At 38.9% G+C, this 59137-nt stretch overlaps 3 protein-coding genes across 6 annotated transcripts in view; 2 read left to right on the top strand and 1 right to left on the bottom strand.

Moving 5' to 3' along the window:
* The first annotated feature begins 6239 nt into the window (after positions 1–6239).
* On the top strand, positions 6240–27763 carry Crbn (cereblon). 2 transcript variants are annotated; one of them, XM_028772994.1, is made up of 11 exons: positions 6240–6329; positions 9852–9967; positions 10657–10859; positions 11534–11683; positions 14868–15027; positions 21387–21449; positions 22400–22484; positions 22874–22989; positions 23383–23447; positions 24049–24180; positions 24806–27763. In XM_028772994.1, the coding sequence occupies exons 1-11, from the start codon at positions 6263–6265 to the stop codon at positions 24984–24986; spliced, it is 1338 nt and encodes a 445-aa protein (XP_028628827.1). In that variant the 5' UTR covers positions 6240–6262; the 3' UTR covers positions 24987–27763. The 2 variants fall into 2 exon arrangements, with proteins under 2 accessions (XP_028628827.1, XP_028628828.1); XM_028772995.1 differs by having other exon boundaries at positions 6257–6329; positions 9855–9967.
* Positions 23436–35420, bottom strand: Trnt1 (tRNA nucleotidyl transferase 1). Of its 2 annotated transcripts, XM_028772996.1 has the most exons (9): positions 35298–35420; positions 34521–34694; positions 32581–32774; positions 31403–31541; positions 29801–29927; positions 27893–28092; positions 26954–27207; positions 26525–26809; positions 23436–24240 (listed from the first exon to the last, which is right to left on the bottom strand). In XM_028772996.1, exons 2-8 carry the CDS (start codon positions 34666–34668, stop codon positions 26561–26563), a joined length of 1311 nt encoding a protein of 436 aa, XP_028628829.1. In that variant the 5' UTR covers positions 34669–34694; positions 35298–35420; the 3' UTR covers positions 23436–24240; positions 26525–26560. The 2 variants fall into 2 exon arrangements, with proteins under 2 accessions (XP_028628829.1, XP_028628830.1); XM_028772997.1 differs by lacking the exons at positions 34521–34694; positions 35298–35420 and adding an exon at positions 32412–32470 and having other exon boundaries at positions 23438–24240; positions 31403–32332; positions 32581–32615.
* A 17118-nt stretch (positions 35421–52538) lies between these two features.
* The window catches only part of Il5ra (interleukin 5 receptor subunit alpha), a 40428-nt gene continuing 33829 nt past the window's right edge, over positions 52539–59137 (top strand). Inside the window, exons 1-4 of one of the 2 annotated variants that reach the window (XM_028773084.1) lie at positions 52539–52645; positions 53455–53646; positions 57149–57233; positions 58715–58860. In XM_028773084.1, coding sequence (XP_028628917.1) covers positions 53605–53646; positions 57149–57233; positions 58715–58860 — 273 coding nt within the window. In that variant the 5' untranslated portion in view covers positions 52539–52645; positions 53455–53604. The remainder of the gene's footprint in view (positions 52646–53454; positions 53647–57148; positions 57234–58714; positions 58861–59137) is intronic. The other variant, XM_028773085.1, reaches the window with a different exon arrangement.

Below are 59137 nucleotides of genomic sequence, written 5' to 3'. Positions count from 1 at the left end.
CGCACACGCACACGCACACGCACACGCACACGCACACGCACACGCACGTTTGTTTTGACTCTAGCTCCCCAAGTAGCAGTACTGTTTGCGAGGTTTTGGAAACTTTGGAAAGTAGAGCCAAACTGGAAGAAGTAGATCACCAAGTGGCAAGCCTTGAGGTCCTACTTTTTCTGGTCCTATCTCTCCTCCCCAGTCCATATAGATATGATCAAGCAGCTCCACTTGCCCTTGATGCTGCAGCTGAGAGATGGTCTCCCCATGTCTTCTCTATCATGATGGATTATATTCTCAAACCACTAACAAAATAAACCCCTTCCTGACCCCAAGGAACTCCTTGTATCACAGCAATGAGAATACTGACTAATAGTTGAGACTAAAAAACAAAACAACACAAACAACATGCAACATGCAACAGTGATTTCAGTGAGACTAATACTTGTGTAGTATCCTGGACAAGGATAAGGAATGGTACATAGGGTGACAAGAAGGAAGAATATGGTCAAAAGATCCATAGTAAGGGGAGGACTCTGTCGAGGTTGATCTAAGCAGTTGAGTTGTCCATCAAGTAGGATAGGACAAAAGTTAAAAGATATGATGAACAAAGATGTAAGGAGGCTTAGGGAGACAAAGCTGCAGAGACGTGGACACTGACCGAGATGTTGAAAATTCTTTGGGCTGACCATCTTTCATACATCGAAACTGACTTGTGATTATAACGTATTAGGATTGGTTGAAAACTGACTTCTCAAGAATGTCATAAATTCAAAGAAACCACATACAAAGCCCACATGTCAATCTTGAATCAGAATTCAGTGTTTAACAAACACTTGCTCACCGTTGAGTGACAGACCAGAAGTAACTCTTCTGATTTAGAATCAAGTGCCTGCCAGGCAGCCAGGAATCCCAATCAAGTACAGGCATGCTGGACTGCTTTTGCTATGGTGACTCATGAAGGTGTGATGCAGCTAAAGAACTACTGCCACCTAGTGATGTTACAATGTCATAGCACAATACATTGCTCTTGACAACAGGTCATGTCTCCTGTATAAACCAGTGCACTGTCAATCAATTGTTACATCTTTAATAGACAATTATTGTACTATATATTACTGGTTTATATTTACTGTAATATACATTGGTGTATTCTTTAAGGGGTATTCCTTCTGCTTGCTTTTTTCAAAGTTAAATTTAAACAACTCCAGTTAGGTCCATCACAAAGTATTCTCTAGCAAAGACTTTGTGATCACTGGAAGTTACACTCCACATATTACGACCCTGAGGACCCTCCAATGGGACACGATACAGAAGTGGAGCACAGTGGTGGTATGCCTGACCCTGTATAGGCATCAGCTAGTGTGTGTGGGTGTGTGTGTGTGCGTGTTTCTTAGTTTTAGCCAAAAAAAGCTTAGAAAATTTAAATATGTATTTTAAAATATAAAAGTAAATTATAAAATTTCAATGAAAAAACCCAGCGTATGATGATATAATGTGTTTCTCTTTTAAGTTACAAGTCAAAGCATTTAAAAAAAAATAGCTCATAAGGTAAACAGGTTTCAATACGCTAAGCTTTAATGACTGAGACAAATATTTTGTATAAAGTTAGGATATTCTGTCCGTATTGTGTTTAAAAAGTTTACAGAGTATAAGCAAGCTCTCTTGCCTTCATATACATTCATCACTCACTCACCAACTCTCCCAGAATAATTTCTAAGTGCTGGAAGCTTCACTTGGGGAATTGGCCTTGCATGGTGTGCCAGTTTTTATCCTTGGTACCATATCCTCATTAAGATTAGATCCAAAATTACTTAACATGTACTATAAGTGCCTATCAAATTCAGGACCGCTACATGCTGTGGAAGGTTTAGCTTAGAAATGATGGATTAGACCATGCAGCCAAGATATATATTAGACTATGTACATCACTCAGGTTTATGTAACACTGAAATCACTTGATGTATTTTTTTAGTATAGTCCTGTGGCTAAGTGAAACATAAACACCCATTCATATGGGAGTGTGTGTGTGTGTGTGTGTGTGTGTGTGTGTGTGTCTGTGTCTGTGTCTCCATATACATACAAACCACTTATTTAGTTCCACCCTGAGGCAAATGTTCCTGATATGACCAAAGTCCACTTCTGTGATAAATATTATCCTTTCACTGCAACTTAGATAGAGTCCTAGGTTTTGCTTTGCCCAACTAAATATGAGTAGAGGGTGTTAGACTTTGCTCTGAAGTGAAGGCATTTAAATGACAGTGATTCATTCTCCAAATCATTGCCTTTTGCTGTGGCAGCTAGTGATTAGAGAAGAAAATTCCAGCGGGGAGGTACTACAACTGGGAAGTAGCCTAATGGACCCATCAACAGAGAAGAGGCCTGGAGAGCCCCCCATATCCATCTCATTTGAGCAAAAAGAAAACTTCAGTTGCATTGAGCTGCTGGTATTGGATCAGTGTAGCAAAATATCAAACCACTTGAATACAGTCTACTGTTACAGCAACACCAAGAAAACAGAACCAGAAGGATGGAGAAATTATGATCTAAAAAGTGAGGAAGAAAGTGGAACCCAGAGGCCCTGCCTGTTTTGTGCTCAGCTTTCTGCAGTGATCCTCAGATGTGCTAGAAGGGTCATGTGCCATTGGAAATACCCAGGTGAGTCATGAAAACAATATTGCATGAAAGTCTAAGAACCATAAATTGCCCAACATTTTACCATCTTGCAAGATCTTCTCTGTTTTACCTGTCAAGTCAGAGATGGATGTGGTGGTAGAAAGTCACAGTAAATTGCAGCCCTAAGTATCGTCCCAAACAATCATTTCTCACAAATAACCCAACCTCTGTGGAACCCATATACACTCTGGAGGACCAGAAAATATTACAGCAGCTGTGAAAGCTGCATATAACAATTTCTTCAAACCCTGTATTATTCTACATATAACTGAAATATGAGAGTCATTAATAAAATTGTTGACACTGAGGAGGCTATGAAAGATGCCCTGTCTCTGATTATATTCCAGCTTATAGAGCAGGTTTCTCCCTTTCCTCTCTTCTAGACCTGTGCAGAGTAGACAAGATCTATCTTTTATCCACCTGTAACTGGGATTTACAGCATGAGATGCTGAAGTACACATCTCATAGCAATAACTGCCAGACCCAGCATTTGACAGAGTATACTAAAGAAAAGACGTCTTTAGCAGTGACCCAGATCTTGAGGCAGGAAGATGCAGACTTTTGATCCAGATCTTGAAGTGGGAAGACATTTAATCCAGGCCACGGGTTCTACTGGAAGCCTATATAAGGACATGGAAGAAGGAAGGTTTGCTCTTTCCCTGCTTGCCCTTGTCTTGCTAGCACATCCACTCCTTCACTGGTAATAGAGCCTACTTCCAATTTCAGCATATACAGACCAGCTGAGACACCCAGCCTTGTGGGAGTGAGCAACTACTAGATTCTTAGACTTTCCAGTCACAGCTAGCCATTGATGGATTAGCTGGACTGCAGCCTGTATGTCATTCCAATAAATTCCCTTTATATATGTAAAAAAAAAAAAACAAAAACAAAGAAAGATGTGTTCTTACCTGGCTTACTACACACACACCACACACACATGCACATGTGTGTGCATACCAGTATATGATAATGGTTCTTATTTACTTCTAGCATGTAGGGATTTAATAGAAGAAGCACACTTGCTTAGGTACTTTTTTCCAATGACATTTCATGTAATCCTTACTGAAAGGTGAAGCTATAGATACATGTGTCCACGTTAGAGGGAAGCCATGAAGAATAAAAAGAACTAGGTAGTGAATTTGAAGGGAGGATAAAAGAAAACCATGAAAGACATACAAAGGGGAGCTCTGATGATACTGGAGCATGTCTAAAAATGAGAGAGGAGAAAGGGGAGAGGAAAGCGAGAGAGTGAGAGAGAGAGAAAGAGAGCGCGAAGCAAGTGAGAGAGCAAGACACAGAGAGAGAGTAAGACACACACACACACAGAGAGAGAGAGAGAGAGAAAGAGAGAGAGAGAGAGAGAGAGAGAGAGAGAGAGACAGAGAGAGACAGAGAGAGAGAGCTCTTCTAGGATTCCAATGGTTTTCTTCTTTCCCAGACAGTTCTTGCCTGACTGACTCAGGGTTCAGATAATTGAAGGGTATTTTTGAGAGAAGCCCAGCAAAGTAAGAGCTTCCTTACTTAGGAACTAACTACTTCGGGTTAGAGAGGTGACTCATTTGGTAAAGTGTTTGTTGTATGAGCGTGAGGACTTGAGTTCAATCTCAAGAATCTATGTTAAAATATACTTTTTAATCGAGTCGTGGTGGTAAGCTTCACTTGTAATACCCTCTAACACAACAGAGGCAGACACAGTGGATCCCTGGGGCTCACTGGGGAGCCATCCTGGCCTAATCGTTTACTCCCAAGCCAGAGAAAGGCATTGTCACAATAAACAAGGTGTATTATTCCTAAGTAATAACACTCTAGGTTGATACTTTGCTCTCCACACTCACTGGCACACTTGCTCTGCTGTGAACCAGAAAGTGTGAATGCACGCATCCGCAGACAGACACATAAAATAGAAACCAGATGCTTGCTGTACATAGAAAATTCTGCAGCTAAACAATTTATTGAAATTCTGAGAGCTGTATTTAAATTGATCTAGTGGCAACAAAAATATGTGTATGTATATACTGCTATGCAAATTCATTCATCACTTTTGTTCTTTCTTTAATAGTCACCATCTATGCTCTGTGCTCTCTGGTGGTCTAGACCTGAGTTTACTTCTCAATACCTAAAAAAATACTCATTACAATGGCTCATGCAGCTTTTTAAACTTGATCATAAAAGGCATCAATATTATATATGTTATTAAAGGGGATACATCTTGGACATTTTCATTCTGGTTTTGACATTGGGTAAACTGAGTCCTGAGGATATAAAAGTGGCTTGGCCAAGGCTGGAGTGACTCAGGGACAGAAGGCTGAGTGATACAGAATTGACTGTGTTAGGCTGGAACCCCTGCTCATCCCCTGCACAAGCTGGGAAATCCAGTCTGCCCTCCTTCCCATACCCCCACGCGCAGGGTGAAAACTCCACTGCCCGCTTCGAGAAAACTCCGAGCTAACAACATGTCAGTGTTTCCTGGAACCCATCCAGGAGTGGCTGCCCAGGGGATCAGATTTTGACTAGGTATGGGCACAATCCCATCTCCTCACAAGCAACCACTCCTCACCGAAACGCCATAAAATCACGTTGCTGAATATTTGACGTCACTGACCTCCACCTGTGAGATCAGTGTGGTCACCTTAGAGCTGCATCCTAATAAACCTGCCTTTACCTACTTTTAATCTAGTCTAATCTGGCCTATATGTTGGTTACCGAGGGAAAGCCTATCATATCGAGTTACCATTCCAAAATATTTTCAGGTTGTGAATTTTTTTTAATGCAGCAATTTTTCTGCATTAAAATATCTTAAAACCTCAGCTTCATCTGCCCACTCTTTCCCCTTACTCGTATTCTCTGCCTACCACCACTACTTCCTTCTTGAGAAACCTTTCGTCATTCTACTTTTTTCCAATTTTCTTTCTTCAGTGAAAACATGTTGGAAATACATTTATATACTCTTGAAATTAAAAAAAAATTCCAGCCACGATTCCAGTGCTAGAACAATTCTCTTTCTTCTAGCATATTGTAATTGTTTTACCATGCATTGATCCATTTTTTTCTTAGTGAAGCCATTATGACTGAGCTACTTTATATACTGACAGTTTTATTTTCTAGGTGATTATCGACCTTTTTCTGTTCTTGCGAGTCTTTGCTTCATATTGATACATGTTAATTTGGGACTATATACGAGAGCTACTGAAATTGTTTTAAAAAACAGCAATATTCCAACGGCCCCTGGAACAAACAGTCCATACTTCCAGACAAAAGAGGATAATTCTGTGTGTTTGCTTCAAGTGGACACTAACACAGACTTGGGTTCCTCATCTGTCAACACGACTTCGTGGCTGTGAAGAGAAGGAACCTGTATAACTTGTGTAGAGGCAGTGGGATCATGGATGGCTATGAATAGCAATGGGTCCCTTGTTCCTCCTTAGACATAGTCGTCCTGCTTCAGTTCAGATCACTCGGCTGTGCCGCTCTGGGCTCGCCTCGTTGGAGCCGCCAGAGGGCGCTGTGGCCCCGGAGCGTGGCGGCAGCGTAGCGCAGATCCTCCCACTGCATCCCGGCACCGCCCTTTCCCAGGCTCCTTTGCGGGTAAACAGACATGGCCGGCGAGGGAGACAACCAGGACGCTGCGCACAACATGGGAAACCACCTGCCGCTTCTGCCTGGTAACCTCCGGGACGGGCGCCTGGCCATGGGTGGAGACCGAGGCCCGGGGCCGTTCCCTCAGGGAGGACGAGGAGAGCTACTCCGGCACAGCGGCCAGTGGGAAACCTCTCGTGTGCCTCGCCCGCCGCAGCCCTGCCCTTTCCTCCCGGCCTGTCTCTTGGGCTGTCAGGGATGTTGGGCCGACAGACTTTGGTTTCCCAGAGCAGGGACCCCATTCCTTTCCATCTTTCTCCCAAGCAGGCCTCCCTGAACTTGTTCTGGGGCTTGGCGAAGTTGGGAACCTGGTCGTATTAGCAGCCGTTACTTTTCCTGCTCGCCTGCTTTTTAATACGACTGACGGCTATCATGTAGTAGGCTGGGCCCCGCAGCGAATGCTTTGCATGCATTTCTGCTTTTAACATTATACCTGTCGTCTGTCCAGAGCCTTGCTTGTAGAGGAGAAACTTACCGACGGATTGTTAAATGTGTACCTGTCAGTGAAGTGGAAGGTCACACAGTTGCAGAGATAGGGCTCCTCGGTGTACTTGTCTGCCACCACAGCTGATATCTCTTAACAGTCTTTCTGTGGAGGCAATATTTGGTGGTTTTTCTCAGGTTTACAAAGAATATGCCTACTTTTAGGATACTCAGGAGAACGGTTTTACCAATTTCTCCTGCTTTCTTTATGCTTTTGTGGTACCTACTGTTCTTAGGATGCAGTAGACAACACAGACTATTGCCAGAGCCTTTCAGTTATAGTTATAAGCCATGCAGTGTGTTAGCCTTTGTTTGTATGAAAACTGTCACTATACTGCTTTTAGGACGATTACAGTTAGGGTCAGGTTCTTGAGAATAATTACAATCCCAGGTGCACTTCATTTATAGCCATATAACCAACTGCTGCTAGGGTGTTCTGGGTGGGTTTCTGTTTCTTTCCCGGATTGGATACCAAAGTACTCTGAGTTGTCTCCAACTCCTGTGATTCTTCATGGGTAACGATTATTCGGGGATTATTTGTGAAGCTGTACTCGCTTACATTCGTAAGGGTAGTCATCTGTCAACAGAAGAGGTTTCAGAGACAGCAGCTCACTGTGAATGAACCAAACATTCAGGGAGAGTGGTGGAGTAGGAGGAGGATGCTCTGTTGGCATTCACCAGGTACTCCTTTGTCAGTCATCAGGAGCTCTGAAAAGTCTGTCTTTTCTCAACTTAAAATACTAGAAGGAAGAGGCTCACAGATGTTGTAGATCTAGAATAATGGTTTTCCAAATTATAAGAGTTTTATTTCTGGAGAAACATTGGCTTGTCCTCTGAACTCATATAGTGTAACTTGCTTTGAAAAGTGATTATCCTTAAGAGCTAAGAAAATTGCTTAACATTTTAGATGTGAAGAATCTATATTGGACAAATTAAATGCTCAAAGATAAACATAAGCAAGTGGGAGAAGTGAATTTTAGCCTTGTTTATGAGCGTGGCCACCATACAGAACACATCCTTTTAAAGAATAAACCTAGGAAATTTCAGGTGTATTAGACCTGGAGCTAATAGCAGATATTTAAAGAAGAGAATGGATCTCTCCAAATGCCGAGTAAAACCTAGATTCTCAGAGTTGTGGATGAAAAACAAGTAAATTCAGAATGTTTTTCTTATTTCAGGTTTTCTTTATCTCTTGATAAACTTACATGTTGTCAAGAAAAACATATTCAAAGATGTTAAACATAAACTATCTGCATATAACTTGAATTACGTTCTTCTCTTTGACAGAGCCCTAGATCTAGGAATTTATAATAAAAATAAAGTAAAAAAAAAATCTTTGTATTTTTCATTAAGAAGCTACTTAGTTTGATATAAATAATAATTTCCATAATGGAAAAACTGACCAATTTGTAGTGAAACCTTACGCATTTTAAAACTTTTTGGAGGTATTAAGAAATATATAAGCAAAAATGTTTAGGCCATTGTTTCCCAACCTTGAAACTTGTCACCCTTTCAGGCTGGAGAACCCCTTGTTTTAAGGTATGTCTTAAACAGTACAGTGTGTTTAAGAGCATGCATAGACGAGTCCTAATCTGAATAACCAGGGTTTTTACAGTTGTGACAGTCAAAGATATCTTCAGACAGCTCTAAACATTACAAGGAACAATGTCATCGAGTGGGAAATGAACTCATAGTTGTCAGGAAAAGAACAGCTCTCACTCGATAGAACACAACACAACCTCTAGAAAGTAGTGGTATGTTTTGTTTCTGCAGACTTTCATCTCTACTTGATAGCATCAAGTTTTCAAGTGGATCACCTTAGCTTTCATTTTAAAAACAAGTGCAAGTAGAGTTCTTAAGACATCCCTTTTGGAATGTATTTTCTTTGTGCCAACTTTATTTTTAAATTTAGAATGACAAAGCAGTGTTTTGTGAAAATAATTGCAAACATTTCATTTTTAAATATGATGGTATAAGACAGAAGAGTAGTCACTGGAAAAGTAGTGCCCTGAGCCAGGTTTTAATGGTATTTTTTCTCCCAGTTTCATTAACAGATCTTTCTTGCCTGCTTATTTCTCCCTTGCTTTCTTTTCCATAGATAAACTCTTTGTACCTAAAGTTTGAAAGAACCTCAGAGATTATTTTGTTCAAGCCTTCATTTTTTTTTCAGATGGGAGAAGCTAACCTTTACTCAGTTGGAATTCATTATGTAAGGTGTCAGAATTACTAGTGATGGAGAAGATAAAAAAATCATCCATATAGGAGAGTGGCATAGTTTAGCTGTATCTCTTGTTAGGGTGGACCTAGTAATCTGCTTTCTAATAGTGTAGTGTAAATGGGGGGGAGTGCAGTGAAGGAGGCTGGTGGCTGTTTCTGACCAGAAATCAAGGGGGGACATCAGCCATCAGCTGCTAGGTCATGCTGATTGTATGTACCTGTGATGTGAGGTGAAGAAATGGTACTGCCCTCAGCAGAACTCTGAGAATTACATCTAGCCATTCCCTCTTGAGGGATGCTCTGTTAAGTCCTGAGAAGGAAGACAGAACAGCCAGCATGTGTCTATCACAGGCAGCAAAAGAGCCATAACACCTAAATATAATGTGATGTCTTAGAGGGTAACAAGAAATGGAGAACAGCAGAAAATCTAAGGCAATACAAATAAGATAAGGAATTTAGTTAACAGTAATGTGCTAATATTGATGACTTAGTTGGCACAAGAATACCAGATGAATGTACCATGCTAACTATGGAGGAAGATAGTCTTACCATGCTAGAGTTCTATTATTCCAACATTCTTGTAAATCTTAAAGTCTCCTAAAATAGTTGATTATTTAAAAAAAAAACACACAGGAAAAAAAAGGAAAGGAAAAGGTAGGGTTCCATGGCAGAGAGAGCACAGGCCCAGGCTCTGCCACTCTCTCTCTGTACAGCTTTCTTTTTGAAATTGTCTTTCCTCAATTTGGGGTGTGTGAATGAGAACAGACCTGACTTTCTTTCTATTTTTTTCTTCTTCTTTTTTTATTTTGGTAGTGAATCTCATTTTTCCCTCTATTATTCTCCTTCAGCAGACAGTGAAGATGAAGACGATGAAATTGAAATGGAAGTTGAAGACCAGGATAGTAAAGAAGCGAGAAAACCAAATATCATAAACTTTGACACCAGTCTGCCAACCTCACATACAGTATGTAATTTAGTCATTGAGCAAATACAGTCAGTGGACCTTTAACTATGGCTGGAATTTCGTAACTGCAGGGTGCAGGTGACTGACTAGAGGATTCCTGCATATTAGCTGATCCTAGAGCTCCTGGATGAGAACAGATTTACTTTCCAGTGCATAAGCATGTTAATTTTAAAAATGGAAGCAATGTCATACTGTATCCTCATGTTATTTTTGACTATTTTCTAATATGTAAACATACAACTTTAATTTTTAAACTTATCGTGGAGAGGACTCTTTGAAGCATTGCCTTCCTCCGAATGGTTCTGCAAGTAACTGAGCCATTAAATATTCTTTTTTAATCTTTTTCTTACAGTCCAGATTTTATCCCCATCCCCGTTCTTAATGTCACAGAACAGTTGGGATGTGGGGCAGTATTCTAGGTACTAAAATTCTGTTCTATGCTTTGTCACTTTTGGACGTAGAGGAGTTTTGCTTAAAATATTATGAACTACAAAATACTGATAGATTCTTTATAAAAATTGGGGGATTCTAATAGGAAATACTAGATCAAAAATTGGAGATTGATGGAAGCATGCATATAACAAAGTTTAGTTAAATAAATGTGAGCTCTGTCTAGTATCTTTACTCTGCTTTCTTCTTTAGTGGGTTGAGGTATAATAAGTGTGTGTCTTGACTCTGTTCTTGAGTAGTACCTGGGAGCTGATATGGAAGAGTTTCACGGCAGGACTTTGCATGACGACGATAGCTGTCAGGTGATTCCAGTCCTTCCTGAGGTGATGATGATCCTGATTCCTGGGCAGACATTACCACTGCAGCTCTCTCACCCACAAGAAGTCAGTATGGTGCGGAACTTAATCCAGAAAGACAGAACCTTTGCAGTTCTTGCATACAGGTAAGAGATTAGACAGATGCGATTACCACCCTGCCAAGATCAGTGTGGCAGCCAAACCCAGCTGGCAATTTGCAGATGCTGGCCAGGAGTGTGAAGCAGGTTTGCTTCACACTTTCAGTGTTTCACTATTTTCACAGTTTAGCTGTGTCTGGCTCTTGAAAAACTTTCACTCATTTCATGGAAAACCTGCCGGGAATCTGAGTTCAGAACTGTCTTTATTTAAAGATAGCTAAGCTTTTAAATTTTCAGATAAAGGTTACTTTTCCCTTTCAAAACTCACTAGTTGTACCTGTACAAAACGCTGGTAAACTGAAGCTGTTTTTCAAATAGCCTGTGGCAAATGAGGGAAAGGTGGTGGAGGCAGGAAATGGCAACAGGAAGCCTCCCATCACGCACTGCCCCTCCCCCACAGATGCATAGTGCTGTCTACCAAAGTGAAAGATCTTTGTGAAATAACAATTTAAAACTCTTTAGCCCTGGGTTATTTCAGTGTCCTAAAAGTCTACCTTTATTCTAAAGTGCACTGTTTGCCTTCTGGAGCCTTGTGTGTTAGCTTGATAGAGAGGCTTGGCTGCTGTAAATTGTCAGATTGTTTTGCCCTTCTGTATTGCTTTTGCCAGTTTTGTATAATTGTAAGCCAAAGCTGAAAGCGCTGTACATTTTTGTCTTGGAAGTAATGTGCAGGAAAGGGAAGCACAGTTTGGAACGACAGCAGAGATCTATGCCTATCGAGAGGAGCAGGAGTTTGGAATTGAAGTAGTGAAAGTGAAAGCGATCGGACGGCAGAGGTTCAAGGTCCTGGAACTTCGAACACAGTCAGATGGGTAAGAAGCCTTGAACATCTTACAGGGAGAAGATCTTTGCTAACCTACTATTTTTAATTTACTAGTTATTTTATAACTTTATTAGTTGTTCTCTTTGCCTTCTAAGGTGAAACCCATTTGTAGTTCCAAGTTGATGCTTAGCAGTCACCTGTCAGGTGTAAAACTGTTGAGGCTTTCTTTTCATCTCTCAGTCCGGAGTGTGACTTAATGAGGAGTGAGGCTGTGGCAAAGTTTAAAAATATTTCTAGGTGATTGTAATAGCACTCCTGGTTTGGGAATAGTAATATAAACCTCAAAGGTAGGAACACTGGGGGATAGGCTTTGGGATGGAAGACCTCTCTGCAGCATACAAGAGTAGAAGGCAAAGCTGTAATCAGCATGGGCAGCAGGACAGGTGTGCCATTGGCAGCATTCCTGCGTTGCTTGAAGGGCACACTGAGACACTCACCAACTGCTACACCTTAGCTGTACCAGCCATGGAGAGTTGTGGCTATTTGTAGTGTGAGTTGTATATCATCCCAAAGTGTCTTTTATATGAGTAATGAAGACATGCTGTTGTCTCTGCACTGTGTGAAGCTTAGAAGGTCCCTGGGGATAGTAACATAGTTAACACAGCTTTTCATATGGTCAGGAAATGCAGTTTGTTTATCCTTTTCCATTAAATTCTGCTAACTTAGCCCATCTTCTTAAAAAGGAAATTAATTAGAAGCAAGCATTTGTCTTACCTGGTTCATGTCTTGTCTCTGGCACACAGGAAACACCTGTCTTAGGAGCCAGCCTCTGGGTTCTCCCTGTTACTGCAGAATTATTGACTAGTCTGTGGTCAGAATTGACAGTTCTGTCAGACATCTTTATTTCATGTGGTATCTGAGCACAGGAAGGTTTGAAGATTTTAGGAAACGGCAACAATGTGAGCCGCACGCGGACAAGAGTCCTTGCCTGTTATGTTCACATTGTAACCAGCTGTAAATATTAAGTAACAAGTGTGTACAAGCCAGGCATTTGGGACAAGACATAGGGTAGGGTGCTGAGTCTTGAGTGGCTTGGTTTTCTCTTGGTCCTTCTCTAGAACATTTTATTATACAAGTTCCAAACCTTTCTAAAGCTCTGTGCCTGAGTCTCTGAGTAGACAAGCTGCTGGAGAAGGGACTGAAACTTCGATGGTCTACATTTGAGGTAGCATTAGGTGAATGAGAAGAGCGGTCATCTGATGGCCAATACTGCCATAACTGGGTAGTTGTTACTAACAAAGAAATTGTAATTTGCTTCTTGTATGCATCTTGATACAAATTGGTTATCTTTGAATATTACTTTCTAGAAGCTACAAAAGAAACTGACTTGGGAGATAGTATATTTCTGTATGTGACTTCAATAACTAGTTGTATAAAACTCTAAAACATAAGGTGGAAGTAGTCACAGTCAGAAAGTAGAGCAAGAAACATGGTTAGAATCTAGAGAAGATTGACGTTACACTGACAGGTGGACAAGCCTTGGAAAGGGGAATTATTTCTAGTATTCCATATTTCACTATTAAGGCCTCTCAGAAAGATATGACTCAGCTTAAAAGCACTCTGGAATAAGATTTCTTTGCCCCTACTTTGTCCCTGGTCCACTAACACTGAAAATGGTCAAATGATGAAAACCATGAAGGTAGTCTAGGACAGTCTCTTCTTTTGACAAGTGAATAAGCTTAAGTACCAGAGAGGTTACTTGCCCAAAATTATACAAATAAATAAGGAATAGCTCATTTGTTCTACATTCTGACTTTTAAATTTTGACCATTATACCAGAATTTCTTCTTAGCACATTGGGAACTTAACCCTATGAAATCTGCAGTTTAAGAGTCAATTTTTGTTTTTAACCTAAATTACAATTACACTTCATATATGAAAAGCTCAGTGTTACCTTCTAGCCTTTACTGTTAAAAGTCTGTTTTTCAAATACACACACACACACACACACACACACACACACACACACACAGAGAGAGAGAGAGAGAGAGAGAGAGAGAGAGAGAGAGACAGAGAGAGACAGAGAGACAGAGACAGAGACTCTTCAGAAACTGTTTCTTAAACGTATGCAAAAAAAGAGAAATTCACATCCTAATGAAATCATTAAGATCTCTTATCTGTCAATCTGAGATAAGTAATTTGTAGTTAAAAAAGTTTGAACTATATATATATCACAAACACTTCAGGTGAAAAATTAAAATATTGTAACATTTTGGTTTTGAAGAGACAATGTTTTTTTTGAACCACATTTGCTGGCTCACTGGGATGTAGGTAGATGCTCCGGGACTTTATTTATACATTAACCGTCTATAATTGTAGTTCCTTATTTACAAGCATTATAAAAATAGTCCCTAGTCAGTGTGAATGCAAATTCCTAAAGTTTTAAGATTTTCCTCAATTTCACAAGCTTTTATAATCTTTGTTATAAAACAGTGTTACTATAATCATAAAGTAACTATCATAATCACCTTAGGGAAAACCAATAGACATAGAGACACAGCGGCATGCATGCCCACATCCACAGACATGGTGACTAGAGACCCTGAAGGCTCACTTCATCTCCAGTTTGGAAAGGTGGTGCTGTAAACAAAGAAAGGCCTGGTGTGATATAGAAGACGTTGGTTCCACAATGTCTTTGGTACAATAAATTTTTGTTTAGGAACTGTGTATGTCTGAGTGTGTGTGTGGTGTGTTTATGATGCTGTAGTCTTACTGTCCAGAGTACGTTTGTGTGGGATTTTTTTTTGTCTATTCTTTCTCTACCTGATTTGCTCTCTGGATATTAATGATACAAAAAGAGTGTGTGAGGCCCACAGCCTAGAGATTAGGGGATAGAAGGTTATATTGTCTAAGAAATTAGATGTGTCAAGATAATCTGTAGGCTTTATGATGAGTTTCATTTGTACCTGCATATTTATCTGAAATGTATAATCTCTTGATTCTAATTCTAAGACTGAAATCCATATCTAAGTTATCTCATACTTTATATTAGATTTATTAAAATTGTGTTGAGAATTTCTTGTGTAAATTTATATATTACCATTTGGTCAATTTGCTTAATAGGGGGAACATGGGAAAATCATAATATTTAAAATTATCCTATGTCGAGAAACTTATAGTTTAACTTAGTGTGTCTTAAAAATGAACAACATGCTTGATTCTCTTTATTTTAGAATTCAGCAAGCTAAAGTGCAAATTTTGCCAGAGTGTGTGTTGCCGTCAACCATGTCTGCAGTTCAGTTAGAATCACTCAATAAGTGCCAGATATTTCCTTCAAAACCTATCTCTTGGGAAGACCAGTATTCATGTAAATGGTGGCAGAAATACCAGAAGGTGAGATGCTAATTTCTTATGCGTCTTCTAGAACTGAAGACAGATTGCTTTTAAAAAGTCACAACTTTCATGACATTCTGTAAACACTGTAGGCCCCTTGATCATAGATGGATTTAAAAATCATTTGCCAGCGTTATTCATAAAAAGTAGCCTACAGTAGTGGTGAAATATCTCAGAATTGTAAGACATTCTTGATTTTATGCCTATCATGCATGTATTAATGGCCTGTGGCTCTTAGTTTCCATAGGAACTCTGATTTTGTATTTTGCCTTGAGTTAAGTGCTGTATTGAAGAAGGGTCAGAGTTGTTTGGGCTAGCATTCAATAGCAGGAGAAAGGAATGCTGTCCTGGGACTTTTCAGAAGAAAGATTTTTGTCAGTTGTTTTTCTCCATGCCTCCTGCCAGAAATTGACCTGAGAGTTTAAGGTATTCCTTCTCTGTTGCTGGAATGTAGTTCAGTGGTTGAGGTCTTGCTAAGCATGTTCAAGGCCCTACATTTGATCCCAGATGAGAAAACCCAACTATGTTTGCTTGGGCATTACTTCTTGTGTATTTCTTTGGCTAAATGGTTTCACCTCTTAGGACCAAAGTGAAAGGTGTTCTACCTCATTGGTGAGGTTCGAACCTCACTGTAGGTGTACATGGAAGTACAGCTTTAAGTACAAAAGATGTTTCCTAAGTTTATGATTTTCCCAAACTGAGAAATGTACTCATTTGTAAGTTTAGAATAAATTGGGTATTTTTTTAGTACTTTGTAAAAGTACAGAAGTATTATTTCCATTATAAACATGAAAATCCTGTGACTCATTGCCTTACTCTTTGTTAAATTAGAGTAGGAAAGCTTTACATTTTGATATAAGTAGTATGGTATCCTAAATTGATATGAATTAATGTATCATTTTTGTGACAAGTATCTCATTTTCTTTTTACTGTTCTATCACACTTAGTGTTTAGTATCTAGAGAAGTTGTGTTTGATGGTCTCATAAATGTTAGGATATACAATTAATTTTTCTTCTTGTTCTCTATTCTGTTAGCCATTCATGAATAGTATGGTATGCTTTAAGTGTTTGTAAGAAGCATAATTAGACTTCTTAAACATGTGGAAAAGGATGACAGTAATATATTTTGAAGCTTTGACATTGTTATTGCTTTAAGTTGCAGACAGCTTTTGGTCTATCTGCACAGTGCTTCCTTTTCCAAACTGGGTATAGAGATTTTCAATGTATTTACCCTTATTTATCAATACAACAGTGGGGGATTATGTTCACAATGATTTTGAAAATAATTCTTAGACCACGTATGTCAAAAGGTAACTCTATCAAGGAGGTTTTATTTTTCTTTTTAAATTAAGCTATTTAATGCTTAATTATGTGTCTGCCACTTGTTTCCTAGTGAAGTGGTTATGTGAAAATTTTCCTGTCAAGATGCTTCCTACATGTCATGTCCGTAGTTAGTTGTCCATTCAGTGGCTGATATTTTGTCAGCAGGACTTATATACTGAGATTTATAATTCAAACTGGGATGGTAATGGGAATCCTGAATTATATCTATTTTCTAAACTCCTCTTTGAAAAGTTGTAAGTGTATGATGGGACTGTGGTAAATAACTGATTTTTTGGCCTGTAGAGCAAATTCTGTCCAGCCCACAGGACCTTGCAATTCTAAACTTGAGCGTCAGCTAAACACAGAACACAACTTATGACCTTTAACTTTTGTGTTACTTACTGGTTAAAATCTTCATAAATCATGGCTAAAGTTCCTCAGCATGTTTACAGTGAATACTGATTTTTTTTTCCTTTGCAACTGGATTGCTCATTGGCTCAAAAAGCAAAGATTGGTCTGTGCTTGTCTGGGGACAGGTACCTGACATTACTGAATGGTCTTCTTTGTCATCCAGAACTTGCCCTCAGTAACCCTTTGCAGATTGTCAGAAAGTCGCCAAGGCCTCAACAGAAGGAAGTAGGGAATGGAGGAGGGGAGCACAGGAGGTTTTAAGAGAATAAGAAAAGAAAAAGAATCCTTCAGCTTTTGAATTTTTCAGATTGTTTCAAAGGTTTCCTTGTTGAGGTCAAAAAGAAAAAATCAAACAACTGTTCTAGAAAATGTATATTGTGCCCACTGACTTGTAAACTCTATTGTGCCTCTTAGATCCATTCTGTGTTTAAAAAATATAGACTCTAAAACAGGAGTGCTCCAGGGATGGTTGGTCAGCACTTCTGTTAAGATTGCACACTGTGCTTCTAAGTGGACATTCGTTTACTTTGAAAATGGGGCATGCATTGCTTGTGCTTAGACAGACCTGGGGTGAGTTCAGTCTTCTTCAAAGAATTTATTCAAACTCACTTGTACATCCCACCACAAAGTAAAGTGTAAAGTATGCATCCTTTTTTCATGGCTGAGCAGTAATTAAGGTGGCAGAATTGAGGAACTTCTAGAATGATTTGAAGGTAGTTGTCATACCTCCAAGATAAAGGATCTTGGAGAATACAGTCTTCCTAGGATATAGTTAACCAACTGTCAACATATATAAACTACTCCCAGATCACCTCAAATAGTGGTGAAGCTTCCTTAAGTGTTCTCCGCAGTGTCCCGTTGTGACAAGTAGCAGTAGAGACCTGATAGACATACACACACTTCAACATAGTGGATGCTGAGAAGGGAAACATATTAGCCAAGTTAACTGAGAAACACTTTGAACCCATTCTATATAGAGAATGGATTTTCTGATATTTGGGCTTTGGAACAAGTACAAGTGTTTACTTTGTTCTGCTTTTCTTGTTTACTATTACATTATGATACCTTTGTCTTTTTTTTTTTTTTTTCCAGAGCTGACCACCGAACCCAGGGCCTTGCGCTTGCTAGGCAAGCGCTCTACCACTGAGCTAAATCCCCAACCCCTATGACACCTTTCTAAACTTACTATAATGGTTGGAAGAGATTGTCTCAGATGACAAACTTCCCTCTTTGTCCAAGGGTACACATATATAACACCTGCCATGTTAATTCCAGAGTTCAAATATGAAGTAAGTGTAGTGTTGAATGCTTATCCACAAGGTTGTTCCTATGCATCCTGTAGAGCAGGGTTGTTACAGGGCACTAACTTACGAAGGCAGGGCTCCCAAATATGCTCCCGAAGGCTAACTTTTTGTCCTCTGGAGTTTAAAAAGATAGGAAATCTCATTTTTCTTATACATTATGTAAAAGGATAGCCACCATCCTTCTCTTTGCTGACAGTGTCTTTCAGGAAACTTTTCTGTATCCTTTAACCAGATACATTATTCCTTTTTTAAAGCTGCAGCAGGCTGTTGTGTGGTTACATTGTGACACCTCCAACCTCCTTGACTTGTACAGATTCTTTTTGCACAGGTACATATGCTCAACCTTGATAGTGAGGTGAAGTGACAAGGACTTGGAATTGATTTTAACAGCTCCTTATAAGAGAGGTTCATGCTGTAAATATTTCTTGTTCCCATGGTTTCACAGTACACAACCATGTTTGCTGATCTGATAAGTGTGCCTTATGAATTTAACTTAACTTGCATAATTGCTTTTAGCATTTTATTTAAGGGCTTTGTGTGTTTGTCTATGAAGTTTCTGTTTATATTTTTTCCTACTGGCTCACTGGCTTCTAAGAACTCATTAGTTTTGTCATTGTAATACATTTGTTTCCTCTCAGTTGTCATCAGCTAGTTTTGGTTTTGGTGTGCTATTTTACAGGGAGTTTTTGACTTTATGTAAGTATAGCTTAGTGTGCTGCTTTAGTATTCTAAATTGTAATAACTACCTAAGAAAGGGTATGTACATATTTTTCTCTTGTAAACAATAGTCCATGTTTATCCTCATATGAATATCACTGTCTCCAGGTGGTTCATACGTGCCCTATAGCAGTTGCTAAGAGTTTGTTGTTCTTCAGTAATTTGAGTGACCACCTCAGACCAGATAGGTTTTAACTTTGACTTCTCCTGTTATTGTCTATATGTACTGTACTGCTGTAGCTTTCTCAAGTTTGTAAACACTGAATACAAGTAGGGGCTCGGGCCTTCTCACTGCTACTTTTTAGTGAAACTTCCTAAGATAAGTTAGGTCTTGTGTATTCTATTGACACAGAAAGACTTGAGATTTTTCCCTTTGCACACATATTATGCATATATATTTGTGTATCTAACACCAGCTCATAAAACACTAGAATAGTAAAGATCATACCAGCTCTCAGTACCAAGAGAAATGTGATAAGTGAAAGAAAAACAAAAATTGTCAACTTCTAATTCATTTTAATAGGAGATCAAACCAAAAATATCTCTTGGCCCATGTCAGTAGAATGATTACTTTTAACCTTTTTTTCCTATTATCTTATCAGTTTCATTGTGAATTTGATAGGCTTTTCACAATTTTTAAAAATTCTTGCAGTTTCATTTTAAGGGCCTTTATGTGTGTGATCATCAGTAAACTCTGTTCCCTGAATGACTGCAACATGTGTGAAGACAGTCCTTAGCCTCTTTAAGTACCTCAACTTTCTGGCTAGTATTTCAGGTTTATTAAAGGATAATACTTTTACAAAGTAAACCTTAGGAACACCTGTGAACTGCTGAAAGTTCACAGCACTGATACAGAAGAGAAGCCACTCCCTGTGCTGGCAAGTCAGGAGGATTCATGGATGGCTGTTGAGTTCAGGCTGGTTGCTCTGTAAGAACTAACAGTTCTCCCTTCCGTTTGTGTGATTACTGTTAAAAGCATATTAACTACATTTCTTTGTACAGGATAAAGATTTTTAGAAGTCCTTTGCTTCAAAGGGAATTGAGACACCAGCTTGTTTGTATGTCGGGGCCATGCAAAACGGTGGCATTGTCAGTGCATTCCTGTTACTATGTGAAGATGTTTCCTTATGATTATGTAAATAAGTGCATTGGGCTTCTCTTTATCTTGTGTCAAATTATACTTTTGCACTATGCTTTATGCCTTGGTGCTACAGAAGTGATCATCTTAATATGAAAATATGTTTTACTACCTAGTTGAACATGTGTCAGCCACTGCAACAGAATTTTTTTTCTTGGTTTCCTGTTATTTGTAATTTAAAGTATTTCTAATTTTAAGAAGTAGATTTCTTTCCCAAAAGTATAAGCCTCATGGGCTGTGATTTATTTTTTTCTATTAGTTGTATTATAGCTGTATAGTATCCCAAATACACAAAAATGATGAACACATTGAATAAACACTAGTTAAATCCTAGCTACTTCCATTATGAAATCTGTGACCTCCTGTTCCTGGCTTTACTTACCTTTAAAATGGACATACTTCTAGTAGCCATCTGGTATTATAATAGAAGATGAAATTCTTGCCACAGTATTAATAGTTTTCATGGTGATTACGCCTTAGTTATGTGTTATTATTATTGGTAGCACATTTAAAAAAAATCTATAATTGAACTACGACAGTAATGTTTGGCCTTACTTACTGGGGAGGACCTAAGTCTTTTGCTCTGGCTCATTAGATTCCTGAGCTGAGCTTGAGTAGGAAACCATCCAGACCATCTTTAGATAAAGGGAAATACAAGTGTATGCCAAGCTCTGTTTTTTTTTCTTTCAAGTATCTACTTTGAGCTGTAGCCCAATGGGTGCTTCAGAAAATTTATCTCTACCATGTTGTAATTCCTAAAATGTGTGCAAATAACAATCGCATCCCCTTGAAATACACCTCTAAACCCTGTACTTGAAGAATTTGTCTTGTGCAAGATTAGTGAAGAAAATAACTCATATATTTAATATATAGTACATATATTCTGTAGCAATATTTAGACAGTAATAGGCTAGGTCGTCTTTTTATTCCTTCTCCCCCACCAAAAAAATTAATATTCTGCATAACCTACCTATGATAAAGGTCCCATATTAGCATAACATTTATTCTTTTATACTTGTTAAAGCTTAGTTTCTAGTACACTATTGTGTTTTAGTTCTCTACAGTATTCATTACAAATGCTGTGTGAGCTTGTAGTCTAGAAGCAATAGGGTGTACCATGTAGCTAAGTGTAGTTTCACCACTCACATAGTATTCAGTATACTTTGTGAGCAGCATTTCTCAATGTGAATCTTTGTAATTAAGGTATTGAAAGTATTTACATCTCTATAAGGATGAGGATTCTAGATCTAGTATTTCAAAAGCATAAAAGTGTAATTGTCAAGTATTTCAAAAGCATAAAAGTGTAATTGTCAAATATTTCAGAGTGTGAATACATTTCAGATAATCTGTTGGAGATTATCTTTTTAAAATTAGTGTTTTTATAGGACTAATCATTTTCAGATATTACTATTTGTATTATTAGAATCTTCCCCTTGAATTTTAATAAGTGGCACTTTTTGTTTCAGAGAAAGTTTCACTGTGCAAATCTGACATCGTGGCCTCGCTGGCTGTATTCATTATATGACGCTGTAAGTAACTTTACTGAAACTTGTATGTTACTTCAGTACTTGTAATTTATTAAAGCACAACAGGTAGGTGTTACTGGGAAGTTGTCTTTATTAGAATTTTTATAGTCCTATAATTGTAACTTAGCAAAATATGATGATAAACTTGGGTTACTGAAATTATAAAGGGTCACGTGAAATTAAGAATAAGAATTCTTATATCTCAATACTTATTCTCCAAGCAAGTATATTCTTGCATATCTCTGCTTCATTAGCATGTGCATCTGCAAAGGCTTGTGCTTGTCAGGTACAAGAGTACACTGCCCCTGCTTAGATACCCACTAGGAAACAATACTAGGGTAACATAGAGAATCTTGATTTGGAACAAACAGACTGCCTTCAATGCTCCATGTCAGTTACTCTGGTTTGGCACAGATGGATATAACAACACATAGTAAGCATTAAACAAATGTTGTATTTCTTAGTGAATTCCTGCCAAGAAATTTAAAAACTAGAAAAATTAAACAATATGAACACGTACGATGTACATACCACTGAAGGGAAATGGAGTTGGTGTCTGCCTTTCAGCAGCTTTTGAGTCATCACAAAGGCTCAGATGCAGTCTGTGAAAGTGTGCTAATGCCTGGGAAAAGGCAGACAGCACTTTCTATATAAAAACTAGTTGTCAGGTGAAGTGTGTAGATAGTAAATGTTACTACAGGAGCACAGTGCCATTTGCACTAAGTCAGAAAAGGACTTGAGAAAGTCAGAAGAGGGTCCAGTTCAAGCTGGAGCCTAGAACATCCAAAGGCACTTAGAATCATACTCCTTGGGATAAACAGCCTAAAGACGAGAAGCCTGGGAATTAAATTCAATTCACCTTTAAAACACAGACATTATACCTGGTCTCAGGTTTAGTACCAGTGTATGTTTTTTAAGGGTCGAACCTTACTGTGGCTTTTGTTCCAAACCAGGAAACATTAATGGATAGAATTAAGAAACAGCTACGTGAATGGGATGAAAATCTCAAAGATGACTCTCTTCCTGCAAATCCAATAGGTATGGCAAGTACTTGCTATCTTGCATGCTGCTGATAAAGGAAAAAAAGCCTTAAATTTTACTCAGTTTAAACCAAACTTTGAATTCTGAAAAAGGATTTACATTTCTTTTACTTTGAACATTTTTTTTAAAGAAATTAATATTTCAAGCCACAGTGGAATCCACAATGGAAAATTGTTAATTTTCTAACTTAAGCTGAATTGCAGAAGTGGAGATCCTTCCTGTTCTTTATAGAGCCTTTACAAGAGAAACTGGCTCCAAGACTTAGCTTTCTGTGTCATCTTTGTGCGTTTATAAGCCAGTTCATGCATATGTATGACTTAAAGGAAAATAACTTAAGTGTATATTAATGATTCCTAAGTTTAAAGCCTGCAAACCTGTCTTTTAAGACTTTTCTTACAGAGTAGCTGCTTGTCTTCCTATTGATGATGTATTGAGAATTCAGCTCCTTAAAATTGGCAGTGCTATTCAACGGCTTCGCTGTGAGTTAGACATCATAAACAAAGTGAGTAAAGTGTCCATGTCTGTCGTTTAGGTTTCAGTCTGGATACATAGACAGTTGAGATCTCAAGCTACCTTGATTGTGTACTAATACAGTCAGATACTAGAAGTAATTGTTTACCTGCTACAGTTTGCATTAAAAACATCTCTAATCTGAAATGCCCTGTAACTTAGACCGTTTCAAATTTAGCAGATTAGGAATATATAAAGAATAGTGTCCAACTCTGAATAAGATATATTCAGTGGGAAAATTTGAATCATTTCAAATTATTTTTGCATTCCACAATGTAAATTTGGTTGCTTGGAAGTGTGATCTACAACCCAAGACATTAGTGCCCTAGAGAAGTTTATTCATCACCTGGGTAACATGCTTACTTTTTTCATTTAACCTTTTTAGTGTACTTCCCTTTGCTGTAAACAATGTCAAGAAACAGAAATAACAACAAAGAATGAAATATTTAGGTAAGATCTTTATTATATTTTTAATCTATCAATATTTCCAACTTTCCTTTCAGAATTCTGTGGTTCCAATTTCTGTATTTCCTCCAGTGCCTAAAATATATTCAGTAAAGAACATAAACACAGGGAAGGCTGTCTTCCAGCCTGGAAACATCTCTACTATCTATCCAATGTTTTTCCCCTTAATATTTGTTTAGAGACATCCTTCAAGCATTACATTTCAGCTAGTTCTGCTACACAGGACCAAAATTGAGTAGGTCTCTCTCTGAATATGTGCTAATGCTGTCAAACATGAACTCATTAGAATTATAACTCAAGAAGGTAAGGAAACTGATAATCTGGGTAAAGCCTGTCCCAAAGATAAAAACCTGACCTCACTAGGCTTGGCTTTGTAAACACTGGTATATTTCCCTTTGAATCATCAAAGAATATTTTCAAGCCAATAGAATGTCTCCCGAACTCCTGTATACTGGTCTTAACATTTTACACAAAGTACTGTATAATACCTAAAATTGAGGCATAACTTATATCCCAAATAAGTAAAAAACTGGAATTACTTTTTCTTTTCATAGTCTTATTCTCCACATTGTTTCTTTGTTTGCAGTTTATCTTTATGTGGTCCTATGGCAGCATATGTGAATCCTCATGGATATGTACATGAGACACTGACTGTGTATAAAGCTTCCAACCTGAATCTGATAGGCCGGCCTTCTACAGTGCACAGCTGGTTTCCCGGGTAATACGGCTGTTTAATTTTTTTTGTTGTTGACTCTTCCTTTAGTCTTAAACGAAGCTTCTAGAAAGGATACCAAACAAACAGAACAGAAATAGTTTAGTCATTTCATCCATAGGTTAAAGCAGGGACATATGAGATGTAGAAACCAGTAAATCTTGGGTTTTTTTCTAGCTTGCTTTAATCTGGATCTCCCTTTTTCTTTGGAAGTGGCAGAATTAGGGATTAGTGATTTATAATCCTTGCACTTGAAGAAAAATCCTCTTACTTGGCATCATTCTTGAGGATTTTAAAGCTAACATTAATATGCTAATGTTAAGCACTATATGCAGAATCCACCACCTGAGAAAAATGGTAAAATGGTAACCTGAGAGCAGAAGTTTTCGAGGGGTTCATGCTCTCCTTCCTCTACAACAGAAATGTAGAAGAAAGCAGTGAGGTTAAAGCTGGAGCAAACAGCAACATAAAGACAAGTGCAGTAATAATTACCAAACCATACTATCAATACAGTATCAAATTCTAACAAAGTGGTTTTGTAAATTTGAGGTTTAAGAGAAATTTAATGACAAACCTAGACCAAAGGTTAAAAATAGTTTTTCTTAGCTTATACCTTTCCTTCATTCTATAGGTATGCATGGACCATTGCACAGTGCAAGATTTGTGCAAGCCATATTGGATGGAAATTTACAGCCACCAAAAAAGACATGTCACCTCAAAAATTTTGGGGTTTAACTCGCTCTGCTCTGTTACCCACAATTCCAGAGACTGAAGATGAACTAAGTCCAGACAAAGTACTACTTTGTTTATAAGTGCACCTGTAGGAGTGACTTCCTAACAGATATTTTCTCAAATCAGATCTGCCCAGACATCACTGCCTCTGATAATGTGTATAGTGGGTTACTGCATTTGGCTACCAAGTTCAAGACCAATTTGTTTAGGAAATGAGAAAGCAGTATAAAACACAACGTTGGATTCAGAAATACTTGCTTTTAATAGCTTGGTGCCATTGATTATCCTGTTGAATCTATGTCATGATAGGATAAGAAAACACAGTTGAAATAATGGGAATGGCTATGGAACAGGATAGGGGCACCACTGCTCTAAATGATGAATGTTCCAGAAGCTGAGTTGGTAAGCACAAGACAGAGGCAAGGCAGTGTAATTTTAAAAGGACTTTGCTCCTTTCAATTTTCTTTAGCTTGTCTGAGATTCTGATTTGTAAATTTTGAAAATATTAAAGAGTAAAATAAGCAGTTTGAGCAGAAAAAAATAATAGCATTTGGTGTATTTGCACAATTTGATGAGCCTGTGATGTGTAGATCCCTTTAACTAATGTATATGTCCATTTTGCATTTCATTTGCAAATGTAAGTGAACAGTATATATTTCTAGGATTATACCGTTAAGGAAATAAAGTAAAAGCAACTGAAGGGCATCTTTAAATAAACCTGGCCAACATTAATATCTATATCCAAATCTATTCTCTTTAGTTGAATTATGTCAAAGTAATCAAGTAAAATACTTTAAAAAGTGTAAGTACAGTAATAAAATGTAACTCACGAATAGGCTATTCCTCAATGTCATTTTTTAAAAACGCTCTATTTCATTCAAGCTGCAGTAATGAAGTGGGGGAATTATGCCTTTAACTGCTGCAGTATAATCTGATGATCCATATACTGTTTACCATTACTTTCAGATAATGCTGTTTAAAGGAATCTTACACACACAACATAGCTGCTTTGATGTCACTCCTGTGCAGATGGCAACAGCAGGAACTCCATAGTTTAAAATCCAGGTTATTTACTGACCTAGGTGAAGTAGATTTTGATGCTTCCTTTTATACAACAGAACCCTATTTGACTTTCAAGAAAATTCAAAATCTATGGTTTGCTTGTACAGACATCTATGAGTGGCTATGCAATAAGTAGAGTTAATTATAAAATATCAAAAATCTAAGCCATATCCATCTAATTAGTAAAATAAACAATGTGTTCACTGCCTGATATAAAGGCAGGAGTCTCAACACAAGCCCTCCTGTTATTCCTACAACTTTCTGAAGTAAGAATCAATCTTGTTATAAATAGATGCCATTGTGGACTAATTCAGAAAACAGCTAAGACAACATAAACTAAGTTATTTTAACACACAGTTACCACATTTTAAGATCAACAGCCAGTCTAAATAAATAACAGCTATGACTTTTCTCCCCTGGAGCTGCTCCAAGAGTTGGAAGATTCAGAGTTAAGCTGTATTAAGAGGAGGTAAACTTGAGCTTAGTGTTTCAGTATACACTCATGCTGTTTCTTAGGGTTTCAGTAAGACACAGAAGGAAAGAAAACCAGTCTCACCAAGACTTTGCACTGTTTCATATAGAGCTCATTTTTTTAGGTCTTCTTTATGTAACTTAGTAGTTCATCTTTTTCCATTTGGTAACCACTTTTCTTCCACTGTTCACGCAACTGCTGTAGCAGGGCCCCAATTTCCTTCCCTGAAGAAATGCCCACTTTCCTGATGTCGTGCCCACTCACAGGGAATGGTGGGACAGACCACTGCTGCATCTCCTTGAGAAGACCATGCTCTCCTTGGTACTTCAGCAGCTCACAAACACGGGCAGTTGCATCCGGTTCCCTAGACTAAGTGACATGATTTTATCACATACTAAACACTCACAATTTCATTCTACTATTTAAATACTTATATCAAATCTACAGTTTGAAAAAGTTACTTCTCTCCAGTTAGCGCAAACTATTTTCCAATCAAACCTAACACATACTTACATCTATAACAAAGTCTTGATATGGTTTCAATGGTTCTGAACTATCTGTTGCTTTAACCAAGTCTTTCCTGTTTTTAACTATAAATAAACCCAGGTTTTTCTCCTCTTTTGAAATTTTCAATCTCAAATCCAGTTTTGTGACATCATCTTGTACTTTGAATAAAGCGGCCAAAAGAGTCATTGGTTTTGGTGAAAAGCCTTCAACGTTTTTACTGACTCTGTTAAATTCTTCTAGATTTGCATTAGCAGGTAAACCTGTATAAACAAAGGAGAAAAGTCATTTTTTTTTCTTAACTACAAAACCTTCACTCATCTCTTAAACTATGCAGATTTTTAAGAATGTGTAGTGTTCTTTCTCCACTGCTGATTATCAGCCCATTTGTCACTTCCTTAACTCCTAGAGGAAATCGATCATGTTGTTTCCCATAGTGAGATGTAGTGTGAAGTTGAGGAGCTGTGACCACGTCAACATATGCCTTCTTAGTCATGGTCCTGTCTGTACCCATTCCCTACTCAGTAATTTTATGTTCTTGTGAAATAGAGTCAAAGTTACTGTCTAGAATATATTGGCTATAATTATTAATTTCCTTTCTATATACTAAGTATTCTTGTGAAAGCTCTTCTCTTAGTATGCATTAACTTATTGCTTCCTCCTACTTTCTATGAAGTAACTTTTTATTTTGAACCCTTTGTGATGATAAACCAACCCAACCCTGCAAAGCCAGTAAGTGGCACAGCTTCATCAAATTCAAGTATTCGTGCTGAACTATGCTCTACCCATAAATAAACTATTTCCATCCTTTATCCCAAAGTTTATCTCAGAATTTCATTTCACTACTTTAAATTCCTTGGGTATGTAATACAAAACACTTTACCTTGTGTACTTTTTACACTAGGTATTTTGTTGCTAGAAATTCCCACCTGTATAACCTGTTCTCACCTATGTGAGGAGCCACATCAAGGTCATAGATCAGGTGGATCAAATGGTTTACATGGTCACCAGTAAGAATCTTCTTCAGTTCTACCCAAATCCTCTCTCCTGATATTCCAGCCAAGCCTTTGGCATTTTCTGCAATTGCTTCTAGAGTCTCATGGTCATGCTCATGGTCACCAGAGTTGTCGACAATTCTGCCATAAAACCTGTAAGATATTTGATATGTGTGACTTTTTTTGTTAAGTTTATAACAAAAGAAAAGAGAAATACCCTCAGAGTAGTTACCTCTGTCCACACCTAGATCACCACTTACAGTATTTTCCATTTTGACTAGGGTTGCCCCATCTACATCTAGGTGAGGGATCGACCAAGCATGGACAGTGCTACACTTGATGTCTGGTCTGTTATTATCAGACTCAAGTTTACATAGACTCAAGTTTACAAAACTTGGATTTATTGACAAAATATGCTGTGCTACACGGTACTCTTGAGTAATGTTACTAGATATATACTAGCCACGTAGGGGATATTTCTGGGGATTTTTTTTTTTTTTTTTTTTGCTGTTGTTGTTGTTTTTCCTTAAAGGTTAGAATTTGGATTTTTAAAAAAAAAATTACTTGTAAGAAATTACCAAGATACAAGCTACAAAATATTTGTAATTGGTACATCTGATGAGGCATTATTTAGATTATAGAAGAAACTCAAATGCATATGAAATTACAGCATCTTAGTACAGTAAGAATAGCTATTATCAAAGTTAGCAAGCGTGACAAAAGTCATACAGAAACCCACTTGTAATGCTAACCAGAAATAAACTAGTACAAGCCCTGTGAAAGCTGGGGCTGCTCCTCTGAAGACCAAAAAGAGATGCACCTTATATATTTAAAGAAAGTCATGTCTGTCAGGAGGTGATGCTGGCTCTCCTGTGTTCACTGTGGCTCACTTTTGAAAACAAACAGCCAAGAAATGAAAAATGTATTGATGATCAACTGTCAGAGGAAATGGAACACACCAAAAATGTGGTGCAGTGGCCTCAAACTTGGTGTGTAGCCAAGGCTGCACTGAACTCATGACCTTCCTGCCTTAGGCTCCCTTGGTGTTAGAATTATAGGCATATCTCCCACTCTTGAAGCAATATCCTGTCATTTATAACAATAAAGATAGAGATAAGAGTTAAATAATCTGTACACAGAAAGCCAAATAATGCATAATACACATGTAACTAAACTAGAGTAAGTTGAAAACCTGAGGACTAGAATATGTTAGCTGACTTATCCTTGAGGACAATGATACAGGGACACACACAGATGACAATATCATTGCTGCAAAGAAGATAACCAAAAAGTTCAGAAGGGAATTGAATGCTTTTATCATAAACATGATAGCTTTAAGGGAAGAGATGTTTACCTTCAATTCCAATGTATCAAGACATTACACATACATGATGTATATAGCTAATGTTTATGCATCCATTAAAAATCTACAAAAATTAAAACCACTAATACTCATATAACTACGATTCATTTCACACTTAGCAAGTTCTTCCAACAACTCTGATTTGTTGTACCACTCACTTAATAGCATTCTTTTGTGTGTGTGTCATTTTGTGTTGAGGCACCAGATACGTTCCAAAGCATCTCGATTCTTAAGTTTGTGAGAGCAGACACTTTAACTCATTTCTCTGTAATTAGAGCACCTAGCACAATACCTGCCCTGTGGTAAGGATTTAAACCACAGAATCTATGAAGGAAAAAGATATTAATAATTCAAAGCTACAAAGAATGGTTCAGTTATGTATACTTCAGAATAAAGGCCAAAGGGTGCTACTCAACACTGAAGACAGGTACTTGGGGTGTCTCAAGGAGTGACATGAAAAGCCGAAATTTTCTATTGTTGAAATTTATAAGTTCTTACCTGAAATACCTTAAAATTCGAAGATAATCTTCCTGAATTCTCTGTTTAGCATGTCCAACAAATCGAACCTTTTTATTTTTTAAATCTGCATAACCATTAAAGTAATCAAACAGTGTACCATCAAAACCTATTCATCAGAAAAGAGAGAAGAAAAATCATTAGCAAGGATTTAGTGGGAAGAAAAATCATCTGAAAACTACCACAAACAGTAAAGTTCAGTAAGAGTTAAAAGTGAAAACCTAGGTTGTAACAGTACTCCTGTATATTACTACTAAATGAGAGACAGGACCGTCAAGAATAAACAACATCAGTTCCCCACATGTGTGTAAAGTAGGATGGAGGGGAAGATATCAGACAGAACACCAGATAGACCCAGAACATAAACAGCAATAGATAATCTTCTAAACATAAGACTTAATACTACGAAAATAAGAATAGTGGGAGACCCTGCCTCAAAGGAATAGGTGGAAAGTAATGCAGAACAATCAGTACGTTTCCCAGTCTCTGTGCACACACATCTGCATACATTCAGAAACAACATCTTAAACACTGTAACAGACATAGTAGTAAAAACATCTATGAACTGCTGGAGCGTGTGAATGGGATGGTCCTACAAAACCAAGGCTGCAAAATCTCTACGACCCAGGGCAACAACAAGCGATCCAAGATTAGTCCCAGTGAGGTTTCAGTATTGATAGAGTAGTTACAAGCCAGAGGCCTTGTACCAGACCAAGGAATCATTGTAGTGAAGATTTGCAAGCAGAGAAGTGTGGACAAAACGGTATACTGTGAGACACACTAACACACTATAGCTTCCACAAACACTTTTTTTTTCCTGTTGTGGAGGTTACAAGGGTGGAGAGCTGATACAAGGAGATGGGGAATTGAGTAGGACTGGGGTGCATGATGTGCAATTTACAAAAAGAATAAAAAGTTTTCATTTTTTAGAAAATATAAATAAGCTTATTGGCAAAAAAGAAAAAATAAAATTATAAGCTTGAGTAAAATTCTGGGGAAAATTGTCTCAATACCAAGATACTAATGGCTAATTTCCCTAATATGCAAAACCTATTTTGAAATAAACCAAGGTGGCAAAATACATATTAGCTCAGCATTCAACACACTGAGAAGAGTTTCTAAGATGACCTGAACACACACTCAAAATTCAAAAACAAAAAGCAGACCATGTAAATAAAAAACAGGTTAAAAAAATTTAAATCCAGAAATCTTTAAAAAAATAACATTTCAGCCTTTAAGTCACAATACAAGTTTTTGAAAAGCTTTTCAGATTTCCCTCAGACTGAGTAATAGCTATGTGATAAGAGGCTGTAACAAAGCAGGCACTCTGGGTTCCTTCCACTAGACGCTGAGCCCTCCTCCCCCGACCCCCAATTAAGCACTGACAGTTACTTCCTTAATCTTCACTACAGTACTAAAATGGAAACTGACAGAAATACTCCCGTTTACAAGTAGTGATGTTAACTTCAACCAACAGATTCTGATCAAAGTTCAATTTAAATGTTAGATAATTGTTCCATAGCACAGGCTTCACACAGAAAGTTGGCTCTCAGACAGACTGGTCCTATCTTCTCAGGAGATTACCTAGAAACATAGAATTTATCGTGAGATCTCTTCGTTCAGCATCTTTCTGCCAGTCGGTTGTGAATTCTACCTCTGCATGTCTTCCATCAGTGGTGACATCAATCCGGAGCGTAGTAACTTCAAAGTTTTCTTCATGAAGCTGCAGGTAAGCACAAGTTGTGCTGTTACGGTTTGAACCTTTAGCATAAGTGTACATGTGTGCCACAGCCAAGGCCGACATGCCCAAATCTGTTATCTCCTTCCGCTATTGGGGTCCTGGGGACACAATTCAAGTTGTCAGGTTTGGGAGCAGATGCCTTTCCCTACTGAGTCACGACACTGGCCGCACAAACTCTTCCCTAGCTTCTGTATTTGCAATACTACATGTTTTATAGTCGCTTTAATGTACATCACATGTCATTCATTTAACAAAGGAGATATATTCTAAGAAATCTGTTGCTAGGCAATTTCATTAACATTTATTTAAAACTTTTTACAGTAACTTTTGAAACTTGAGATACAACCATAAAAATAGTTTATGTCCTGTTGTAAATCATATTCCCTCTTTTTAAAAAAAAAAGTTTTGTTAACGAGTCTCAGATTAGTTTAATTCTATGGGAGAAAGAGAGGGCAGTGAAAATCAGCGACGTCACTGTCGTCCACCCCATATCCCAGCCCACTGGGAAGGTCTATGGAACTACACAGATGGAGTGTCTTTCCTGTGGTAAGAGCAGTGCCTTGTGGAACAGTCCCGAAGGCCTGCCTGAGTACAGTATACATAGAATGCAGCTATAAATAACACAGTCATAAATGCAAACTCTAAACCGGAATTAACAAAAATCTATAGTATCAATACCCTAGAAAGATGGGCAAAGGGGAATTATATGGGCTTGCTGAGGAGAGAGGGGTAGGGAAGGAAGTGCTTCACAGGAATGAAGACCATCTTCAAACCTACAATGAAAAACATACAAGAGAGGACTTATTTGGTTTTACTTCAGAAACGTAAAAGTGAAAAAAGTATCAAACTTACATAAGTAGCTCCAATAGAAGAGTATGGAAGATTCCAGAGGGTAGGGGGCATGGACATTTCTACTGAGACAAACACTCTAGGTTACATTCCAATTTTTAAAAATTGGGCAAAACTGTTACACTTCGAATAGTCACAGAATGACATAGGCAGTACGGTCAGCTGCACTTACCCTGGCAGTGATAGTTCCGTGCTTCTCTCCTTTGTTGTTTATCATGCGAATGCCAGCCGACTGGAACATCTCCTTCATCTGGGTAGGGGTGGCAGTGGTGGCGAAATCCACATCTTGAGGCTTCATCCCATTTAGTAAATCCCTCACTGCCCCTCCTGCTATTCTGAGTTCATGATTCTCTTTGGCAAATAATTCTGAGCAAAGAAGGATTTGTTTGTCTAGTTTTAGTTGTTTTTTAAAGCACAATGTGTGATTAAAGATTAAGAATAATATAAGCACAAGGTCTTGTCATATGTATCAGATAGTAGAGATCACTGAACTGTGCAGTCTTGTATGAGAATGAAAGCAAGTCCTATCTTCAGAAACGGTTCTCCTACTGTAGACTGCTCCTTAGAACTATAGAAGAGATCTTTGAAAATTTCTTTCATATCTGGAAGCTAGTTCAAAATTCCAAGATAACTTAGAGTTACCACTATAAATATGATTATCACCAACAGAAAAGCAAGCAATAAAACAATTACGCTTGCTTCTCTGTGGTGTATGTGTGTACTTTAGAATGGAACTCTCTTTTTCTTTGGGACAAATGTAGACACAGTATGCTTATGCAGGAAACCTATGAAATATATTATAGCAAAGAGTCCTTAAAAGTAAAACTGTATGTATTATAGAACCAATCTGCACTTGTGGTATATACAGTATGAACACTATCCAAGCCATGCCTTGCACAGTTCATGAAGGATGACTCTGGGTTTCCAGTCAGTTTTAATCTGAGGTCTCACCATCTAGCTACAAATTAAAGATAGCCTACCAAACTAGCTTCTATCAATCCAAAAGCTAAGAATGCTATCAGGTAGCAACTTTGTCATATATATTCTACATACACTATTAATTTCACTCATTTCTTTTTAGTTTTCTATTGGACAGAGAATTTCTGGCATTTTCTACTCTGTCTAAATCACAGTGTAAACAGCATCATAAACTCAAATTGACACCCTCTACTTTACCTAAAGAACTTAAAATGTTCTCCTCGGTAGGTACCTAAAATACCATCATCTCATTTCAAGAGTAGAAAAGAAGCCTTGGGAATAGCATAATCTTAAAGCAGTGTTTCCCATGGTTTCTTCAACATAAACTTATACAGTAAAAACAAATCAAATAAATGTTTGTCCTTGAGTCAGAATCCTATCATTTGTTTTAAAAGTATTTCAAGGGCCTAGGAGATGTCTGAGTGGGTAAAAGTCCTTATCAGGAAGGCTGATAACCTGAGTTCCATTCCTGAACACACACAGTGGAGACTATTGACTTCTACAAGTAGTCTTCTGAGCTCAACACAGAACATATACCCTGCTCACCTCAGCAATAAAAAGGCACCTCGAGTGCATGTCAGTCACTGAGGTGGTTTACACAATCACACACTATACTCCTGGAAGCCATTTTTGACATACCAACAGGCTTTAAATTGCAGCTTTATATTTAAATTTACAAGCTTTATAGGTGCATATACAGAAAAAGAGGAAAAAAATTCTATTTCCTTCTGTTCTCTCAGAGAGGAATACAACAAAGGAAAACATAGCTTCAGTGTTAACAAACTGGATGACATCAGACTCTGTGATTTAAAATCCAACTCCTTCAATAAGTTATTAGGGAAACAGACAGGCACTTCACTTCCTAAGCACGTGTTTCCTCTTCCGTTCAGGAGAACACATATCTAAAGATGTTGGGTCTCATTACATAATGTATGGTACATGGAATTTCTTGGGGGACACAGAAAAGTTGTGCTTCATGCTGCAGTCAACTTTTCACTATTTTCAATATACCCCAAGTAGGTCTGTCTTTCATTGGAGCCACAAAAATATCTCAACACTGGCAGAAAGATGTCTGCCTTGTACTTTTCTGTGGTAAACAATTCCAAAGCCCAGAAGGCAACCTTAACTTCTCACCTGTCAGGCTCTTCAATCCTTCTGTGAAAAGTGACTGGAATTCTGGAGACTGCAACTTCATTGTAAATAGGTATCGCTTTAGAAGGCACAATCTACTCCAATTACAGCTCAGGACCTGCCTGTGCCAAGGATACAGGAAGCTCTGCATCTGGAAACAAGTCACCAACCACACATCTATAATGCAAACACACAGGTACGGTAATTAAACTTCAAAAGGAGGGCAAACAAACGCTGTCAGACAGCTCCACTAGCAAACTCCTCTCTCCGGATAAAAATGTGTAAGTGATCCTTTATGGAACACTAAACCACTTCGATGGCAGCTACCCAAGTACTCTTGCTACGTTTACTATATCGGAAGCAGGAGAGACTTAGAGTGCCAGAAAATAAAACATTAGATTGCAGCAACAGCAGGTTTCCAGAACACATCAGTTACAAGTGCTCATCACTCTCGTCCTACGCAATGTCGGCCTCGAGGTTACAGCCTCCGAAGTTGGAACTTTGCAAGGTTGCCTCGGCAATTCTCGCCGTCTGCTCGATCTCCAAGAGGTGGGAGCTCTTAAAGGACCCCAAGAAAAGTAGCGCGCCAAGAGGACAGCTACCCTCAAGCAGGTCGCATATATGAAACGCCTGCTTTCTTCCCTAACTCTTGAAAACTGCGCGGAACCGGCCCTGAGATACGACAGCCGCCCATGGCTCAAAGAAGAGAGACCGGACGTCGCCCAGAGCGGGGAGCACCCTCCACCTCCCGCCATCTCCCAAGGGCGCGTTCGGACGCACGTTACACAGCTGAGTCGCCAAGGTGCCTTAGAAACGTGGCATTCATACTACGAGGGAGGACCCGCTTCTCCGCTCGCTGCCCCGGCCGCACGCGCACTTCCGGGTCGCGGCGCAGTGACGTCACACGCACTAAAGCGCCGCAGCGAATGAGAGGCTACTACAGGTCCCTCCCACTTCCTCGGTGCGGGGCAAGATTTTACTAAGTGGCGCCAGTTCCTCCTGCGCCTGCGCGCAAGTGTTTTCCCGGCCTTTAAATAAGAAAACAAGCAAGGTTCTTCTCTTGGTGCTTAAGACAGGGTCAACACGCTTTATCCTAGCAGTTAACAGCTTTGCGCCGGCAACTTGATTTTATTCAGTCCTATGGAGAATGGAGAGACTGACAGAAAGTGAGAAAACAAACCTGTGGCTTAAACTTGCTTAATCTTCCTAGTTTTCCTTGAAAAACGCATACGCCAATGTATTTCTGTATTTCCTATCACCCTACCTCTTATCTTCAGAGAACAAGGGTATCTAATTTTTGAAAGGACAGACTGCCTGTCCTACTCGAGATTCACAAACACACCGATGATGGAGTCCAAAGACTGAAAGGAAACTAAGCACAGATCCCTTGGCCCTGCACACTTAAGTAGATATTTGGATAAATTCTATAGAAAAGAGATAACTGATCAACAAATACCAACAAATAACAAAAATAAAATATTAGCAAACTGAATCGCACGATATCCGGAGGATTTGTTCATAAGTTTGGGAATAAATGTAAGGAATTCAAGTTGGAGTTAAAGCTCAGAAACCAGCTGAGGTAGCTCACTATACCTACAGACCCTAAAAGAAGAGCCATTAAGTCTCCTTAGAGACACAAAAGAGCTCTTGTATTTTATACATTCACTCTGAAAATTAAGATTTAAAAAAAGACTTCCACAATAAAGTAAAAGGCACCCAGGTAAAAATCTACAGCTCACATAAGATTAGGAAAAATTTGCATCATGTTTGCCTTAATATTTGGAACTTAATAGTTATTTAGAATATGTTGTGCTTTATAAAAAATAAAGATACAAGGAATATGTTTGGTGGATGTGTAGTCAGGTGTGGGGGAAGGGGGTGCCTCTGTGGACCCATACTGAGGCATCCCTTCCCCTTGAGCCACATGGTATAGTATATAATAGAGTTTATTCAGGGAATGGGGAGGGGAGTTGAGAGGGTAGAAGAGACAGAGAAAGGCAGAGAGAGAGAGAGAGAGAGAGAGAGAGAGAGAGAGAGAGAGGGAGAAAGCAGAGGCCAGCCATGAGCACTTGGAGTTGTTGGGAGGGAGAAGAGAGGAATGGGGAGACAGGAGGAAAGGGCAAGAGACAGTGCAAAAACAAGAAGGCAAGAGAGGAAGGAGAGGCCAAGCAGCCCCTTATATAGTGAGTTAGGCACATCTGACTTTTGCCTGGTAACTCTGGGGCGGAGCCTAGACAAAATGCTAACAATATAAGCATTGATTTCCAACATGTTAATTCCCCATAGTAACAGAAAGAAAAAAAATTGAGTGCAACAATATAGAAGAAATAATAACTGTCTTGTCAATATGATAGGGAGAAATCAATTTTATAATTCTATACAAAAGACCTTAAAGCTTCCATTAGGAAACTCTTGCAACTGATAAATTCTTGGAGAAAAACGAATTAATATTTTTAAAAAATCTGTCTCTATATACCAATAATGAACACAGAGAAGAAATCAGGAAATCAATCTCATTCCAAATGGCCTCTAAAAGTATCTAGACTAAAACCTAACCTAGGAAGAGAATGACAATATAATATGAACTTTAAAACACTCACAGAAATGGAAAAAGACACTAGAAGACAGGTTAAGCTTTTGGGGTTGGTAGAATCAACATTTTGAAGAATGGCCATTTTACTAAAAATAATGCATAGATTTATTGCAAATCCCATCAAAATGCCAACATCATTATTCACAGACATAGGTAAAACAAACTGAAAATGTATTGGAAAACACAAAAGAACCGAGATAGTTCTTTCAAAGGAAACTTCATCAAGAGGAACAATTCTGGAGGCTTCACCACACCTGACTTCAAGTTATACTACAGAGACCATTATAAAAACAGTGTGATACTAGTTCAAAAATAAACACATATGTTAAGTTTTAAACCTGAGATAAAGGATGAGGTGCCTATTTAATTATGAAAGTGGACCTGGCCTCTAGGTTCTCCCAGCATCCCTCATTCCCACCTTTTAAGAGTGCAGCTGACATACCAGAACTCTCCTGCTCAGGGGCTGGGCTGTCCTTCCCTATGTAATCCCTATGTAATCCAGACATTTTGGCTACTCTCCCTTCCCCCCACCTTTGACCTCCTGGATGCTGGACCTGGTTCCCTCTCTCTCCTCTCCTTTCCCCTCCTGCTCTCCCCATATGGCTCAGGGGTCTAACCTGCTCTGGATGCTCCCAGATGTCTTTACTCTGGCTATGCTCTCTCATATAACTATAATGAACTTTCTCCTCCAACACACCTAGGAGCAGTCATGGCCTTTCCTGTTTATTTCTTTTTTTCATAGAGCAGAATGGAATGTAGAACAGAATAGACGACCCAAGCATGAACAGTCACAGCTACAAATGTGTTAATTGTTCACAAAAGTGTTAATACTAACTGGAGGAAAGACAGGCTCTTTAACAAACAGTGCTGGGAAAACTGGATAACCCCAAGTAGAAAAATGAAACTAGATGCCTACCTCTCACCTTGCACAAAAAAGTCAACTGTGAACATAGATCACACATGGGAAGTGAAGACCTGAAACAGAAAATTCCAGAAGAGAAGGTAAGAAAGGGTAGGATGCTAGTTGGCGTGGTCTCTGAAATATAGAACCAGGTCTTGTGACAGTGAAGGATCCTGGAGACCAGCACGGCTTTGGTATGCTAATAGGCACCATAGGTATCCATGTGTCACTTCTGCCAGTGATAGATAGTTTTTTGGAAGGAGAAAACTGGCTTTACAATTTTCTGATTTTTCTTTTTCTTTTTCTTTGGTTTTTCGAGACAGGGTTTCTCTTCTGTGTAGCCCAGGCTGTCCTGGAACTCACTCTGTAGAAGAGGCTGGCCTTGAGCTCAGAAATCCGTCTGCCTCTGACTCCCAAGTGCTGGGATTAAAGGCGTGCACCACCACCGCCCACCGCTTTACAATTTTCTGAAGAATGCCCGTTTTTAATCTCACCACCAGAAACCCTCCTATAGTTCAGGTTGATCCCATTTCTGGATATTTGGACTGCCTTTTGGAGTTTGGGGATCTGGAATCTTCTTTGGACCTAATACTGCCCATCACAATACTGTCTTATCACAACAACAAATACAAGGTCTTTCATCTTTTACTACTCATTTAAAAATAATAAAGAGGAAATTATAGAAAACAACAAAAAGTAATGTTACAAGGTTTTGGGATACAAGATAACCTCAAAAGTATTATAATGTTACAATCTAGCAGTAAACCGTACACAATAAAAGAATCTATAGTTTTATATAAATAAAATGTGTAGGAATAAATGCATAGTTAAGTGTGGGGCAGTGAGCTATGAGGAAAGTCCAGATACCTGGTAGAAGAGCTCTAGAACCCCGGCACACTGGTCTGAAAAAACCACTGGGACGGAAGGCGATTTGGGCTTTTCCCAGGCATCTGGCTCTCTCAGCTTCAGCTCTCTACAGTCCCTCCCACAGAGTGGTCCATGGTCATTGATCACGTAGGAGTAGCACCATCATGCAGATGAGGCATTCCCAAGCTCTCAGACCAAACCAATAGGGGTTACCTGCTGCCAGACCTTAACCCACCCCAAAACTGTATATATAAGCCAAACTCAGAAGTAAAGGTGTGCGAGATTCTTCCTGTTGTCTGAGAGCTTCTGTTGAGGTCCCTCCCCTCTTTGCTGGCCAGCCGGTGCCTCACCAGGGCACTTCAAAGAGCTGTAACACTTTTCAAAGGGCTATAACACATTTCCCCTTTCCACTGCCACCGCTGAGACTAGGAGACACAGTTGGTGGCCAGGGCAGCAGCGGACTCTCCTTGTCTGCTCTTCGTCCCTCCCGGGCTGCCCGCAGACAGAGGAAGCCAGGCAGTTCTCACCCTGTCCTCAGCCGGGTCAGAGATCCCCGTGGAACTCATCTGGAAGCGGACCCACAGTTAAGGTGCACAGATATACAATATCATCAAATTGCTAGGGAAATAAAACCACATAGAGTCACTATTAAAAGCCTACATGATGTTTAAAAATGGCCTGGCACTATCATCATATACTGATAAGAATTTGAAGTGAGCAGAATTCTTTTTATTTTTCTGGCTTTTCTTTTTCTTTTTCTTTTTCTTTGGTTTTTCGAGACAGGGTTTCTCTTCTGTGTAGCCCAGGCTGTCCTGGAACTCACTCTGTAGACCAGGCTGGCCTCGAACTCAGAAATCCACCTGCCTCTGCCTCCCAAGTGCTGGGATTAAAGGTGTGCACTACCACTGCCTGGCCGAGCAGAATTCTAATACATTGTTGAAAGAAACAATTGGTTTGCTACTTTGGAAAAAAACGTTAGTATTGTAACATAAATTATAACCCAGTAGCTGTACCTCCAAAATACTAAAATGTGAAAAATATGTTCATACTTAAAAGAATTTTTCAATGGTTATAGTTTTATCTGTAATTCCCAAACTGAGTATCCTAAATTTCTTTCAACATATGAATAAATGTGCAAACTTCAGTATGCCCTTAATGAAATCCTAATTGACAATGGAGTACATTATGCTAATACACACAGTAGTACTTTTCACTATTAAGTGAAGAGAGCCTATTGCAGAATATGTAATCATACTGTGAACTGTGAGATTGTATTATTTACTGGAAAAAAATGTTGTTTCTAGTTGTGTAGTGACTCAGCCTTAGCTCACATCTTTAATTCAAATATTTTCTGTTTATTGTAAAAAAAAAAAACCATAAAATACAGTGAACCATAGGTCAGGTCAAGAGGCAGAGCAAGCAACCACTTGATATGGAGTGAACATAGGATAAAACCATAGAGAGTAAAAGAAGCTTAGAAGGGATGGATAGAGAGACGTACATGGAAGGAAGGACTATTCAGTTTGAGGGATTTTTGAGACAGGGTGGAGAGGGAGAACTTCCTTCTCTTTTGGGGACTTCATTTGAGGAAGAAGATCAATTAGTTGCTTTCTCTGCCTCTCTGAACCAGCAGGCTTTCACCACAGCATCTGGCTCCTAGTATTTATTGGCAAATCGAGCTTTTGTGATTTGTTGAAATGTTGTGTTGTTTTGTTAAAAACAACAGCCAGATCCAGGAGACTACATATGATTCTATTCATATGGCACGTAAAAACCAGAAGGTTAGAGACAGAAACAAACCATTTGTTAGCCAGGACTGAATATAGAAAAGGAGTTTACTACAAATGAATAGGAAAAAAATTTAGAGAGAGGGAAAGGAAAGCATTGTGTTAGAGACTGACATAGTTTGCAACTATATAACTGTATGCTTGTCATTACACACAAGAGTACACTAAAAAACTGCTTTGAAAAAAGGTAATTTTGGAGTACATAATCATACATCAAAAAACTACCCAAATGTCTTTTTATGTACTAGAAAAATAATTAGAACATAAAATTATACTTGAAAACAAATGCTTGTATATTGATTGAAGTATCTACAAAAGCTAGATCAAGATCTTTGAGGCTATTTAGTTAAAAGAAATTTTTATGCATGGTATGTGCAATTGAACCACCAGGGTGTTATGAGGAACACTGAAGGTCCCAAACTCTCTCTTTCCTACAAGATATTTACTATGAACTCTTATTACAAACCAGCCATAAGGGAAATGGAAACTCTATGGTCAGAAGAACTGGTATTTAATACATAAATAGCCCAGGAAGAATTCTCTCTGAGTATGTGCTTTATATTGTGAGATGAGTATAGTACAGAGTACCGTCTGTAAGAGCCTGTTAAGCTTTTACTATTCTAGATACAAACATCAGTCAAAAGTACTATTCATCAGTTAGAAGCCAATATGTGACTAAGAAAGAAGTATCAGGAAAGTGAAATAAAAGCAATCTAGACTTATATGTATATACATATGTGTCTATCATTTTATATCTCTATATCTCTATATCTCTGTATCTCTGTATCTCTATCTATCTCTATCTATCTCTATCTATCTCTATCTATCTCTATCTATCTCTATCTATCTCTATCTATCTCTATCTATCTATCTATCTATCTAGCCGTGAAAGGGGTGTTGGATTTTGGTAGAGTGCTGGCTGGAAGTAGCCCGGAGACCCTGCAAGGGACGGGCATCCATTCCTCCGTGCTTCCAGAATCCAGGCTCCTAACACGCGGTCTAAGATTTCCATTTAACCTGCACCGTTCAGTCATGTAGGACAAAGCAGTCCCTCCCAGAGAGGTTTTCTCAGCATCCACAGGTAGAGGGTGTGACTACAGGCTTCAGTCTCAAGAGATTTCCATATTAATGAGTTACCTAAAGGCCAAAGGGTGTAGCTAATTAAGTGATCCTTTTCCCCCATTCCCTTCCTATTTAAGTCAGGCCTGCCCTGACCTAAAGAGAGGGGAGGTGCATATGCAGAACATCTATCAAATGCCCTGTCAATAAAGCTCTTGGAACCCTAAACTTCCTCATGTCATTGGTGCCTGCCTTGGTTCCAGCCACTGGAAACACTATTCAATCTAAGGGAGTATACTCCGTTTCTCTTAGTGTGTGTGGGCCTGCGGCATGCTCCCCACAGTCTCTGTTCTGCTGTGCACTCTCCGTCCACCCACCCACCCCCCCCCGGGTGTCTGGGGCCCCGAATGGAGACACCAGCCTCCTGGTCCACCTGAGAGCCCTACCCTGCCCCACCAAGTGTGAGCCCCGCTGTATCTGCTTGGTGCGGTGTGAGAAGAGATGCAGCCAAGCTTTCTGCCTGTGCTTCTGTTTCTCTATAGTTGGACTTCAGCCTCCCTGAGACACGCGCCTGGGGCAGAAGATGTGTGGACCAACAACCAAGATCCACGCCCACAGGCCCTTCAGCTTTTCCTTGCATATATATATTCATATCTATATCGATGTACACACATACATTCATACACACACACATACACACACATACATATATATATATATATATATATATATATATATATATATATATATATGAAATTTACTTATAGGCTGTGGTCCAGTTAATCCAACAATGTCTGCCAATGGATAGTCTAAGAATCCAGTACTTGTTCAGTCCATGAGGCTGGATGTCTGTATATGCCAGTTTGTCTTTAGTATATCAGAATCCCAAGGAAGTAAGCTCTACTGCCAGTGAAGAAATGACTTTCCAACTATAGAGAAAGCAAGAAGATAAAGCAAGCAAGCTTCCTTCTTCTGTGTTCTTTATATAGGCTACAAGCAGATGGTGGGACCCGGATCTTTTCACCTCAAACGATCCAGATTAAGAAAGAGTCTTCTCACTTCAAATTATTTAATTAATAAAATTCCTCTGTAGTCCATAGGGTTTCAGTTAATTCCAGACATAATCAAGTTGACAACCAAGAATAGCCATCATAGGCTTCAGGTGGAATTTTGGATTCATTCATTCTGATTCAGAACTGTTACTCAACAATGATTCCACAGGGGGAGGCCACAGAGATGAGATCATACAGGATGACACTGTGCATCATGACACTGGACCTATTTTAACTTTAATAGTAAGGAGTTGATGGTTTTACTGAAGTAGGGGTTTCTATAAGCCTACTTGTGTTTTCCCAAGGGTGATCACTGCAGCATGGAGGCCCAGGGAGGAGGCTGAAGCTGCTTTCCTTTTTCGTGTGGGCCATGTTAGTGGCACTGGGGGAAAAAAGAACAATGAATGGTAACTATAAGAAAACTAAGAAAAGATAAAGATGAACCGAGAAGAGGAAATGACTGGTAAACACTGCATTAGCTTCCTGTGGCTGTTGTAAGCAACTACTCAAAATGTAAGACTGAAACCACGTAAATATATCATCTCATATCTCTGGAAGTCTGCATTAGTTTCTTTTCTTTTGCTGTGATAAAGCACCATGACCAGAAGGAGTTTATGGAAGGGGGAGTTTATTTTAACTTATGGTTTCAGAAAGATAAGCCCCCATCATTGTAGAGGAGCATAGCAATAAGAGGCAAGGAAGGAAAGCAAACTGAAAGCCGGGTGATGTTACCAAGTCTCAGTGCTGGTCCCCAGTGATGTACTTCCTCTGGCAAGGCCACACCTTCCAAATTTCCTCGTACAGCACTACCAACTGCAGACCAAGGATGCAAGTGCCTGAGCCTATGGGAGGCTATAATGCCAATGGCCTCAAAGTCAAACTCTAAAATAAGTCCACTGAGTGGTGTTCCTTCTGAGTACTCTGGGAGATCCTGTTTGATTTTTTCTAGCTCCAAGAGAATTTCTTTATCTTCAAAGCCCAGAGAACAGTGTCATCCCTCCCTGCCTCTTCCTGCCACCAGGTTATGAGGACATTAACGACTGGATTTGTTTATCTAGATATCATAAGATCTATCTACAGAAAATGTCTCACCTTAACCATATGTTTCATAGAAGTAGAATGGTCTCTGGGTTCTCCTATTATTCAGCCTGCCAATCTTCAGTGGCTAGGCAGAAGAGAGAACAAGAACACTGTGGAAAGATACACAGAGGTACAATACCATTAGCCACCTCAGATAACACTGAATACTTTCCTGAGCTCCCCCTTTTGCCTTTTAAGCAGGTTGTGTGATTTCCATTACCAATTTGACTGAAGGAGAGGGAAAATAGCTCAGTTGGTAATGTGCTTGATGTCCTAGCATGGGGACAGTATCCAGAACACATGTAAAATGAAGCCAGGCATGATGCTGCACAATATGCCTTGTAGTACCAGAACTGGGGAAGCAGAAGTAGGTAAATACCTTTGGCTTACTGGTGACCAATCAGGGAAGCTTGAACTGGCCAGACTAGTGAGAGACACTACCCCCCCACCCAGATTAGAGGAATCAGGTTCCTGAACACACACACACACACACACACACACACTTATGTGCAACCTTACATAAAGACAGACTGACAGGCAGACACACAAACGCACACACACACACACACACACACACACACACACACAATTACCCTTACCTTTATAGATATACGCACACACACACATTAGAACAAAAACAACTAACTATACACAGAACTCTCAACTGACTATTCCCTCAGGGACACACCCTTTGTGCTCCCACCTCCTCACTTCATCCTCCTTGCTAGAAGCATCCACATCTTCAAAACACTCCAGAGAAGGTAGAAGAACTCTTCTCACGGTGTGGCAAGATAATAACATTGTCATCCATTTGAGGAACACATTTTAGGCAATATTTAGATAACTCATGAAAAAAAAAAAAAGGATTGTGACCTGATATGGCAGTCTGCAATTCAGGAGTTCTGCTAGTCTTCTCCCCTACCCCTTCCCACCTTGTGCCTTTTCTTTGTAAGTGGCACACTCTAATTTGTTGAGAAAAAAATTTCTGTTTCAGGCACATGTGCTCTTCTGTGAAACAACAAAACGTACCTGCTTGACAAAAAAGTCATTCTCTAGTTTTGTTCTCATAAAAGTTTAATAGAAGCCAACTAAAGTTTAAGATCTCCCAGAGGACAAATAAAGATATTTCTCAGCAAATGTAGAATTGCAGTTTCCATTGGTGCTGGGGGATTTTACACACAAATGCAATTTTATTTTACATTTAAAAGAGGTAAGTAAATAGACGAATCAATTTTAGCTGCTCTGAAATTTCATACCGGGTCATTAATTTTAAAAGATGGGATTTCAATAACAGTTAAGAGAACAGAGGCCCAAGGGTAAAGACTGAAAATAATCACCTTCAAAGTTCCAAGTTTTTGGCAGCCTCAGTCAGAGTAAGGAAGACTCTAAAGTGAGCTTCTTATAGCGTCGTTCTTTACTGCATAGTTTAGCTCTGAGTGTGGGTTCACGTGAAACAATCTACTGCCAAAGCAGGAACCGCCTCCCTCTCTGCAGCTCCCAACCCTCCTTTGTGTGCCAGCTTCTAGCAAAGATTCTGAAACACCGAAACTGGAGTAAAACAAACGTGTCCTCTGATCCACCCATGGTTTCAAATTCGAGATGGAATGCACTGGCAGCCATCACTGCAGTGGAGACAGACGCACAACCGTCACTCTCAGTTCAGTAACAGCACAAAATAAAAATGTACAAGCGTAAGTCAGTAAGGAGGAGGGAGGCAAGAGAGGGCCTCATAGACCAGAAGACATTCAGACTGAATTGTGCATTAGTCAGAGGGTTCTCAGGAAGACTTACTCACCAGCCATTACTAACTAAATATTCCTTCCAAGTCAAACTTTTATCATCTTCTAGAACAACACTAATATTTCTAGAATGAATATTTCTGCCATTCCAGGCAATGTGAATTTGGGAGGCATTGCAAAGAAGCTGTGCTATGTAAATTCTCTAAGCCTCCATTTTCTCACCTGTAAAATGGGTTTATGGAGCTATAGTGATATATGCGTACATAGGGGACAACTTCAGACACACTACTGAAACAAAATGTTACATTTTTGTTAATAGAGTGTTTCACTGTATAGTTTTTGTTAAGTTTTTCCTTTCTTTGTATGATTGTGGACTATGTATGTTGTATGTGTATATGTGTTGGGTAGGCCAAGGAGAGTGTTGGATATCCTCCTTTATCCTTTGAGGCAAAATCTCTCTCTCCCTAAGACGTCACATTTTTTTTTTCAGCTAGGCTGGCAGCCAGCAAGCCCTGGCCATTCTCCTGTCTCTAACTTCTGCAACACTGAGGTTTACAGGCACCTGAAAGACCTCACTCAGCCTTTGATTCAGGTACAGGTGACTGAACTTGGGCCATCACAGTTACACAGGGAATATAAACGCTCATGACTTGTGAGTTATCTTTCCTACCTCTTTGTTGGCTTTTAAACAACTTGGCTCCCTTCCTATCTGACTTGCAAAGCTCTGACTGCTGAAGAAAGAACTGGGAAAGCTTCAGCTTCTGGGAGTCTCTGCTGAACAGAGATGTGCTTGGCATTGCTGTGAAACACAGTGAGCCTACACACACTAAGCTTACACTATACTGACTTCCCAATAACTGCTTGTGATTTTGATAAAATTGTGTTAGGGTGATCTTTCTTGTGTTTTTATGACAGTTGTACTGGAGCATAATAAATGTCATAAAATTCATGGAAGGTATATAACTCAACGAGTTTAGAAATCTGTTGAGTTGCTAACTACCATTACACACAGTTTAAAATGTTTTCGTTACCCCAAGAAACTAACATAGCACTCAGTAGCGGTTACTGCTCAACTGCTCGTGTTCTCCAGACTCTTCCCCACTGTGTCCCCTCTACAGCAGAAGTCTCCATCATTATCAGCTAATTTTCTTTCTCTATATATGATCTTGCTCTGGCCACTTCGCATTCAGAATGTACTCATGCATTGGTTCACTTTGACTAGCTTGACTTAGCTTCCTGTTTTTAAGGTTCATCTATTCTATAGCATGAATTAGTACTTCCGTTTTATTATTTGTCAGCCTGCCATTGAAGCTCATACTATATATTCTTCTGCTGGCTGTGTGTGTGTGTGTTGCAGAGGGACGCACCGGGGGAGCAGAGTGAGATACATACATCACTGTAAGGCTATGTAAGGCAGAAGACAGTCTCAGGTAGCAGTTCTTATTTTCTACCTTGTTCCATCAGAGTCACTTTTGTTGTTTTTCTGCAGTATATTCCAGGATGGCAGGTTGTAGGTATTCTCCTGCCTCTGCTTCGCATCTTGCTCCATTACTGCTAGGATTATAGATATTCACCATGCATTCAGTTTATGTAAGAGGGGTCTGTAGCTTTGAGTGCAGGTCTTTGTGCTTGTGTGGTAAGCATCTTTGCCTTCTGAGTCATCTTCTAAGCTCTGTACCACATATTGTTTATCTATTCATCAGTTGATGGATCCTTGGGTTCTTCCCAGTTCTTGGCTATTACAGGTAATGCTGTGCATATTCACATAAACAGTATAAATTAGTATGTTTGTGTTAGTTCTTTGAGAATTTCATGCACAAAGACAGTGCATTTTAATAATATTCCCACCCTTTCCTCCTTTTAACTCCTTCAAGATTCACTTGCATGACCCCACCCAACCTTGTATCTCCTTTTTTTGATAGCCTTTGAGACCAATTTGTGTTACTGTCCATATACCCATGGGTATATGTCCATCTTCTGGAACACAGCTGATGTACAAGAGTCTACACCCTTTAGGAAATGGAGTCTCCCTCCAAAAACTCCCATCAAGAGTCACTAGCTCCTCAGTTATGAGTTGGAATTTGTGAGCTGTCCCTCAGTCTATACTGGACTGTACCTGGCCTGGTAATGCAGGTCTCGTGCAGACAGTTACAGCTGCTGTGAGTTCATTATTAAAGGGTCTTGTCATATTCAGAAGGTACTACACTGACCTAGTCTTCCCCGACATCTGGATTTTAAAATCTTTTCACACCCCTCTTCCATGATGGCCCCTGAGACTTGGGGGCAAAGGGTTCGATATAGATGTCTCATTTGTGGCAGCTCAGTCCATGGACCTTCTATGCACTTTGACTAGCTGTGAGTTTCTGCATTAGCCACTATCCAGAGAGAGAGAGAGAGAGAGAGAGAGAGAGAGAGAGAGAGAGAGAGAGAGAGAGAGAGAGAGAAAGTTGCTTGTTGCTTGTTGCTTACAGGCTGAGATCCACCTAGTCCAACTTTTCCTTTTGTATACAAAGGAAAGTCCCAGAATCCAGTAGTTGTTCAGTTCATGAGGCTGTATGTCTCAGCTAGTCTTCAATATAGGGTAGAATCCTGAAGAATGGACTCATCATCAAGACCAAGGGCAAGCAGGCAAAGTGCAAAAGCTTCCATCATCCATGTTTCTTATATAGATAGCCACCAGAAGTGGTGACCTAGATTAAAGGTGGATCATACCATCTCAAAAGATCCAGATTAAAGGTGTGTCTTCCTGGGGAGGCAGAGCCAGGCAGATCTCTCTGTGTTGGAGGCCAATCTGGTCTACTGAGGGAATTCTAGAACAGCCAGAGCTACACAGTAAAACCTTGACTTAAAATAACAAAACAAAACAAAGGAAAAAGGCAGGAAGAAGAGAAGGAAGGAAGGAAAAAATGAAAGAAGGAAGGAAGGAAGGGAGGGAGGGAGGGAGGGAGGGAGGAAGGAAGGAAGGAAGGAAGGAAGGAAGGAAGGAAGGAAGGAAGGAAGGAAACAAACAATCTCTTACAAGTATACTCAGTGCTTGGGTTTTAATTCCACATGTAGTCAAGTTGATGAGAATGACCATCACATGTCTTTTATCCCTGTTAAATTGATTTTTATATATGTTGTAAAATAAGTTCAATATAGTTTTCTGCACGTGTGTGCACTAAAGAACTAGTCTTTCCTGATAGAGTTGTATTAGTTACTGTCTCCAAAATCACTTAATGGAGCAGGGGAAACAGCTCTCTATATAAGTATTTCTTGTGCAAACAGGAGGACCAGAATTTGGAGGATTAGAGTTTGGATCCCCAAAACCTACATAAAGGCTGTGGGCACTTGTGACAGCCACCTGCAGTGCCAGTACACTAAAGTAGACAGAGAGTCCTAGGGCAGACTAGCTAGGTAAATTAGCTGATTGCTGAGTTATCAATTCATTTGAGAGACCTTATCTCAATAAATAAAGTGGAAATAAATCAAAGACAACACCAGATGTCAATTTTGAAGTTGCAGAGATTCACACACATGGTCACCCATAAGTACATATCATATACATCAAATGCAAAAATATTAATTGATCATAAATCTAAGATTTTACTTCTGAATTGTTAGTTTTATCTTCTGATCAGTATGTTTTCAGTATTTTTAAGTAGATCAATGTGTCTCCAATATTTTTAAGTAATTTTTGTTCATGCATTTGTACAAAGCATTTGTATTATATGAGAAAAACATGAATAAAGTAAAAGAAATATTAATTTTGCTGTATTGGAAGGAGTTACTTTGCTCCCAGTTCTTCACTGACCTGTACGAGCATGCTCTTTTACCTTGGCCTGATAGGTGTGGGTGACAGAGTACACTTTGGACATGAGACTTTTGATTCTGGTTTTTAACCTGTTGTATTATGCTCTGAGCCTTAGAGTTGAGCAGATAATCGACTTGTACTTAGATGGTTGGTTTTGTTATCTGGCACTTCTGCTACCATTGTAAAAACAGCATGCCTTGGGAAGTCATCTTGCCAAACGTCCTGCAGAAGCCTGAGCCAAATCTGAACCCACTATGTGATCTGGAACCCAATGTAAAATAAACCAGACCCCAGTGAAAAATCAGACATGCAGGTGAGAAGCATATGCCTTTCAGTATTAACCACTGCCAAGCTATCATGTCTATTCTGTGTAAATAGCTAAAACACCTACAATTTAGATATAACCACATAATTTACACATGTAGGACCTAAAACTTAGACATAACCTTCCATTCTTCTGACTAAAATGACATTATAAAAGTGTGTGTTTGTGTGTGTGTGTGTGTGTGCTCTCTTCTTGTTTTTCCTATAATAGCTATTTATCAAAAGTCCTTGATAATAGTGGGAAGAGTGATAAATACTTGTAATCCCAGAACACAGGAAGAAGCAAGAGCATCACAAACTCAAGCTTATTTTTGGATACACAGCTAGTCTGAGGCCAGTCTAGGCCTAAAACATAAGACCCTAGCCCAAAACAAACAAACAAACAAACAAACAAACAAACCTATAAAGAAGCTTACCACAATCACAGTCACCCATTTTATCATCCACACAAGTCAAGATTGAGGAGCTGTATCTGTCTTCTACCCATCCCTATATTTCTTTTCCTATCGCATAGAAACCTGCACTGAGTTTCAGTCTTTTCTGTATCAACCTTGCTCTACAGATAACACTTTAATAAGCCGATTTAGCCAAAACTCAAGGAGAATCCAGTGAGTTTTGTTTGCTATGTATTTACAATTCAGATTCACCTATGCCATTTGACTAAATCCTCTCTATTTTCCTTCTGAAGAAGGGAGGGAGATTTAAAAGAGAGAAAACTAATTTTGTGAATTCTTTTAGAATGTTCCATTATGTCTTTGGACACTTATATTTAATCTTAAAGAGTGAAGCTGATGCCATAAAATTCCTGCCTTCGTTTATGTCCTTTGAGTTCACATGAAAACCTGGGAGAATTATGAATATATTATTTGTTTTTTATTGGTATAGTAAGTTAAAATATCAAACCATACCCTTGAGGGAAAATGGTATTCAGAGGCATAGTCAGAATAATTTTCTGAAAGACTTCAGAGGGTCTGGCATTGAGCATATCTGAAATCTGTGAATACATTTTGAATAAACATGTATAAGAAATACAGCAAACGTTAAAAGTAGCCTTTCAGGACACAATGCTCTGTGCTCATGATGAGTAATAAATATTTTCAGTATTCTTTAGTGATGGATGTGCCACATCTAAACTAAGACATACAGTACTCTGAAGAGCTAGCCAGATGGCTGAAACTGTCTAAACTTTCCTGGACAGCTCTCAGCAACGAGCAGAAGTTTTTTTTTCTGCTTCTTGTTTCACTTCTTCTTTCCCCAAGGAAGATCACATTGTTCGGGTCATCAAACAACAATTGATCTGGTTTCATTTTGGCATCTCTTTCAAATGGTTACCTTGGGAACCCCAAGGCACACACAGAATACTGTACTTACACTATGCGGACACTGAGCCATGCGGCAACTTCCTTCAGGGGGCCCACCATTTATCATCTCACAAACAGAAACACTGATCTAGCTTCCACAATGGCCTCTCTATGTCTGCTCAGAGGGAATGGCTGCCCCCTCTTCCCTGAAAGGCTTCTGGGCTGGTTTCTCTGGGGACTAGGGGTCCCGCACCAGGTATTCCTACAGCTGAGCCTGCAGCTGGCCTTTGGGAGGCAGTTACTAATATCTGGCTCAAATAAGGATTCACTGAACCCAGTTTGTGTGTACTCTCTAAGCCAGTGCTTCTTAAGCCTGTGGGACGTGACTCCCCGACAGGGGTCACCTATCAGATATCTTGCATATCAGATATTTGCATCATGATTTAAAACAGTAGCAACATTACAGTTATGAAGTAGCAAGGAAATAATTTTATGGTTGGGGTTAGAACCATTGCTGTAAGCCATAATTAAAGGGGAAAAATATCTGCTCTGTTAGCTACTCAGTGTGAAATTCCCCAGACTGAAACAACCAGAAAAAAGCAAAGGGCAGGAGACTCAAAGTGCATCAACTGAAGCACTACACTGGGCCCTGGGAGATGACTCAGGGGAAGCATGCAGAGTGTGCCCTGGAGACTGTCACTGTCAGGGCTTATGAAGGATGAGCTGGATCACGCTAGATAGACCCTAGCAATTTATTATAGCCAGACCCCTAGGAGCTCCTCTCCCCACGTGTTCACTTAAGGGTTCAGAACTTCATAACAAAGCAGAAGTCAGAGGGCCTGAGACTTCAGGATTAGGGTGGAGGGAGCTGCCCATGTGTCAGGCCCCATAACTTATCAACTCACGAGCCTACCGTTGGGATAGTAACCAGACACAGTACCTTTGCTTGCTTACATGCGAGCACACAATCACACACACATACACACACACACACACACACACACACACACCCCTCAAGCTGAAGCTTGCAGAGTTCTCAGATCATGGTATCTGCTGGAGGAGGCAAGCCTCTGTCAGTGAACAGTATGATCACTAAGACTCCAGTGTGGGCCCTCATTAATGGGTTGCTCTCTTTGGGAATCTTCCTCCAAAGAGCAGTAGTGTGGTCTTTCCATTGTAAGAGAAACTGCAGGTGTCTTCTTAACCATGACAGCTCTGTTGATGAAAGAGTAAAGAACCCGCCTTAAAGTCAAACACCAGTGCACCCAGAGAGGAGGTACACAGCTGCTGGCTTCCATCGCGGCAGCCACTGTACTTCTCAGTGAGCAGGAATCAAACGCTTGACTCACTGTGGGGTTGGTGGGGCAGATAAATACCTTTTTCTATGACTAGGCTGGAGACACACCCAGGACCCCCACCAAAAGGAGGGACAGGAAAAGAGAAATAATTGGTAAACACAGAAAATGTTTCAATAGAGAAAAGAGGAAACAGAACACTTTGTAGCCCTGTTATCAGCAGAGGCAGAGCTAACACTTGGGGATATCAAACTTAAAGAAGCTCACTGGACAGGTCCGGGTATGTGGTTTTATTTTTGGTGGTGGTTCTGTAACTAATGTGCTCTTTCGTATCAAGGTGAGTCCCGTTAAACTATTGTCTTATGTTTTGTCAAAGCCCTTGGAAATAGAAGACATTTGTTCCTGCTGCTGTCTACACTTTGCAAAAATTAAAAGAAGTCTCTCTCTATATATATAGTGATAAGACTTCTTCAAAAATATATGAGTTTAGAAGACAGGCTCTTTAGATCTAGTTAGATATAATCAGAAAAAGTTTCAGAGTTAATTTCACAAGTTACAAATTCAGAGACAACAATAAGGTAATGATGACATCGTATAACTGAAGTTATTTTGTTTCTGGTTTCTGATGAAATTTCTTTGGTATCTGTGATTTTTATTTCATCTAAAATCTACAAAAAGCTTATGAAATGTCTCACTTGGCTTTATGCTCACTAGTTAGGTACCTAAAGCCAGGAAGATATATGTTCCAGATACACAGAAAGCATGTATGCAAAGGAACATAAATAAATAAATAAATAAATAAATAAATAAATAAATAAATAAGCAAGCAGAAAAAGAGAGGAAGGGCAGGAAAACTTACAATTCATTAAATTATAATTTTGAACATTTCACTACCTGTTATTTCGGCATGTTCATATGCTCTCTTCAATAGTTGTCTGGTGATAAATCTATGTAGTTGATTATTAAACATTTATATTTTGAAATATAATCAAGTTTTGAAAATTAAACTGTCTCATTTGTTTAACATGACTTAACATCCAATGTGGGGAAATTTTTAAGTAATGCATGCAAGAAGCCAGGCTTGCCAGGCGTTCCTCACACAGTCCCACAGCTGATCTAAGCTATCGCTTTGTTGATGTTGAACAGACTTGCCTCATCAGGGTTGGATAATGACTTGTCCCTATTCTTCACTGGACCAAGCCTAATAGGCATGTACCCTGGACCTGATAGAGTGATCCGTGCTGGGTCTATGATGGAAAGCCAGATACAACAGGCTGCGGTGGTTCTCGACTTCTAATGTTGAGAATCCATGGAATGGAAGGGCTCATCCATAGACAGGTATGTCCACCAATGAGGAAGCATCTATATAGATAATACTTGGTGCCAAATGAAATTGGTGGGATGCAGTTAAGTATGGAGATACTTGTAGCAAACACTCTCTCTATACAGAATACTGAGGGTGGCAGCTATTTGAGTCTAGTCCTACGGAGTCTTTTGTGTTTGAACATGAAGGTGATATTTTAGGATATTTTAGAAAATTATTCAGAAGTCCAGTGATGGGAAAAATAAAGTGTCCCGTGTGTCATCCCGTTTCTCATTTATACTTTTATGAATATGTCCTGTTTTTCACTGTGGGGGTGACATGGTGTACCTAGCTCAACACATTACTTGCTTTATGTTTCCATCACCCTCACTAAAGAATTGTGTTTTATGGCTGGCTATGCTGTACAGGGTTAAAATGGGAAAGCAAATTCTTTCCTTGTAACACTCTAAAATAGCATGAATCCTCCTAGCGACTTTTCAATTTCTGCCATACAGGTTGTGCTTGGAATTAGATGTCACCACAAGTCATTCACAAAGGCATTGAAAATAGGAACTGCCAATATAATTTTGGTTGTAAAATGAATACTCCAGGCATAAAAAATAAATTGAGAAGGGAAAATTATATTTCTGAACTTCTGCAGAATTTGACCGATTCTCGGGAACACTGGGGAAGTCCATCATTAATGACCAGAGCCTGAGTCAACTTAATTTCTAGAAACATCTGTCATGAAAGATATCACACTCCTTTGGTCTTCTAAATTTCAACAAGGCCTCTCAAAAATTTTATGATCACTCACAGAAATGTTACGTAAACAAGTTCCTTCCAATCACCCTCAAAGATAGAGCATGTATTTCTGGCAGTAGGTAGGCAATCTTTATTTACTATATTCTTAATTTATTCATCAGTTTAATAATGTAATGGGTTTGGATTTCATTTTAATTAGTAGGCAAGAGAAAAATAACTTAAGTGTGTTATTATCTTGAGATTGTACAAATAAATGAAGCTACTAGGTTAGCTATATTTTAATATGAGGACTTACAGTCTGTTTTGATAGAAGTGTAAAACTTTGAATGTATGAACCAAAAAGCTAGAATATTTTTTTCCTTTACTAAAGGTGATGTCTCCTGCAAAAAGCTCACGGGCTTTAAGCAGCCACAAAAAGTAGTTTGGGGAAACGGAGTCAGCTAATCACAGGACACAGAGTCAGATACCGAAGCTCCAGTAATATCCAGCCTTTGCTGAAATTTATCTGCTCAGTTTTGAGATATTTGTGGCCTATTTGAGCACCTTGAGCTGTCCAATATCTCAAAAGTATTGCCCATGGCATAAAAAAAAAATCAGAAGATATGAAGAATCATGTTGCCGTTAATGGCCAAAACTTAGTTTTAAAAAATGTTTGAGTGATCAAACTTGAAACAGAATTCTATTTTCAGGCACAATAAAATCAGAATACAAGGTAAATTCTAGGGGAGAGTGCTTACTAATATAAAATATTCAATTACTTCCCCACTGAGATATTTAGCAGAATCATTACTTACTTCAACAATTTAATTGCAAAGGATAAACAGATGTTTGTTATTTTTACAAGCACTGTGTTAAGACACTTCCTGTTTTACCAGTCAGTAAAAGTCACTACAGGGGTATTAATGTGAGGTGTTTATTTTTTCCTGACTTAGAACTCCTCTTAATGAAAACCAGGGGAGGTAGGACATATAGAACATCATGTCAGGAAATGCTGACATCAAAAGATGCAGCTTTCATAATTCGAAGCAGCAGTTATCTTTGTTGTTACGAAGGATATGTTAGCCTCTCAGGCTTATTGCATTAGAAATACTTCCCTTTAGCATGAAATGTCCAACTGGTTGAAAATTTAGAAGACTAATGCAGTGTCTGCTTTCATGGTCATGACCATGATCGGTACAAAAATTCACCTTTACAGGGAGAAAATGTCACAGAAAAAGAAATGGGATTGTTTTGCTGAAAACTGGCACAAGTCTGATAAGTGTATTTGAAAAAAATAAAGGAAGAAGGAAAGAATTGAAGGCCTTCTATATGCTGTCCGTTTACAGCTATTGTGTTCTTCCACTAACTTTAGCAGTAAGAGCAGTATGTTAAGTAAGACATTGGAAGACAAGATAAAATAATGAAGCAAGAGTATTTGGTATTAATTTTCAGAAATTATCCATTTAATGGAGATATTTTCCTTGGCTGCGCTGGAGTAAGATTTTGAAAATGTCTGGCCACTTAAGTAATTTTTTAAAGAAAAGATTCATCTTATTGATTAATTAAAAAAATATTTATTGGGGAAGTGCTAAGGGTCAAACCAAGGTATTCCATAGTCTAAGCAAGCTTCTCCCACTGACCTACATCTCAGCCCTGTAAGTCATTTTAATTGTTATCAAGATACAAAAGCATACATTTTTTTGTCTGAAAACCTGAAGTAGGTCTTCACTCATATACACAAACACAGACACAGACACACACACACACACACACACACACGGTAATAAAAAAATAATATTTTGTTTTTGTTTTTAAGTGAGGAGGCACATGTCAGATGGAAGTCACACACATTGCTCTTCCTTAAAGTTAAGCTTGAGAAAGTTGCTGGGGGGGGGGAACTCCAGGTCTATGATCTACAGGTCCCAGCAGGAACTGTTGCATGCCCCTGTTGGACTCCAGGGCTGAGATTATCTGCTTTTCATCATTCACTGAACCTAACATTCTATTCCCCTTCCTTTGGATTATCAAGCTGTTTTCTGGAAGGAGAAATACTTAACACTTTTCCAGGTATGTAAGTGACTATATCCTCCCCTGGCCTGTCTTCATCTGGGTGCATCAGACAGTAAATCATGTTCTCCCAAACTTAAAGCACCACAAATCCATCCTGAAATTTTAAAGGCTCTTTGTTTCTCACATTACAACTTGTTATCAATGTAGTTTCTTGTCACATTGACTTTTGGAAGAAGAGTAGTGGAGACAGAACCTAGGACTTCATACATAACACTGTACCACCAAGCCCCTAATTTAAAAGCACATGAATGTAAGTGGTAGTGTTTATGTTTATTATTAATTGCTTAGAACCTTTCCTGTCCCGATGACTGCTCTGATGTCCTGGATACTGTTCTTCTCCTCTTTTCTTCCTTTTCTTCTAGCTCTACATATTTGCTCACTGGATTCTAGCAAGAAGATCTATCTCTCCTTGTGTGTACTGTGAACTTTAGTTCATTCTTTGTTAGTCAAATAAGAAGTCTGTTTGTACTTATTGTGCCCCCAAACACACACTGGGGACACTTTCTAATTAATTCTTGATTTACATGTCATCAGTCCCCAAAGACTACGAATCTACAGCCCAAGAGCAAAGTTCCATATATTTTTCATTCCCACCATGCAAAAGAAATCATAAGCCTTTGCTAAATGACCAACGCTCTGATTTTATGTTGGAAAGTAGCTACCAGCTTTCCTTACAAATGACAACACAATGACTTGGATTTTTGTCTTCCATTTTTCTGACAGTATTTTGCCACCATGGTGCCTGTGTTACTGATTCTTATGGGAGCTTTGGCAACACTGCAAGCTGACGTACTTTCTCATCAAAAGTGTAAGCACCTTCTATTCAATAATGTTTGGTTTTGCTAAAGTACATTATAAAATAGGTAATAGCTGGTTTTCTCCTAAATAAGCATTCTACTGGGAAATTTTTATAAAACAATATAAACTCTTGAGATTTAAGAAGGTTGTGTGGGCAAAAATGTAAATTCTATGCTTCAATGGGAAATTCAATTCTAAGAGTACAAACTGACATCGCGGAAGAAAGCAGTCTCGGGAGGCCACATTTAGGACTTCCACTTCCATTGGTAACTTTACAAAAGGCTTCAAAGGAAGCAAGAAAAAAGTCTACCATTTCTCTTTTTTCCCCTCTACCCCCTTGTTGATCTAAGGGTTTGGTATGATAATAGAGGTCAAGAGAGGAAAACTGTCTGACGGTACCAGCTCAGCTCTGTCTAGAATTCTCTGTAAAGACCACATTTCACCAAGCAATTGAAATATACACAGTCCGTCTACAGCAATGAACTTTGGAATTTAGTTATCTAATTTAGATGTGAGAAGCCACAGTAGCCAGTGGCTGCTGGAATAAAGGTGAACTACATAGACAACCCTGGAAACCCTTGCATGTCAAATGCAGGTGCAGAGTCATAAAGGCCTTTAAAGGTCAACAGAAAGCACTGAAAATTTAGTAAATGAGTAAATTAAAGATTGTAATATGTGTATCACAATGTAAAGTGTCACCCTAGTTTGAGTGAGAAATTTTAAGAAGTTGTCTAAGCATATGGCCAGGATAACATAACAAAGGGAGAGGTGTATTGAAATTGTTTTTCTTTCTTCTCTGTGCTCATTCTGTTTTGCAGCATCTCTACAATGATGCTCTACAATCAGTGGCTACTGATTCCTTAATTAAATGAAATATTTTAGTATGAAAGCAAATCTGTTTTTCCACTCAAATAGTTTTGGCTATGATGCATAATGAGAAATACATGTATTTTACATTGTGAATTATTGGTTTTATAAGTAGGTACTTTCATGCAATGAAAACCAGATGTCTTTGAGAAAACTGTTGTCATATTTAACTCCCATTCCTGGTGTTTTCTACCTATCTTCTATACTACTATAAAAAGGGGAGGGGTGGGAATTAGAACTCTAGAAGTTATCACAACCATTTCACTGGTTATGATGCTTATTTTGAAACTACAGCTTCGATAACAATATGGTAGGCTGTTCATATTCAAGAAAAACTTGTGAAAGTTACAAATAATACATGAACAATGAACTAGCAATAATTTTAAGGAAACTTTTGACAAATTATTTCAGTGTTATATATTCTAATAAGCTACAACAAACCAGCATGTTATTTAAGAAAATAATTAAAATTTGTTCAGGACCAAGAATACAGCTTAGTGGTAATATATACCTTTTCCATATTCACCAACCCTGAGTTTCATTCCCAACACAGTATACAAAAAAGTGCTCTTTATGGAAAACTGTGTATTGTATCATTGGTTTCCTTTTGTTTTTAATTAATAGTTTTACTTCTACCACCTGTCAATTTTACCATTAAAGCCATTGGATTAGCTCAAGTTCTTTTACACTGGGACCCAAATCCTCACCAAGAGCAAAGGCATGCTGATCTAGTGTACCATGTGAAAATAAATGCCCCACAAGAAGATGAAGTAAGTGTTGTGTCTGATGACAATCATTACCAAGAGTAAGATCGTCTTGTGTTATCAGTAGGATCCGTAAAATAAATTAGACCAATGCTTATTATTCAAGATGAAACATTAGCATAGAAGACTTTATCTCAAGGAAAATTCTCTCCTTCAAGAAAGAATACTCCCTACTGCCCCCTCCTTTTCTTCCCCCACCGTGTGTGTGTGTGTGTGTGTGTGTGTGTGAGTGAGTGAGAGAGAGAGAGAGAGAGAGAGAGAGAGAGAGAGAGAGAGAGAGAGA

The sequence above is a fragment of the Grammomys surdaster genome, unplaced genomic scaffold (assembly GCF_004785775.1).
Source record: "Grammomys surdaster isolate TR1022 unplaced genomic scaffold, NIH_TR_1.0 220, whole genome shotgun sequence".
NCBI lineage: Eukaryota > Metazoa > Chordata > Mammalia > Rodentia > Muridae > Grammomys > Grammomys surdaster.
The sequence above is the reverse complement of the archived record's forward strand: the minus strand, read 5'-3'. Positions and strand labels throughout refer to the sequence as shown.

Excerpts from the sequence above, each read along its gene's own strand:
- Crbn (XM_028772994.1), top strand. The coding sequence starts at position 6,263 with ATGGCCGGCGAGGGAGACAACCAGGACGCTGCGCACAACATGGGAAAC. Across the intron at positions 11,684-14,867 it reads CTTCGAACACAGTCAGATGG|AATTCAGCAAGCTAAAGTGC; the intron begins GTAAGAAGCCTT and ends TCTTTATTTTAG. Across the intron at positions 21,450-22,399 it reads TGTATTCATTATATGACGCT|GAAACATTAATGGATAGAAT; the intron begins GTAAGTAACTTT and ends GTTCCAAACCAG.
- Trnt1 (XM_028772996.1), bottom strand. The coding sequence starts at position 34,668 with ATGCAGAGCTTCCTGTATCCTTGGCACAGGCAGGTCCTGAGCTGTAAT. Across the intron at positions 31,542-32,580 it reads ACGGAACTATCACTGCCAGG|CTTCATGAAGAAAACTTTGA; the intron begins GTAAGTGCAGCT and ends GCTTACCTGCAG. Across the intron at positions 27,208-27,892 it reads TGATGTGGCTCCTCACATAG|GTTTACCTGCTAATGCAAAT; the intron begins GTGAGAACAGGT and ends TTGTTTATACAG.